Genomic DNA, 57,270 nt, shown 5'->3' on the forward strand with positions numbered 1-57,270 from the left:
TTTACTAAGAACCGGCTAGCTTGTTCCACCAGAGAAGCAAAGGGAAAAATCAAGGCCACGATCGGAATGATTCAAATTGCATTTTAAGGAGCTCCAACAGGTAAATAAAGGAAATAAAATAAAGCTCTTGGTCCACCTCCTTCAGAGACATTCTAAAAACACATGAAATAATAACACAAAAGCTTACTTTACATCACGTGGGAAGGAAAAAGGTCTTCATGTAAAATGTAAGCTCAGTTCATCTTTTTGGTAATCATCATGCTGTTTACATGATAATTATGCCTTAGCTCTGTTGGCCCTTGTAATAACTGTTCTTAATTTATCTCTTCACAATGCATTTTTTTCTCCAGTGATTTCATGCTGTTTATTATATTCCGTGCATCATGTACATATGCTGATTTATTTAACAGTTATTTGATGAGTGCTGCTGTGCTTCAGGCATTGCACTAGTAAGACCCAATTCCCTGCCCTCAGGACCTTATATTCTAGGGGGTTGCTAGGCCATAAATAAGTAAAATATAAGCATTTCAGGTGGTATAAGTGCCAAGGAGAAAAATAAAGCAAGGGAAGTGCCTTGGAGGTGCTGGCATGGAGGGTGGTTAGCATTTTAGACAGAATAGGCCTAGTTGGAGGTATGACATTTTAGTGAAGATGTGAAGAAATGAGGGAACAAGCCATGAAGCTATAAGGAGAAGAAGTTTCCAGAAAGAAGGAACAGCAAGTGAGGGAGGAGCATGTATGGACTGGCTGGGAAGAACTGCTTGTGGGGAGGCCATGGGCAGGCATGGAGGGAGATGGAGCAGAGTTATCAGGAGATGAAGTCAGACAGTTATCCAGGTCGTGGATGGCTGAGTGCCACAGGAAGCCACTGGGGTGCTCTGAGCAGAGCTCATCATGGCCTGATGGGATATGGCAGCACCGCTCTGGCTGCAAGTTGTGAATAGAATGGAAGAGGTGGGGGTAGAATCAAGAAGACCATTACAGAAGTCACCGCAGTGAGCCAGGTGAAGCAGGAGAGTGGAACGGCCTCAGGGCTTAGCAATGAAGCAAAGCTGGTAAAAATTAGTGGATCCCAGTGTGTTTTGAAGGGAAAACCAGCAGAATGGGCTGAAGGATTGGATAGGAAATGTGAAGGGGAAGATGTGAAGAGGACCCCAAAGATTTTGACAGGAGCAGCTACAAAGTTGGTAATAGACTTAAAAAAGAAGCAACCTTGGGACAATATTCCAGAGATCACTTCGGGACATCATCTTATGTCTGGGATGCTCATGAGTCATCTGAGCAACCAGGTTGAGTACACAGTTGGACATACAAGTTTGGAATGCAAGGGAAAGACCTGGGCTATAAAAATAAATTGGGAAGTCATTGGAAACAGATGGTATTTAAGCCATTAGATCAGATGGGACCTCAAAGGGAATAGGTAAGAAGAGAGAAAGCCCTGGATCACCCTGTTCTTAAGAAGAGGAAGGAGAACTGGCCCAAACCAAGAAAGAGCAGACAGGAAACCAGGCCTGTGACATGTCCTGGGAGCCAAATGAAGAATATATTTCAGAGAAGAGAGTGATCCATTATGTCCCCTGTTGCTGAGAGGTCAGGATGATTGACCACTGCATTTAGCAGCATAGAAGTCACTGGCAATATTGAGGAGCAATTCCAGTAGCATGAGAGAGACAAAACCCTCATTGGAATAGATTCAACAGAGAATGAGAGGAGACAAATTGGAGCCTGTAAGTACACACAGCTGTCAAGGAATTTGTTATAAAGAAAAGGGTAGTAGCTGGAGGATGAAGTGGAGTTGTTTTCTTTTTTTACAGCACAAACTGGGGGCCTTAAAACAAGAAAAGTTTATATTCTCGCAGTTTTGGAGGCCAAAAGTCCAAAATCAAGGTATCAGCAGGGCCACACTCCCTCCAGAGACTTAAGGGAAAAACCCTTCCTTGACTTTCTCAGCCTTCTGTCTGTCTGTCTGCCAGCACTCTTGCCTGGTAGCCACAGCACTCCATGCCTCTGTGGCCACATTGCTCCCTCCCCTTCTGTGTATTTCAAATCTTCCTCTATCTCTCTCTTATAAGGGTACAGGTGATTGCATTTAAGGCCAACCCAGACAACCCAGGATACTCTCCCCATGTCAAGATTCCTAACTTAGTTACATCTGCAAAATTCCTTATTCCAAGTAACTTAACATTCACAGGTTCCAGTGTTCAGGTCATGGGCATAATCTTGGGAGCGACTGTCAGCCTACCATATAAACAGATGACAGTGATCCAGCAGAAGGAGTAAACAATGACAGTGTAGAACAGGGAGAGAATTACTGAAGTCTCTTAAGTAGAACAGATGGGATTGGAACCAGTGGGCAAGTAAAGAGGGTACCCTTATGAGCGGCATGGACAATTCAGGAGTAGTATTATTTTTGTATTTTAATACAAGTATTTATAATTATTTATAATTTATAATTTAGTATAATTTAGTATTTTGGTTTCAGAATACTTTATCTAAGGTGTATTCTATCTTCTTTATATCTATTAGCTCCCTATTACTGTTTAACAAAGTATTACAAAACTAGCTGTTTAAAACCACACACATTTGCTATCTCTCTGTTTCTACACATCAGGAGTCTAGGCAGGACCTGGCCAGGTTCTTTGCTTCATGTCTCTCCAGGTTGCAATCCAGGTGTTGGTAGGGCTGTGGTCTCTTCAGAGGCTCACTGGCGAAAGACTGCTAACAAGCTCCTTAAGTTGTTGGCAGAATTCATTTTCTTGAGACTTGTAGCACTGAAGATTTAGCTTCTGGCTGGAGGCTGCCTTCAGCTCCTAGAGGCCACTCACAGTTTCTTGACACGTGGGCTTCTCCAACATGGGCATTTACCTTGTGGCAGCTTGCTCCTTTCAGAGCAGTGAATGGGACTCCTTCTAGCATGTCTGCAAGAAAGATAGTTATATATGTGCTGTAACTCCCATGACTGTGGCCATATAACATAACCTAGTCATGAAAGTGACAACCATCACTTTTGCCATCCCAACTTTTGCTTAGGAAATCCCAGGTGACGGGGATCCTTGGGAGTCTGTTTACCACATTCATGATCAAGATTGAAATTGGGGAAAAGATCAATAGATTTAGTGACCTCTTGTTTTTTTTAATCATAAAAAAATAGAGAAGGAGCATACTTTTATATGGCATGTGGGGGTAAATTAAGACTGCTTTGGTACATTTTCAGTATGGTCTTAAAACAAAAATTGAATCAAGGAATGAGGAAGAGCCAGCTTAGAAAATTCATATGATAACCAAAAAGTCAAGAAATTTCTCCCTCAAAAAAGTATACTCGATTCACTTTTATTCTACTTACATGTCCAAGGACTCATGCTCTGAATTATCTAATTGCATTGTTAAGAGACAACAGCATTTTATTTTTTTGACAAGATGTTATGCACTCATTTTATTAACTTTGATCTTGGTCAGATTATTCTCACAAAGCCTCAGTTTCTTTATCTGCAAATGGATATAATGAAGATTTCTATCCTGTGGATTTGTTGTGAGAATTGAATCAGATAATATATTTGTGATGATCATCACAGTGTCTGGCATATAGTAAGAACAAATAAATAATGACTGTTACATTTTAATTATTATCTTGACTCAGTCCATGGCCAGAACTTGACAGACGCATAAAAACCAGAAAGTATGTGTAACAAATTATGCACCCAATTGTTTTTTCAGTTGAACCTGTTGTTTCATGGTGATATTACCTTCTGAATACTTCCCACATAGAAAGGTCAAATGGTACAACCACATTGTAGTGAAGATGAAAGTTTCTGAATTTTGCTTGCTTTTGAATTCTTTTCTCTACTTAAAGCTGTACAACCTTGAGAAACCACACTCCACTTGGTTCAGTTCCCTTGTTTGTAAATTGAGAATAATTGTTGTATTTTCCCCTTTTAGGGTATGGTTAAGATTAGATCAGACAGCTCAGGTCAAGCAATTAACCCAATGCCCAGCAGAGGGTAGGTATTCAGTATACAACAGCCAGAGCAGCAGAATGGTCCAATAAAGGACCAAGCCCTTAGAAACATCAATAGGAGAAGTACTACCCGTATTAATACATGTGGGTATTTTTCTGTGTGTTTCAGTAGTTACTTCTAACTGTCAGATAAGTCAGTATTAATATTCTAATTTGGGGATTAAAGACCAATAAACAGTCTTTGGGATTTCAAGACAGTAAATTTTTAAGTGTTTAGAGTCCCTCCTCAAATGTTTTTATTTTGCTAAATAAGAAAAAAGTAGTCCATTTCCTAGGAGTGAAAAAGTAGGCAGGACATAGTTGCAATTTAGAGGTCAGTCTTTCAGAAGGAATGAACTTGACTTTATGAAAAATTTTTTATTTCAAGGACTTGTGGAAACTTTATCTTAGACCAGTGCTGCCTGCAAACCACTGATTAGGAAGTGCAGGGCTGTAACACGTTTAACTGTGAGAGCCCAAATAGGGACTGATAGGCAAATCTGAAGGGTGCCTTGTACTTCCCAGCTGCACACAGGGGATGAGCCTCCCACAGCTCGCTCACGGGAACACTGGGAAGGTGCATGTAACAGTGACCAGGGGGCCTCCCATCGCTGGGAGAAAGGTCCTCTGTGAATCATGTGCCTACTTACTCATACTTAATATCACCATAATCACCTTTTATATTCTTTTGCCCTAGAGAGATAGTCATCTTTGAAAATTTCTATATGAAATTATATCATTAGTCATGTTTTTTCTTACCCTCCCCGTTTTTCATGACCTTTGGACCTTTTTACCCTGTGTAACCTTTTCATAATGAGTTCCCATACCCTGATTACATTCTAAAGTCTCCAAGGCAGATTAGCCTTTGAAAATACGAAGTTGAAGTACACTCCAAGAACATTCATTTTTTAATATGCTTCTTGGCTGCTTCAGAAAGTAATGGGAACTGAATTATATTTCATGCTATGTGAAGAAAAAGCCCTTTCTTTTCCTCATAGACTAAAGAATTTCCAATGATAAGCAATTCAGCATCAAGTGTCTTAGCAAAAAACGCTTAACAAGTTTCTTAGTAAAATTAATTGCATTACAGCCTTTCACATTTCACATTTTTTGCTATAGGCAAAGGCAAATTCTGCCATAAGCAGCTTTCTTTCAACTCACTTTGTACAGGATGAGGCAGATTCTCTAACATGGTCTTAGAGGGCTGGTTCATGCTGAAGAGAAAAAACTGAAGGACAGGAAATTTATCTGAGATGTGAAATGGGTTGAACATTCAGGGACACTGAATCTCATAAGGGGAGACAATATCTCACTGAGGCTTGTTTCTTAGCTATGACCTTTCCTTAGACTCTTCTTCTTTATTGGCATGGGAAATTGGGGTTTTTGTGAAAAAGTAGTCATTTCATTTCACCTAGAAAATGCCATTATGATAGTAGAGATTAGGCCTTTGTGCTCACAGATGCACACATCATCTCTAACTGGTTCACTTTTCAAAAATTTCCATCCAAGTTTTACAGGAGAGCATATAGGGAGTGACACAAAGGTAAAGTTGCTATGAAGGAGAATTGACAGAGGACCATTGAAAGCTGCACTCTCCGTCAGGTTCTATGATGAGGGCATCTACAGAAGAAGAGGTCTTTTTGTGAGAGAATTAGAGTGACTGAAGGAATGAATGGTGTTGGAAGCAGAGAGCTTCTCCTTCTACTTGGTCTCCTTTGGTAATCTGCAAACACTAGAAAGCAATCTTGTAAAATGTCAATTTTTTAGTAAATTTCTAAATTCAATCCCCATGAACCAAAGACCGAGAGCACAAATTGTCATGGAAAAGAGGAAAAGAAAAAAGGGGAAAAGTTTAGGAATGCCTTTTCCAATTCACCTTGTGGGCTGTTTCCCTAAAGAAAACAGGAAACTATGACCATGACTTAGTCTGTATTCCCCCAAAATGTGACTGAAAATACCTGCTTATAATTTGTGGCACATTTTTTTTCTTCCTAACTTCACTGCATTAGTGCAGCTTTAAACTAAAGACTAGGTTTTAACAAAATAGGCCATTTCCTGTTTCAGCTGTGATGTGAAATGAGCTTAGAAATTTGCCGTTAATATAAGAAAAAGTCAAAAACTGAAAAGAAACAACTTTTCTTGGCAAGAACCATCAGACAACTGAGGTTGTAGAGCAAACCTCCCACCCTGAAATCTGGACAAACAGGAGAATCTGTAGAGTCATGCCTGGTATCTGTTTGTCCGGAGCAGAAGCTGCTGGAACCACAAACTGATAGGAACATTTAATTGTCAACTTTGACAAATTTCTGGAGGCTGAATGTGAGAGTGAGCCACCTTGGTGCACTTTAGCTCCAGAAATCTCACTACATACCCATGGTGAAAATCCAAGAAAGATGCTCTGGTGGCCCTAGCGGAGGAGAAGAGTAAACCGTAGGAGATATCAGGGGGCTCTTTGATAACAAAGCCTGCTCTCAAGGGAAAAAACTTTACCAGAGCCTTATCCCACTAGGAAGTAGAAAGGCAATTGCCCAATTCTAGCCCCCTCTGGTCTTCCTGTTTCACCTAAGGGGAAAAAAAATAAAATTTAAGGAACACTCCTGAATGTCCCAGCTGACAGATACAAGCCCATTAAAAATCTAAAATGTATTCCTTGGATTATAGACCTTCATTCTTCTGACCTTACCACCACATTAAAGGGCTCAAACAGGATGACGGTGGATTATAACTGGAAGAGCTGCAAAATTCAGACTTCATCTAAGGAAGTAAAGCCCGAGGACAACAAAGAAGACAAAAATAAGAACAGTAGAGTAATGTGTCTAACAGTTACAGCTACAAAAAAATTAAACACAGCCCAACTCCTCAGAAGATTAACATAAAACCTCACATTAAAGTCCCATTTACCTCATTTCCTATTACTGGTACAGTACGTCAGTCTTTCAACAAAACATTACAAGTCGTGCTAAAATGCCTGAAAAAAAACAGTCCAAAGGCACAAAGCAAGTATCAGAACAAAACTCAGACATGACAGAAATTTTGGAAATATCAAATAGACAACCAAATCAGAAACTCAAAAGGGGAATTTGAAATAACTATGGTCAATATGTTAAGGCTGTAATGAAAGAAATAGACAATGTGCAAAATAAGATAGTTATGTAATCACAAGAAATAGAAATTTAAGAAAAAATCAAATGGAAATGCAACAAATAAAAAACACTGTAATTAATGAAATATGCCTTAGATGGGCTCATAGGTAGATTGGACATAGTCAAGAAAGAATCAGTGAGCTTGAAGAGAGGCTAGTAGAAATTTCCTAGAGTAAAATGAAAATGGAAAAAAAGACTGAATAAAACAGAACAGGACATGTAATTACTGTGGGACAATTTCAAAAAGTGTAACATGCATATAATGGAAATAGCAAAACCAGAAAAAAGAGGATATATGAAGCAGAGGAAATATTTTAACTGATAATGACTAAGAATTTTCCAAAATTGATTGACAATAATAGCTAAGAAAACACCCAGAAGGAAAAATACTGAAAAAACTACTTAGTCACAATCATATACACACAGCAGAAAACTATAGACAAAGAAAAAAAATGTGAAAGAAGACAGGAAAAATAAAATTCCCTTTTATCTATAGAGAAGCACATATAAGAATTACAGAAGTCTTTTTATCAGAATCAATAATCACTTTAAATATAAATGGTCTAAATATACCAACTAAAAGACAGAGTGTCAGATTGGATTAAAAAACAAGACTTCAGGGAATAATCATGTGGGAATTAGATATTTATATCACTGTATCTTTTAAGTAACTTTTAAGTAATTATTTATCATTTAAGTAATACCTTTTAGACTATTTTAATTCTCTTTATTTTCAACAGTGCAGAATTCTTATTGCTAGTGTCTCAATGTGAACTGTCTCTGACACCCTTTCTGAATCATTTAGGACTAGGTACAAATCTAAATTCAGGAGTTTACATGTATTAGCTGTTGTCTCTTGAAAGAGAAATAAGATCACTATATCTTACCCTGCACTTCATATTTAATAACAACATGCTCCAGAATTTCACTGAGTCCAAAATAAATAATGCAAAGGTAAATTTCATATTGAACTGGATAAACATAAACACCAATGTATGCATCTATCCACTTATAGTTCTCCACTTTCTTTAAAGGGCTTTAAAAAAATCTCTTTTATGTTGGCTCTTCTATTATTTCTTCTTTCCATATCATTTCTCTTTGCCTGCTTATTTCTCTGACTTAGATGATTTCAAATTTAATCATTCTCATAATAATGCATTTCAAAATTGTTTATATGCAAAAAAGTAAAAGCAACTGCACTGATAGGCAAATGTGCAGTCTTTCAGGTTCTAGACTTGGAACGTGTCTCAAGAACTTGCCTTTGCTGATTTGGAAAGTGTTTGCATTTAAGAGCCATTGTGTCACCCTACCACACTTCTCCCCTCTTCTCAAATTGCTGTTTATCCACAACCTGAAATAGTCTGACTGTGATGAAGCAGGCAAGAGTCAACTTTATGCTTTTTTAAGCAAAACTACTTTAATGACCTCAAAACAACACATGAAACAGTCCCTTATGCCCCAGAGACCCTCTCTAGACATTTATCTTCTCTATTTCCGTGTATGAGAAAGTTGCTCTGTCACTCTAAGGCTCCATTTCCTTAGCTGTGTTAAGAAGTCTATGATTTGTGCATGAGCAAAACCAAAAGTTTCTGTGATGACTGCCCTTGTACTGTTCACCATGTAACTTATTCACTATGTAAGAATTTGTTCTCCATGTAAGAACTTGTTTGTTATGCCTCAGAAGATTGGAGACTGACGAAAACTAGGCTTGGGGTGGATTAATGATTGTGCATTGAGCATTGACCCCCCATACAGAATTTTATTGTTGTTAACAACCATTTGATCAATAAATATGAGAGATGCCCTAACAACAACAACCAAAAAAAAAAGTACACACTTCCAATTGTAAAATAAATAAGTAACCGGGATGTAATGTATAGCATAAGGAATATAGTCAAAATATTGTAACAACTTGGTATGGTGATAGCTGGTACCTAGAATTATCATGTATATAAATGTTGAATCACTGTGTTGTACACCTGAAACTAATGTAATGTAATACTGTGTGTCAACTACCCTTCAATAAAAAATAATTATCTAAAAAAAAAAAAAAAAAAAAAAAAAAAGAAGTCTATGATTTGGTATAAAGTAAATAGAATTTAATACTCTCTATTGACCAGAGCCCTTAACGAATTATAAGCCCATTTCATTTTTTCACATTTCTTATGTGAAAGACAATTCAGAGGGGAAAACTGCTGGGGAGAGAAGAAGAGAGGGGGAAGGAGGAAGGGAGGAAGTAGATACAGAGCCAGAGGAAGAGGGAGACATTTAAGAAAACCTTGGCTTGCTGCTGGGTGAGCTGTCACTTGGTTTTCATGGCATTGCAAGAGAATCCCAAGGACTGCCTAGCCCTTCCCATCTGCTGTTAAAAATAAATCCAATCCTATTAAATTTGCACAAAAATCAAACAAAGCCATTCATTTTCTTAAAAATTCACAGCTTCCTAGGAATGGGAGTAAGTTATCCAGATTGTCCTTCATTGAAGTTAACACTTCAAGATTTTCCTGTTTTCCCCCCAGGGTTTTCCATGAACCCACTCTGCAATGGTATATTTAGGAGTTACGGGCAAAGCAACAGAGACATATTGAACATTTTGATTACCAAGTAAAATGGTTTCCCTGGCAACCATACTCCGATGAAAGCCGTTAAAACTGCCTTCCTTTCACACATGAACTTTTTTTCTAATGATTTCAGACATCACAGATGGCAGAACAGATATGAAAGTACCTGTTCCAAATGTGTTGCTGCAAAAATAAAGCTGATTCATCAAGAGATACTTGGCTCTGGTCTGTGGTAACTAATGTATTTCTAAGTTGTAGTATAATTCTTCAATAATCATGGAATGAATTCATTCCTTTGTGCATTATAGTATGTGAATGTATTAGTTTTCTGTAACTGTCATAAAAAATCACAAACTTAACTCCTTAAAATAATGAAAGTTTATTATCTTACAGTTCTGCAGGTCAGAAGCCTGACACAGGTCTTCTGGTGCTAACAGGGCTGCATTTTTCTCAAGGGAAATCCATTTCCTCACCTTTTTCAGTGTCTTGAAGACACCTGTATTCTTTGGCTCATGGCCCTCTTCTTCTGCTATGCAAACGAGCAACATCACATCTCTCTGGTCCGTCTATCATCACTTCACAATCATTAAAGATTCTTGCCTTTAAAGACTCTCAGGATTATATCAGATCCACCTGGATAATCCAGAATAATCTCCCTATTCAAGGTAGTACCCTTAATCACATCTGTAGTCCTATTGCTCTTCAAAATAACATATTCACTTTTTTCCAGGGGTTAGGCCATATATGTCTTTAAAAGGGTACCTTTAATTATTCTGCCTACCCCAGTAAGTCTATTGTCTAGCATATCAACAAAAAAAAGATGTTTCCCAAAATAATGATGTGCAATGGAGCATACACTTTGAACTGCTTCTTTTAAGTATTGTGACTATTTCACATTGCTCTAAAGGAATCAGCATTTTTTTTTCTGTAAAGGGGCAGACCATATATATATTTGATTTTGTCAATCGTATAGTCTCTGTTACAACTACTCAATTCTGCCAGTATAATGTGAAAGCAGCAATTGACAATGCATAAATGAATGAGGTTGGCTGTGTTCCAATAAAAATTTCCATACAAAAATAGGCAATGGGATAGATTTAGCCTGTGGGCTATAGTTCACTGACTCTGAACTAGAGCTATGAACCTCTAATCCCATTAAGTAAAATCTGAAACACTGAGATCTCTTTTTTTGGATATAGAAAATTACAAAACTGAAAGTCCGCACTTGGCCTCTACAACCACATAATGGAAAATATGACTGTTCTTCTTATCATAAAACCTTCATTGAGTATCAGTGATAAGGAATAAGACTGCAAAGAGCTAGAAGACTGACAATGAACCTTCAAAGGGACTTGTAATATCATTGGATAAGTGACACAAGATCATTAAAAGATCATATAATTTTTTACCTATATGTTTAGTTGAATATAGTAATAAGCTCCAAAAGTATCATCTTTAAAAACAATATAGTGAGACTTTCACATCTGATGATGGTAAAATGTTTTTTTCATTGAACTAAACTTCCTGTCGACAGAAACTAATAAACCCTGGGCAAAATATTTTTAAATAAAGAAATAACTGTGTGTAGGCAGTGGGGATTGACCAGAAATGCACAGAACCTGGAAAGGAGTCTGTCCTTGAAAGAAAATAACTTAGACAAAAATGTTTGCTTGTATGGCCTTCTGCTTAAGGGCACACTTCATCTGTGTGGCATGAAGCAGGAGAACTGAAGCAGAAATCTGTTTAACTGCCTTAAGGAGTCAGAGTATAGAGTTGGGAGATGCTTGGCAGCATAGAGAATAAGTAAAAAACTCCAGAGATCAGGGAGCCACAAGAGAGGAATCTGTATATGACCTCTGTCCAAACCCTTGGCTGAATGGTGAACTTTACATGCACTGGAGAAACACCAAGATTCCCAGTGAAAGCAACAGCTAGGAGGGTGGAAGAACTGAGCATCTGCAGCTGCTCTTCATTGCAGGGTTGATGGAGGTTGGGATTTGATCCTTAATATCAGTAAAGTTAACTTCCTGTTAGAGCAAAAATCTACAGTTACAACAAATAGACAAAACTGTCCTGAGTCTCTATCTTTACAAATAAATGTAGCATTAAAAATGTTCAGTACACAATAAAAATTATAGACATCAGTAGAAATGGGCCAAGGGAGCAATAGAAAGGTAGTATAGAGGAACAGACTCCAAGATAACACAGATGTTAGAATTAGAAGGCAAGGACTTTAGAGTTGGTATAATAAATACATCAATGACGTTAAGGAGAACAGGGTTATTATAAATTAACAGAAGGGATAAATCTGCATAGTAATGGAAATTATAAAATGAGAACCAAATGGAAATGCTGGAACAGAGAAAAGTAAGATGGAGAGAATTGAAAATACTTATTGGATAGGCTTATCAGCTTATTGGGGATGGCAGAAGAAAATGTTAGCAAACCTGATGATAAATCAAATGTGAAAAGGGAAGGAAAACCAGTGAAAAGAGTGTGAACAGAGCCCAGTGGTATAATAGCAAGTTGATTAGCATATGGGCAATTGGAGTCCTAGAAGGAGAGGGGGAAGAAAAGAGAGCAACATAAAAGCTGAAGAAATAATGACCAAGAGTTTTTCAAATGTAGTGAAAATAGCAAGATATAGATCCCAAGAAGCTCTGCAAACCCAAAGAAAAGAAAAGAAAAGAAAAAAGAAAGGAGGATGGGAGGAAGGAAACATGTAACATATCAGTTAAACTGCCTTTCTATTTACTGAAAAGTAAACAGAAAATCTATAAAGCAATCAGAGAAAAGTGTCATATTATATATAAGGGAACAATGACATTAATAACTGCTGACTTCTTATCAGAAACGATCATACCAGAAATACTACCTGGCAAAAATGCAAAAAGTGACATTGGAATAAAATCATTTTCAGATGAAAGAAAGTTAAGAGAAATTTTCACCAGCTAATCTGCACTGTTAAGAAATATGAAAAAAATTCCTCACTTGGAAGGGAAATGACACCATATGAAAACTAGGATCCACAGGAATAAAGAGTATTTGAAGTGCTGATCGTATGAATTAGATATAAGACTCTTATTCTTTTTGTGTATGTTCGTATGTATGCATGCATATATAATAAGTGTGCATCTTTCTGCCCCATTGACCTCTTTCTCATTTCCTTCTCTCTGAGAAGGGAGTCTGTGATGTGGAATACAGACTTTGTTGGCAAATTATGCCTTGAAGATATGCTATGAGAGGCAACCATATTAAGCAGGAGAAAGACTTGTTTATACCTTTGATATGCCACACAAGATGAAGAGGGGGTGGAGAGACAAGGGGCCACCCAGGTTATAAAGAATCCTGAGGCAAGGAGAGAAGTCTCTGCTCCAGCCTCTCGCCTTGGAGTACCAGAGTCAGCTAGCTGGCTTTCTCTCAGGAGTGGGTCTGCCTTGGGGGGCTCTCCAAACACTGCAGAACATCACTGAGAAGCTACATGTAATATCCTTTACGGTCAAGCCACAAATAGTCAATGGTCCTTGCAGTATGACCTTAATCTGGTCTGAAGGATGACAGATCCTTGTACATGAAAAAATATGGTAATCATCAATAGGAAAGTGTGGTAGGGAAATTTGGAGATATTCAAAAAATAGGCAAATATACAAACATCTGGACAAAGGGTAAAAAAACACAAATGTTTATCTCTCTGTGTATTTGTTGCTTTTCTTAGTATACTTAAAAGCCATATGAATTTTTTAATATTTTTTTATTAAGGTATGAATGATATACACTCTTATGAAGGTTTCACATGAAAAAGACTGTGGTCACTACATTCACCCATATTATCAAGTGTCCCACATAACCCATTAAAGTCAAAGTCCATCAGTGTACTAAGATGCCAAAGAGTCACTACTCATCTTCTCTGTGCTACACTGTCTTCCCCGTGAACCCCCACATCATGTATGCTAATCATAATGCCCCTCAATCCCCTTCTCTGGCCCCAAACCCTCCCCTTTGGTAACCGCTAGTCCCTTCTTGGAGTCTGTGAGTGGGCCACTGTTTTGTTCCTTCAGTTTTGCTTCATTGTTACACTCCACAAATGAGGGAAATCATTTGGGATTTGTCTTTCTTCGTCTGGCTTATTTCACTGAGCATAATACCCTCTAGCTCCATCCATTGTTGTTGCAAATGGTAGGATTTGTTTTCTTCTTATGGCTGAATAGTATTCCATTGTGTATATGTACCACTTCTTCTTTATCCATTCATCTACTGATGGACACTTAGGTTGCTTCCATATCTTGGCTATTGTAATCAGTGTTGTGATAAACATAGGGGTGCATATGTCTTTTTGAATCTGAGAATTTGTTTCCTTTGGGCAAATTCCTAGGAGTGGAATTCCTGAGTCAACTGGTATTTCTATTTTTAGTTTTTTGAGGAACCTCCATATTGCTTTCCACATTGATTGAACTAGTTTACATTCCCACCAGCAGTGTAGGAGGGTTCCCCTTTCTTCACATCCTAGTCAGCATTTGTTGTTCCTAGTCTTTTCGATGTTGGCCATCCTTACTGGTGTGAGGTGATATTTCATTGTGGTTTTAATTTGCATTTCCCTGCTAATTAGTGGTGTGGAGCATCTTTTCATGTACCTGTTAGCCATCTCAATTTCTTCTTTGGAGAATTGTCTGTTCATATCCTCCACCCATTTTTTAATTTGGTTATTTGCTTTTTGGTTGTTAAGGCATGTGAGTTCTTTATATATTTTGGATGTTAACCCCTTGTCAGATATGTCATCTACAAATATATTCTCCCATACTTTAGGATGCCTTTTTGTTCTGCTCATGGTGTCCTGTCTGTTCAGAAGCTTTTCAGTTTGATGTAGTCCCATTTTTTCATTTTTACTTTTGTTTCCTTTGCCCAAGGAGATGCATTCAGGAAAAAATTGTTCATGTTTATATTCAAGAGATTTTTGCCTATGTTTTCTTCTAAGAGTTCTATGGTTTCATGGCTTACATTCAGGTCTTTGATCCACTTCCAGATTTCAAGAGTTATGATAAGGCAATATTAATCAAGATAGTATAGTAGTGATATGTGATTGATAAATAGACTAATAGATCTATTCTTATTTTATTAATTGTTCTTTTTAACCAAGGGACTGAATTAAAATTAGGGGGAAAAGGAAAGTCTTTTTAACAAATTGTTGTGGAACAACTGGATGAAATTAATTCAAGATGGATCACAAAACTAAAAGTAAACCTAAAACTCTAAAGAAACATCTACAAGAAAACAGAAATATCTTCACAAACTTGGGGTAGAATAAACTTTCTCAGGATCCAGAAAGCTTTCTCCACAAGAGGAGCTATCATTAAAATGCATTTTATCAAAATTAAAAATTATGGGCCACACCAGAAAAAAATTACATGTAACAAAACCAAAAAAAAAAAAAAAACCCTCAAGGTGACTGCCCAGTGCTGGTGGCAAGGTAAAATGGTATAACTATTTTGGAGAAAGGTTTGGCAATGTATTACAAAGTTAAAAGTTTACCTACCCTATCAATTAGAAATTTCACTCCTTTTTATTATTCAAAGGGATGAAAATATTTATCTGTTCCAGAATGTTCATAGCCATTCACTTATAATAGCCCCAAACTGGAAACACCAAATGCTTGTCAGCAGAAGCATGGGTAAACAATTTATGGTACATTATACAATGTAAGACTATTTAACAATAAAAAGTACTGAACTACTAATAGATGAAAAGCATAGATGTATCTCACAAAAGTTGTGAGTGAAAGAAGCTAGACACAAAAATGTACCTACTACATGGTTCAGTTTATAGAAAGCTCTAGAAAGGGCAAAAATGTGTCTAAAATTATCAGAAAAAGTGTTGCCTCTTGGAGAGGAAGATTCACCTGGAAGTGGCATGACAGAACTTTCTAAAATGATGGAAATTACCTATTTGGGGATAGAGTATGACATAGGTTCATGTATTTCTTAAACTCATCAAATTGTGCATTTAAGATTTGGGTATATCATTATATATAAATTTTATGTGAAAGAAAATCCTGTAAGCCAAAATTAAACTCTAGTTTGCTTTCCACATGATGTTGTTAGCAATTTGGAAACTACTTTCTATTTATTACAGGAATGAGCAAGTGAATGGTTTTATATAATGATGGGAGTCAAGTTTCCCACTGCTGAAGAAAAGAGCTACAAAACAGAAAGGTAAGGACTGGAATTTATCGTCATGTTTTATTGTTGAGATGGAATTGGATGTATTAGTATGAACCTGTACTCCTAGCTCTGTGTGAAACTGTTTTTCTTCTCCTTCTTCACCTCCTTCTCCTTCTCCTCCTTCATTCTCTCTCTCTCTCTGTGTACATACATATACCCACACACACAAACACACTGAACTCTGTCTGCTCAGAAAGTCTATAAACAATTGTAATATCAAAGCAATGAGCACATATGGCTTCTAAATCTTGGTTTCTAAATATCGTTGGCTGATTCCAGAATTGGCAGGGAAACAACAAAATGAAATTGGAAGATCTTGTGTCAGAATATAAGTGTGATTGTCAGTTTTATGCATCAGCTTGGCTAGTTAATCAGTCAAACAGTAGTCTAAGTGCTGTAGAGAAGGTATTTTGTAGATGTTAACTACATCAATCAGTAGACTTTAAGAAGGGAGATTATCCAGGATAATTTGCATGGGCCTGATCCAATCAGTTAAAAGACCTTAAGAGCCAAACTGAGGTTTCCCTGTAAGGAATAAATGTGCCCATAGTGCAGCTTCTGCTCCTGCACAACAGCTTTCAGTCCCTACAGAATTTGAACTTGCCTAGACAGCCCCACAATTAAGTAAGTCAATTATTTGCAATAAATCTCTGTATCTATTATCTGTCTATCCATCTGTCTGTCTCCTATTAGTTCTGTTTCTCTGGTTATCACCCTAATTGATTTTGTAAGGGAGTAGAAATGATGGCAACATTTCAAAAAGACAGCAGCTAGCTTGAAGAGGTGTCTACCCAACATGGGATTTGGGGGCATCAAAATAAATTAGTCATAAATTATTGAAGAAAGTAAGAATCTATGTGTCTATGCTAACATAAATAAATGAATGAATAAATATAAATAAGTGGGAAGATAGAAACTATCTTCCTTGCAGTAGAAGCCAACTAGTACATAGAAGGTATATAGTGCAGTTAGAAAATCATCAGTGGACGCTAAAACTCTCTAAAAGTTGGTGAGGAACAAGATACTTACATAGTCTCCAGATATCTCTTCACAGATTATTAATTATAGAGAAAAATAGTAACTTTATAGTGGAAAGTGATGGACCACATCATCTTAATTAAAGGGTCAAAGTTAACACCATCAATATGGGGACAAACCAAACTCATGTGCTTCCTGATATAATGCACTCAGGAGGGCACAACATCACATTCTTGGCAAACCTGACAACATACATAAATAGAATCTAATTATGAAGAAATGATCAAACCCAAAATGCAGAAGATTCTGTAAAATAAATGTCTATTCTCCTTTAAAATGGCAGTGGCCATAAAGATTTTTAAAAGGCTGAGGGATTGTTTTGGGATAAAAGAGACTCAATTAGCATGACAACAAAGTATAATTTGTAATCCTGGGTTGCATCCTGCATGTGAAAATAAAAATTAGCAAAAAAGGACATTACTGAGATAATTGACAATTTTGTGGATCAGATAATAGTAGTGTACCAGTGTTAAATTTCCCAATTTGGTAATTGTACTGTGGTTATAAAGGATAATACTCTTGTTCTTGGAAACTATACTCTGAAATATTTAGGACCAAAAGGGCTCAACGTCTCCACATTACCAGAGGCTCAGAAAAATATGCGGATATAGATAAAGACATATCGAGACAATGATAGATCAAACAGGACAAAATATAAACAGTTGGTGAATTTGTGTAAAAGGATAAGGGAGTTTCTAACACAATTCTTGCAACTTGTCTGAAAGTTTGAAATAATCACAAAATAAAAAGTTACAAATAAAACGTATGTAAAAGGAAAGCTACAGTGCCAAGATTGCATTTTGTAGTAATAACCACATGGGTATAAAGAAAATAGAAAGACTTGAGGTATTATTTCTTTTAAAATCCAATCAATAAATAAGATGAAAGATCAGCAGCTCAGACAAATCTGGGTGCTACATTCTGCTTCTTTGCTGGTTAACTGGAACCTGAGACCAGAATGTTGTTTCCTGACTCTATTACTTGTCTTCATTTTTCTGCTTTGCTTTTCTGACTCTCATGCCTGGAATTTTCCAAATCATTGGTACCAGGTGGATCACTCTCTACAAATTGTTTCAGAGTCAAAGAATTATCTCTTTTATAAACTCCAACAGAAGGTAATCAAATATTTATCACGGCTAGATAGCAGAATATTCAATGCGGAAAAATGCTTTTTCAACTGAGTCTCGTGTTTTTCTGAGTGGCTTTTGATATTAGAGCCCAAATAATTTTAGAAGGAATTCTCATCTCAAACGAGTAAGTAGATGATAGCAGTTCTATTTTATTTATAAGGAAACACTATAATTGGACTTTGAGGAAGGAAAAATAGCACATGATTATATTGCTTTGTTGAACTGGAGAGAAGGGGGATGGACTTAAGTGCATGACGTGGGTTTCCCGTCTGCAGAGACCTCCATTGAGGAAGCAAGTGGGTTGTATATGATTTCTGTTTACTTCTTCCCCCAACTCAGGGTTCTTCAATCCCAAATGATTTTTTTTTACCAAAGCTTCTATTACTGAGATTACAAATAATGTGAAGCATCACAGCTGGTCTTGGCATGTTCCCAACACATAATCACCTGCCGTGTGCACTAATTCCTGCCATGATTAGCCCCTTTATTCACAGTGGGGTCTGACAGTTCTATTGTTTAAAATGTCACCCATTAATAGAACAGCCATGAGCTTCCCTGTACTCCAACTAGTTTCCTTGCATATTTTCCCTGTCAGCTTCAGTTAAGCTATTGTACCGTGTATTTGATGACTCACCACTTTTCTTAGAATTTGTGTTGTCAATAAAAGACTAATGATATGTGAGACCATAGCTTAGATAGATATTAACATGGATTCAAGCAAAGCCTTCTAGAAAACATGGAAAGAGAATTTAATGAGATTCAGATTAAAGGAGTAGACACAGAATTGTCTTCACTTCCTTTATGATAAAATTCTAGGGCTTACATATGACAATAATAACATTTTCCTTTGGGGAAAAACAAGCTTATGGCTAAATCTGTGAAAAGAAATGCTATTTAAAATGTATGTTCAATATATTTTTACACATATATATTCAATATATTTCCAATGTATTACTGGGAATGTAGGGAATGTTTTAGAAACTTTTTTATTCTTTCTCTAAAAGTCAACTCTAAATATTAAATTTAGAGTGGCAAATCCTATGAACCAGGTAAAAGAGGTACAGAGCTCACTTTAGTTAAAAGAAGAACCCAAATATTTCCTATAGGTGGCCTCAAAAAATGGAAAATTACAAGTGCTTATTCTGTTGTTTGAACTGAAAATTTTGTGTGATCCTAAAAAGCTCCATTGAGAAAAATTGGCACAATCCTGAAGTGACCCAAATGGAGATGCCAGGAAGAATAAGGAAGGCTTTGTGTTAATGTTAAGTTCCATTTCCCAACTATATCTTATTCAAATTCATGCATGCTTTGCTAATATCTTTCACCTGCTACTGTTTGCATTTGTTGCATTTGGTTGCAACTAGATTCCTCCAGTGTTTAATCAAACAGCAGCCTCATTCTGTTTCTGTAACCACAAAACCATGCAGTCGTGCCTGCACTCATTTCCATTATTTAACGTTTGCCTGAAGCTTGATCACAGACCATAGCAGTTACAGTGATTGTGCATAGACCCATCTGCAAAGAATTCCTTTCCCAGATCCATTATGATCTTCCAGCCAGGAAGAGAGATAGATAGATAAGTAGATAAACGATAGATAGATGGATAGATAGATAATGGGTGATAGGTGGATGGATGGATAATAGAAAATGTATACAGATGATGGATGGATAGATAGATGATAGATAATAAATAGGTAAATAGACGACAGGTAAGTAGATATATGATGGATAATGAAGATAGATAGCCAATCTATAGATAGACAGAATCAACAGACCCAACTCCAATATTTCCAGCCTCTGACCATGTGCAGAGAGCCCTTCTGATTTTTGCCTCAAGACCTTCACTTTTTGTTGTATTTTAACACCAAGTCCTAACCCTTCCCTTACATATAGTGAAGACTTTATCCCTAATGGATCAAAGAACTTGAAAAGCCAGTCAAAAGTTGTTATCCAACTAATAAGAAGTAGAAGATACACATTTTTAAAAATACTAAGTTGGTGTTCTTGCATCAACACCCTACTGCTCTAGAGGAAGAAATGTTTGAATGGAGAACCTCTGACTGTCTTACAAGACATACTCTGAAAAGAATTAGTACTTTGAGGATAAGATTTTAGGAGTGGAGGATTCTAAATATGGCTTCAGAAATCCATCCTTCAATCAGCACAGTATAAACCTGTTGGACATGCTGTACTCTCATTCCAAAAATCACAGATGAATGGCTGTGCAAAGAGCTATGTTTAGTCCTTTGCAAATTTTCTCCCTTTCTCTCCTCCTCCTGAACTAAAGCCCATCATGCCACCAAAGGGGCAACTCCTGTGAGGACAAATGAATGTCATCACTTGTAGAAATTAGGCAAATATGTAGATAGCAGAACAAATTGGTACTTACACTCTGCCATGTTTCTAAAAATAACAATAGTAATAATTACCCCTGAAACTGCTCATTAAAATGTCTAAAACTCTTTCAACATTATAGTTAGGAATACTATTAAATCAATTATTTTTTAAAGCCACCTGTTAATAGCTGTAAAACCTCTACTGATGTAATTTGTTGCAGTTCTTCAGTTTGTTACAGCAATAACATAATTTTTATGTAACTTTTGGGAAAAAATGCATACAAATCTAACTTTATAAATTGCATAACATTTTAAATATGCTTGTAGAGCTTTCAATTTGGGAAAAAAAGCCCATACTGAGACCATTTGAAAGAGGGAGCAAGCATGTAATATTCCTAATAAAAATTACCTACTTTTCAGCATTTTAAATATCTTGCTCTTTGGAATTTTTTTGTCAAGATATTATTTTATTTATTTATTTATATTGGAATAAAGTTGATGCACAATATTGGTTTCAGATTTATGACATAGTGTATTGATAATTAAATACATTACTAGATGCTTGCCACAATAAGTATAGTTACCACATTATTATAACAAGATACTACAACATTAATTTTATATTCTGTATGTGTACTTCCATTCCAATGTCTACCCTATCTTACAATTTGCAGTTTGTACCTCTTTACCCACTTTTCCTATTTCACGCATTCCCTTACCTCCTTCCCTATGGTCACCAACAGTTTGTTATCTATATTTGTGGATCTATTTCTTTTCTGTCTGTTTGCTTTGTTTTTCAGATTCCACATATAAGTGATATCATGGTATTTGTCTTTCTCTGACTGGCTTGTTTTACTTAGCATGATACACTCTAGGTCCATCTATGTTGTTCCAAATGGCAATATTTCCTTCTTTTTATGGCTGAGTAATATTCCTTTGTGTATATTTACCACCTCTTCTTTATCCATCCATCTATCAGTGGGCACCTGGATTGCTTCCATATCTATGCTTATAGGTATTGTAAATAATGCTGCAATGAACATAGGTATGTATAATATATCTTTTCAAATTAGTGATTTTGTTTTCTTCAAGTAAATTCCCAGAAGTAAAATTGCTGGGTTGTATGATATTTCTTTTTCTTTCTTTTTGAGGAACCTCCATATTGTTTTCCACAGTGGCTGGACCAATTTACATTCCCACCAACATGTAGGAGGGTTCCCTTTTCTTCACATTCTTGCTAACACTTGTTATTTCTTGTCTTTTGGGTAGCGGCCATTCTGAATGGTGTAAAGTTATACCTCATTGTGGTGTTGACTATTATTTCCCTGATGATTAGTGATGTGGAGCATTTTATCATGTGTGTTGGCCATCAGTATTTTTTCTTTGGAAAAATGTCTGTTCAGGTCCTCTGCCCATTTGTTAATTGTATTATTTGATTTTTTGGTGTTAAATTGTATGAGTTTTTTATATATTTTGGATATTAGCTCCTTATTAGAAATATCATTTGCAAATATACTCTCCCATACAGTAGGTTGCCTTTTTGTTTTGTTGATGGTTTCCTTTGCTGTGCAGAAGCTTTTTAGTTTGATATAGTCCCACTTGTTTATTTTTGCTTTTTTTCCTGGGGAGACATATCTAGGAAAAAAATTCTCGTGATGATGTTCCTGAGATTCTTGCCTATGTTCTCCTAAGAGTTTTATGGTTCCAAAACTTACGTTTAGGTCTTTAATCCATTTCAAGTTTACTTTTATGTATGGAGTTAGATAGTAATCCAGTTTCATTCTCTTGCATGCAGCTGTCTAGTTTTCCCAATACAAATTATTGAAGAGAGACAGTCTTTTTCCCATTGTATATTCATAGCCTCTTTGTTGTATATTAATTGAACATGTATGTATTGGTTTATATCTGGGCTCTTTACTGTGTTCCATTGATTTATGGGTCTGTTCTTGTGCTCGTACCTTAATGTTTTGATTACTATAGTTTTATACTTTAGTTTAAAGTCATGAAACATAATCCCCTCAGCTTTGTTCTTCTTTTTTAGGGTTTCTTCAGCCATTTAGGGTCTTTTGGGGCTCCATGAGAATTTTAGGCTTATTTGCTCTAGTTCATTGAAAAATGCCATTGATATTTTGATAGGAATGGCACTAAATTTGTAAATTGCTTTAGGCAGGATAGCCATTTTGATTATATTAATTCTTCCTATCCATGAGCACAGAATAGATTTCCATTTATTTTAGCCTTCTTCAATTTCTTTCATTAGTGACTTATAGTTTTCAGAATACAGGTCTTATACCTCCTTGGTTAGGTTTATTTGTAAGGTATTTTATTCTTTTTTATGCAATTATAAATTGAGTTGCTTTCCTGATTCCTCTTTCTGCTAGTTCATTGTTAGTTTATAGGAATGCAACAGATTTCTGTAATTACTTTTGTATCCTGCAACTTTGCTGAATCGAGTTATTAGTTCTAATAGTTTTTGGTGGAGTCTTTAGGGTTTTCTATGTGTAATATCATGTCATCTCCAAAAAGAAGTGACAGTTTAACTTCTTTCTGACCAACTTGGATGACTTTTATCTCTTTTTCTTGTCTGGTTAGCATGGCTAGGACTTCCAGCACATGTTGAATAAAAGTGGTGAGAGTGGTCAATCCTGGCTTGTTTCTGATCTTAAGAGGAAAAGCTTTTAGCTTTTTGCCCTTGAGTATGATGTTAACTGTGGGTTTATTGCTTATGGCCTTTATTATGTTGAGGTACATTCCCTCTATACCCACTTTGTAGAGAATTTTTAATCATGAATGAATGTTGAATTTTTGTCAAATGCTTTTTTAGCATCTATCAAGAAGATCATATGGTTTTAATCCTATTTTGTTAATGTGGCATACCACATTGATTGATTTGTGGTATTGTTCCATCCTTGCATCCTTGAAATAAATCCCACATGACAATGCAGACTCTTGGTGCATTTTTAAATTTTGTTTGCTAATATTTTGTTGAGGAATTTTGCACTTATGTTCATCAGGGATATTGATCTGTAATTCTCTTTTTTTGTAGTGTCTTTGTCTGGTTTTGTTATTAGAGTGATACTGGCTTCATAGAATGAGTTTGGAAGTATTCCCTCCTCTTCTTTTTTTTAAGAAGGATGAGTATTAGATTATCTAATAATGTTTGGTGGAATTCATCTGTGGAGCCTTCTGGTTCTGGACTTTTGCTTGTTGGGAACTTCTTGATTACCAGTTCAATTTCATTACTAGTAATCAGTCTGTTCAGACTTTCTCTTTCCTCCTGGCTCAGTCTTGTAAAATTGCATGTTTCCCAGAATGTATCCATTTCTTCTAGGTTGTTCAATTTATTGACAATAATTTTCCTTAGAATTTTCTAATAATTCTTTGAATTTATAATTTCTTAGAGCTAGTTACATCTATATACAATAGAAAAACCTTATAAGGATGCATTCGTATATTACATATGTATATAATATCATCATTTATTAGAATATCATAGTTAAGTACACCGATTTAGATATATTCCAAGTCAGGTCATATTTCCACACAGAAAGTAACTAAATATTCTCTGTACATGGATTGTAGAAGTGTGATATAGCTTGAGACAGTAGAAACATCTTTAAGAGCCTAGGGTCTGGAGTCAGCTGTATTTGATTCCCACCTCTTTCAGTAGCCTTGGCAAAGTTGCTTTCAGACTCAGTTTCTTCAGCAGCAAAGTGGGGTGGTGGTAACAGTCTCATCCTCAAAGACTTATGGCATATAAAAGCCCTTTGTACAGAGCAGCTTGATCAAGACTGTAATGGTACCATCTCAGTCAGTTCTTGCTGAGCCAGCACTATGTAACAACTTCAAAGTCTGAGAGATTCCCAAAATAAAGGTTTATTTGTCACTGAAGTTACATGTCAGGAGCTGGCTGACTGCAGCTCTGTGAGGCTGAGTCCGTGTTACAGGCAGCAGATAGATGATGGGCCAGCTCTGCATGTCTGTTTATGCTGATAGGCCAGAAAAGTGGCCCCTGTTTGTTATATGTGATTTACATGGTGGAAGGCAGAATCTCAAGAGCAGTTGTGGTATGTATAGATAATTGTTTTATTCAGGGAGAGAAGTGAAAATTTGTGACAATAATACAATTTGCTGTATATTATAACAAAAACAACTTAATTTAGCTTGGCAAGAAAAGGGGAATTTTCTAAAAAGGACCATATTGCGGTATGTAATATAATCAAAGAATGGATGAACAACTAAATCGTAGAGAGGGTAGACACATAACTGGGCTTCAAGTGGGGAATGGAGTCTTGATACAGGTAGATCTCTGTATCTTTGCCATGCCAATGGGTGTTGTCTTCATTTTTCCCCCAAAGAAGATTAAATTCCATTACATGGCAAAAAACATATCTGTGGCTCCTGAGTCTCACATTCTCTCTCCAGTGAGGAGAGACTCCTTCTCTTCACCACTTCTGATTAGAGAAGTGCTGGGAAAAAATACTGATTGAAACAGATGTCTGTGTTTTGGTCCAACCTGAAACAGATATCCCATCAAATATTAGCCTAAGCTGGTTTCTACAGGATCATATGATGGAGAAGGCTGGTATGGGGACAAGATAACAGGTGTTCACCACACCAGAACATAGCAGATGTACATATTCAAGAGTTTTAAATTATTTCTAGAGCAGGTAGTATTTTTCTTTATACATCTAAATGTATTTTTTATGTAGTACACCATTTCTATAGAACAATTTTCAGTGACACAAGTTTAAACTTCCATATACAGTTCTGAATGGCCATTGGAGCCCAACGTACCTAGTTGAGAAGCAGGCTGCCCCGTCTGTAAAATGGGCATGAATATAATATGATGTCATGGTTTTTTAGTGTGAAATAATAGACATGAAGTGCTAGAACAGTGCTTGCTAAATAGCAAAAACACAGTAAATATTAAGTAGTTTTTTAGTGGTCTATATTGATGTCTAGTTGAAAAGTACATGCATATAACTATATATAAAACATTCATATAATGTATATATAAAAAATACATACATACATGGAAGTAATGGTCCCCTCAAAAAGGAGAAGGCCATTATGAGAATATTTTGTTTCTGTATTACTGTGGTAGTCCCTGCACTACATTTCATCTTAATGACTAAGCAGCAAACAGGACCTGGAAGGTACATACAGATGGTTATTCTGCTGTGGGTCCAGATGGCTTCTCTCTAGTCCCACTGCAGGTGTCTTCTGGGATCACCTTGAAGTGTGTATGTACAGTAACGTCTTTCTCTGCGCAGTGCAACAACCTAAGAGTACTACACAAGTCTGCAGAAGCTCTCTGAGTGAGCCAGGCACATGGTGGTGACGCACCACACAAGCTCTGCAGTACCGCCCTCCCAACCCCACCCCATCCTGTGTGCACCATCCTCAGGTGAGTAACTCCTTCTCTTAATTTTCAAAGTATCTTGAGATAATTATTTTTAACTAAGATACATCCACAGAGGGGAAATTTGTGAGGTTATTATAAGAAGTGAGTGTTTTGAATTTCTGACAATTTTTCATTATTTAGAAAAACTCCAGTGGCATTTCAATGGCATTCTCCAAGGGGAAATATAGCTTTTCAAAAGAGAAGACAGCATATTAAAGTGACTTATAAGACCATACCTTCATGTTACCTGGATAATGTCAGTAGCCACTTTTATTTACATACTTCATATTTCAAATATATGGAAATAGAAAAATTGCAACAAGACAGAACACACAGGTAGCTTTATAATATAGGTAAAGAGTATGGAACTGTATATGAAAGTTTATACTTCTATTACTGAAAATGGGTCTAGATCTTAGATCTACACTACTTTTAAAATAATCTTTGCTTATTTCTGACACACAGCAGATTTTTCATTTTGTTTTTTTTTTTTAATTTTTGAAAAACTGTAGAGATACCCAAAGTAGAATGGTACAATGGATGTCTGCATGCCATACTATAATAAGCATGTGTTAAACATATGGACATTTTTTCTCTCAATTACAGTGCCAATATCACCTCTAATGAAACCAGTCCCTATTGACATCATTCCTTGCTATCATGGACCCCACGTGTATGCTTCCCAAGAAATCCTGAAAATGTCATTTTCCGGTTAGTTTCTTCAAATCACAATCAAAACAGGCACCTCATGTTACATTTGGTTTTATATCACTTGGATGCCTTTTTTAAAATTGCTGAATTTATAGAATTTACAGTAAGATCCACCTTTTCTTGGCATACTATTTTATGAGTTTTGATAAATGTTTATCTTTGTTGTAACAACCACCATAAGATAGTTCAATCACTATAAAAAAAATTACTTTTGCTATCCCACCAGAGTGACACTCTCCCTTCAATAGCTACTGAGCTATTCTCTATCGCTGTAATTTTCCTTTGCCACCATGTCATAATCTAAAATAGTATTCCATAGCTTAGGTTTATACAACTTGTTTACCCATTAGCCAGCTAAAGGACATCTGGATTTTTTTCAATTTGAGGGGACTATAAATAAAACTGTTATATACCTTCACATACAGGTTTTTATGTAAATTTTTCATTTCTCTTAAGTAAATACCTAAGAGTAGAGTTGCTGAATCATTTGGTAAGTGCATGTTTAATTTTGTAAGAAATGATCAAACTCTTTTTCCAAACTGGGTGTATTATTTTGCACTCCCACCAGCCATGTATGAGTATTCTAGTGGCTTCCTATACGTGTTCACCAGCATTTTATCTTGTCATTATTTATTATTGTAGTCATTCTGATAAGTGTGTAGGGCTACATCTTTGCGCTTTTAATTTTCATGTTCCTGAGAATTAAACAATGTTGAGGATGTTTTTATTTGCTTACTTGCCTACCATATGTTTTCTTTAGTGAAATATCTGGCCCAGCACAAACACCACACAAGGATTAGTCTGGTAGGTGGGCAGTGTTTATATAGAGTTCAGTTCCCAGACACTTTGCTATGTGTATTTTGTCTGCTACCCATACACAGCTCAGGAGTGCCCCTGGAATTTAATGTCAATTCATACACAGGATTAGGGGTGCTCTTCTCCAGCACTCTGCAATCTGGGACTTGTCCTACAATTTCTGGCCTCTCTGTCTTTCCCATTCCTCTTCCCAGAAAGATGCAATTCTCAGAGTTTAGTTTCCCACGCTGAGGGGCAGTTCCACACAGCTGTAGCAGTCACTGCCATGTGTTATTATTCTAGTTCTGATTTGTCCCTAATCCACTCATTGTTAAATTTCAGTAGTTGCTTTTTATATTCTGTCCCAAGTTTTTCATTGTAATCAGCAGTACAGATGGGTTGCAGTCAGTTTAGCCCATCCAGGCCAACACTGGAAGTCACCTTGTATCTTGTAATGAGAATGTCTGCCCCCTCTTTTTCACTGTGCTATTGACTTTTTGAAGAAATTTTATCAGTTGACCTGGATCATGTCCCACAGTGTACATACTGTTATTCAACATTCTTTCACCCATGTGTTTCAGTAGATGGCACTGCCTACAAAGGCTGGTCTAGCTGTGTGACTGTGAACATGTGTCTCTATATCTTTGGGCCTCAGTTTCCTCTCCTGAAGGTATAATAATGGTAGTTACTGTGTAGATTTGCTGTAAGGAGTAAATGGAATAATGCCTGTAAAGATCTTAGCAAGATTTCTAAAACAAAGTCTTATATGTACAGAAACCTAAATACAGTGGTTTAACCAACAGGGATTTTCTTTAACTCAAGGAACTAGAAGCTCAGAGCTACATGGACCAAGGTTGGTGGGGCTGCCTAAGGATATCACGAAGGGCCCAAGGTCATCCAGGTCCTTGCTCCATCAGTCTGTTATATAAATGAGCCTCTGTGCACTGGCTTCTAGGCTGTTTATTTCTTCACTCCAGGCTGACACTCATTAGCTCAAAAGGCTGCCAATACTAAACTCAAATTTTTATGCATGCAATTATGTTAAAGATAGTTCAGCCAAGTAGATTGTTAGCCATTTAGAGCCTGCTTTGCATACCTCACAAAATCTCACTACATATCTAGCAATAGATAAGACAGAGCCTTGTGGTTATAAGACCTCAAGTTGCTACCAGTGCTTTGGAGCTCTCTGACCCAGAAACTCCCCATCACCTAGACCATGAGTCCACTCCCCAATTCCTACCTCCCCTGGGAGCTCCCTTGCCCTCCTCACCTTCTGGGTATTGGCCCCCTTGCTGTGAACTTCTGAACAGTTCCATTCTGTGGACCTCCCCCTCAGGCAACCATGTCCAAGTGTCATCCAATAAAGCGTATTGTGTGTTATACTGTGTCTCGTGGCCATATCGTTTTTCCTTGATCAACTCCAAAATCCCTTGAATTCCTACACACTCTAAGGATATGGCTTTACTCTCATTCTGCAGGCTGGCTGAGCCCCTTTCTGAAGGGTAAACAAAAAGGATGTGTGTCCTCTAACTGTATCATATTTTTATTAGGAACACAATAGTTTTCCTAGAAATGCCAATGAAATGTAAGTAGGTTCACTTATATATCATTATCCAGAAGAGTAACAGAACCTGGAGAGGTATTTAAAGCAGGAACATTCATACGCTGAACAGAGTTAGGTTTCCATAGGAAGCAAGAGAAGAATGGATATTACATAGACAACTGGTGTTGCTGGTCATCCAGGCAGTGACTTTTTTGGTACTTGAAGAGTGGTGCTGAGCCAAGTGCAAAGACATGGTCCATGTGCTAGAGAATAACGTGTTAATTTTCTTAGCACACAGATCGATGAGTTTGAAAACACACTTAAAACTTCACTATACCTCACATAGAGCTGGTTCTATTTGAAAATAAGTCTTCTGCATATTGAAAAAGAAGTGTCATTTTCTACTTTAATTTAATTTCCCAAATTGTTTACAACAGTTATTTTTCAGAGGAAAGGAATAGCTGAAGGAGAGGATATTTTTTTCTACTAGAAACATAGCCTCTCATAGAAGCATTATAGAATCATGCTGTATTTGTGGAAGTGGGGGAAAAATCATAGATATAAGAATATAAACAAACATAAGCTTTATTTTTCTCATCTTTCTCTTTTACCTAGTGATAGCTACTCATAAAAACTGCAAGAGGTAGAAAGAAGGGTTACAGCTTGAAACTATTCTCTATCACTGTGATTCAAGTGAACAGAATGTTCCCAAATTCAAGATTCAATATTTAAATAGTTTACAATGTGGAGCTCTTTTGTTGAAAATAGAGTAAACAAAAGCAGAGTTTCGCTTTGTTTTACCAAATGAGATACCTAAGTTTTCCTTTTTTTAAAAAATTTGAGCTAAAACTCACCAAGTTGAATGTATATTTTGCTGAAATTTGCTGTTTTATACAGTTACAACCATCACCAAAATTACATACACATTTCCCTCAACCTAAATAAAAGGCCAATATATAAAAAGCAATGGAATTTCTAAGTACTAAGAATTACAAAATGAAATAAATGGAAAAAACCTATTTACAATATCATCAAATATATTTAGGAATAAATTTAGTGAAAGGCACATAAGACTTCCACACTGAAAACTAGAAATTTTGCAAAGGGAAATTGAAGACCTTATTAATAGAGAGATGTACCATGCTAATGGATTATAAGACTTGATATTGTTAAAATGGTAATCCACCCTAAATTGAAATCAGGCAGCATTTAAGTTCAACTTTGTTCCTCTTTTCAAAAATTGTTTTGGCTGTTTTGGGTCCTTTCCCTTTCCATGTAAAATTAGAATTAGCTTGTCAATCTCTTCAAAAGCACCCAGTTAAGACTCTTATTGGAATTACACTGAGTCTATTGATATTTCATTGAACAATTTTGCATTTATGTTCATGAGGTATATTAATCTGTAGTTCTCATCTCTTGTGAGATCTTTGGTTTTGGACTCAGGGTAAAACTGGCTTCATGAAATAAATTAGGAAGTGTTTTTTTCCCTGTTTTTTGAAAGAATTTGTATAGGCTTGGTAATAATTTATTAGGATTTAACTGTGAAATTATCTGAGCTTTTTGTGAAATTTTTTAAGATTATGAAGTAATTTTTAAATTACTTAGGACTACTCATATTTGCTATTTCTTCTTGTGTCAGTTTTGGTCATTTATGTCTTTCAAGGAATTTGTCCATTTCATCTAGGTTGCCAAATTCCTGAACACAAAGTTGACCATAAAATTCCCTTTTTATCTTTTAATGGTTCAAGATTCTGTAGTGGTTCCCTTTCTTTCATCCCTAATATTGGTAATTTGTCTATTATTTTTTCCTATTCAGTCTAGCTGGAGTCTTACCTATTACATTAATATTTTCAAATACTAGCTTTTGGTTTGAAGATTTTTGTGTATCATTTTTCTGTTTTTTATTTTATTGATATCAGCTCTTTATTATCTTTATTATCTCCTTTTATTTTGTTCTGGGTTTAATTTAATCTCATTGTGGAAGCTTAGATTATTTACTTGAGACCTTTTTTATTTTCTAATGTAGGCATTTAATACTATTTAATTATATCAATTTTCCTCTATGTCTTGCTTTAGCTCTTCAGTAAAGTTTTGTATAATATATTTAATAAATTTTTATATAATTTAATAAATTCAGTAAATTTTTATATAATGTATTTTCATAATAACCTAGCCCAAAATGCTTCTGAATTGCTGTGACTTTTTTTCTTTGCCTTTGATCCAATGTTTACTAGAAGTAAATTTCCAGATACTTGGGGGTTTTCTGGTTGCATTATTGTGTTGTTGTAATTTAATTCCATTGCTAAGAGAACCTATTTGGTATGATTTCAGTCTACTTAAATTCATTGAGACTTGTTTTATGGGCCAAAATATAGTCTCTCTTGGTGAATTTCTATCTGCATTTAAGAAGTATGTGAAATATTTATTCTGCTATGGTGAAGTGTTCCATAAGTATCAATTAAGCCAAAGTGATTGATAATAATATTCAAATATTCTACATCTCTGATGACTTTTTGTCTTTTTTGTTTGTTTTTTTGGTCTGGTTCTATCAGTTGCCAAAAGATACGTTTAAATTCTCCAACTAAAATGTGGCATTAAATGTTCCTTTAAATTATTTTATCTCTCTTTGGGAATACAGTGTCTTTAAAATCTATTTTATTAGATATTAACATAAACCTCTGAGCCTCCTTATGCTTACTGTTTGCACTGCATATCTTTTTCCACCCATGTATTATCTGCCTCTTTGTGTCTTTACATTTAAATGGAATCCTGGCAGTAAACTTGTAGGCAGGTCTTGGTTAGTTTTGTTCATTTGTTTTTTAACCCATTTGGACAATCTTTCAGAGTGTTTACTCCATTAACATGCATTATAATTATTAACATAGTTTAGTTGGGTCTATTTCTTTAAGCATTGTGTTTGTCTCCTTGTTTGTTGTTACCTGGTTTCTCCTTTCCTGCTTTTTTCAGATTTTGTGAGTATTTTTAAAAGTCCACTTTAATATTTCTACTGACTCTTTTGCTATGCTTCCTTGTATTTTTTTTAGTAGATGGCCTAAGAATTACAATATACATCCTTAAATTAACATTGTCTACTTACAGTAAAAACATTACTACTATAACATTTGTTATCTGTGTTACAGTTACATAGATTATAAGCCTTGTAAGACAAGATTATATTTTTCTTTACACAGTTCAGTTGTTTATGAAGAAATCAGTAGGAAAGGGGGCAAAAAACAGTCTTTCATAACCTAGATATTCATCATTCCCAGTGCTCTTCTTTTTTTCCTGATGATCCAAGTTTTCATCTTCTGCTGTCATTTTCCTTCACCCTGAAGAACATCTTTAGCATTTATTATAATGTGGTATTCTGGTGACAAATTATTCTAATTTTCTTTTATGTGAAAATGTTCTGGACTCATTTTTTAAAAATATTGTGTGTGAGTATACAGATTAAGCAGACACCTTAAGCCCTGCCTTTAAAGACTTTCTGAACTTCTTTGTGAGGTAGAATACTTAATTAATATAACATTGTGATTTTCATATTTTTTCCACAGGTCTTTTCTCCTTTCCCCTCTCCTTCTTTGAGTGGATATTTTATCCTCATACTTTGACATACGATTCAAATATCATCTCTTCTGTGAAGTCCTCCTTTATTCCCTTAAAAAGAGTTTTCTCTTCTGCCTACTCTGCTAGCCAGAGAAGTGCTATTTTCTTAGTCTTCATATTTATATAATATGTATTAAATCTCAAATAGGAAAAGAACAAATGATAAGCATAGATGGTGAAGATATCCTAAATGAGAGCATATCTTATCTGAATATTCCTTTCTACTATGAATTCCATTTTCCCACCACTTAGAATTTCAGCATGCAACTACGCTTTTCTTTCATTTATTGATCCAATTATGAACTCATCCACTAATGAAATTTTCATGTGAGTTCGCACTGCTGTCACTATGAGGTCTTTACAGATTGGACGTACTCTTATTTCTCCTATATTTATACATATGGTATTATTTATTTTCTTCTGGGTAGTGCTCTTGGTTCTTCCACAGTGACCATCCCAATAAATGGAATACCAGATGAAACTGGAAAATCATCAGGAGAGTTTCAGAACACCTCTTGATGATGCCTGAAACAATGTCTGGCTCTGGCCCCAAATGCAATGCAGCACAGAGAGGTCTGAGAGAATATACAACAGCCTTGGCAGTTGCCTTTATTCTTAAATGATATTTCCAATAGAGAGAGAATTCTGGGTTGACCATTGTTTTCTTTCAGTATATTCAAAAGGTTATTTCATACTTTGCTGTCTTCCATGTTTTCTGATGAGAAAGTGCCAATTAATCATCATTAATCCTCTGTAGCCAGCATGTCAGTGTTCAAGATTAACTCTGTGTCTTTGGCTTTTAATACCCACCATCATGTGACTTAGCCTTAGTTTTTCTGTGTTCATTGTGGTTGTTTTTTTTATAGGATCTTGTATCTAACAGTTCCATCTTTCATCAAATTTAGGAAATAGTCAGCTCTTATTTCTGCAAATATTTTTTTCTGCTCCATTCTCTCTCCTTCTCCTTCTGATATTCCTGTTATATGTATGTTTGATCATTTTATCTGTTCTAATAAGACATTATTTTTCAAAACCTTTTCTGTTTTCTCTTTTGATAATTTCTGTTGCCCTTTGAGTTTACTTAGTCTTTCCTTTGTCATGTCCATTTATTAAGTTTTTCCAGTGAATTGTTTTATCATAACCCTAAATTTCAGTTCTATAATGTCCATTTGTTTCTTATCATATTATTTTTATTTCCCTGCTGAAATTTCTCATTTCTCTGCAGAAATTCTCATTCATGGAAAACATGTTCTGTTTTACTTCATTGGCAATTGTGACAGTAGCTGTTTTAATGTCCTTATGTGTTCTGGTTCATCTCCAGGTCAGACACAATTCATTTCCTTTTCTCTTGAGAATTTGTTCCATTTGCTTGGATCCTCATATGTTGGATAATTTTGAGGGTATCTTAGACATTATGAATGTTAACAGATCCTGGATACTGTTATTTTCTCTGATCATGCTGCTTTCTTTGTTTTAGCAGATAATTTTGTTGGCTAGCCTTGAAATGCAAATTGTTTCTTGAGACGCATTTCAGTTTCAGTTCAGATGTTTTTGTCTTTAGCTGAGCTGCTCCGAGTCTGTTCAATGCATGCCTGTTGCTGGGGTCAGTCTGAGATATTGTGGATAGAGATGGGGGAATCCCTTCTCTGCCTCTTTCCCTTCCAGGCTCACCCACACTCTCTGCAGCATTCAGTTTCCTGGCTTCACTATGATTTCTTAGGCCAGACACATTAAGTTTTATCATGTGTGCCCCTGCCACTACTGTGCGAGCCATGTAGATTACACTTAGCCCCAAACCAAAAGCCATGGAGATGGAAGCTTATGGGTATAGGTTGTGTGTCCTCCTGCAGCTACATGTACATTTTCCATCAGCATCTGTCTGCTCTTTTCACTCTCCAGTACCATAAGGTAATCATCTTACTATGTCCTGGTTTTACTGTTCTTTCCTGCAGGACGAGGGCTCCTTCAGTAGGGTCTTAGCCTATTGGACCCATAATCAGAAGTCTCTGCATGAGTTTATTTTTAAAATAATTCTGCACCCAGATAAAAAGCCTCATCATATGTATCTTAAAAATACTTTTTAATCTACATATATAATGGTAGGAAGGAGTTTAAAAAGCTATCTTGTTGACTTTCTGAAATAAATCAGTTAAAATAGCAAATCAATCAATAAATGCTTGAGTGGCGAAGCTTCTCTAATCCTCACAGTGGAAGCAGAGTAGGATAATTTCTGAAATAGCAAGTGTTTACTGAGTGCTTGTATTTGCTCCCCAGACTAGCATGATAATTTAGGTACTATTTTCATCCCTGCCTTACAGCTGAGGAAATAGAGGCATAGAAACTTAAGTAGTGTGATCAAGGTCACAGAGTGAAGGAGTCTGGACAATTAAAGGGAATCTGGGAACAGCCAGGACTCGCCCTTGCATGCTCCAGGCTTAACTTTGATCGACTATCAACCTCCAGCATAATGTGGTGCCCAAAACTCGGAGCAAGTGGAAAATTAGCTTGTAGAGATACATAAGGACAGGCTCAGAGAGTGTCATCCACTCTTGCAAGGAGAGCAGAAAATAACCTACCCTAGAGAGGAAATGCAGAAGTCACCAGAAGGGGCCCAGGGTTGAGGTGGGAAGGCTGCAGAGTGCAGGACCTCATAACCTGAGGTGCTGTGGGGACACAGCCAACTAAGAGCACCAGCGCAAGGTTCAAGACTAGCAGAAGGCATCAGCCACACTCCAGTAGACACCAGGGCAGGAGGTCCAGAAGAGGCAACATTCAGGGCAGTGGACCTTCTGCCACCACCACAAGCCACTTCTACACTCAGATGCCACCAGGGAGAGAAGACCGTGAAGGAAGACAGACCCTTGAAAGAAAGCTCTGAAAGGAGTTTGAGCTTTGCATTGATTGAATACTCTCAAGACTTTTTAAAATTAAAAGTAACATAATAGCTAGCAAGTTTAAAGTGTTATTTTCCCTTATTCACAGTCAATAGGAAATGTTAAAGTAAGACAAAGTCAGTTACAGAAAAATTTTGACTTTATGATTTTTTTTGCACACATGAGTCTTGGCAGTTTGTGCATTTTGACCCTCCTTTCTCACACCAGCAAATGGATATTTGCAATGCAATGTGTTATTTTAGACAACAAAGTCTTCTGAGAGGATATGGCATCTAAGCTGAGAAGGTCTAGGGGAAGCCTCAGTGAAGCCCGGGAAGAGATTGTTGGTGGAAATGTGAAGGTGTTTCAGGACCTTCAATTATTTCAGCTAATTGAAAGATTTAGGAGTAAACAGGATTTGTATACTGTTTAAGTATACTGTTGTAAACTTCAAATGTACTCCTAGGGCTAGAACTTTCAGGATAAGAGAGAAAACAAAATTGACAATAAAAATTAAGAAGAGGTAGATCATGAAGGGAGTTTCTTAGTTCCCCATAAATGAAACAAATTACACATAACCTCCCATAAAAATACAACAGGATTATTATGGGACTAGAAAAGTTGGTTCTAAAGTTAATAATGAAAAATGCTAAGAAAATGAGAACATTTTTGAGAAGTAAGAGTAATAAGGAATCACTTATTTATTATAACATATTACAAACTATAATGTACTAAAAAATAGTGAGGTAATAGTGCTTGAGTAGATTGATCAAAGAAACAGAATAGAAAGTCCAGAATTAGACTCAGATACACATGGTAATTTAATACATATTAAAGGTGGCATTTCAAATCATTGGGAGAGAAATTTATTATATAGTCCATTGTGTCTGAACAGCTAGACAAAATAATAATAAAGCTGGATCCATGCCACACAATATATGCCAAAATAAATGCAGAGTTTCAGATGAACATGTTTTAAATGTTAAAATAAAACCATTAAAATTCTGGAAGTCATAAAATACTGTTTTGAAAAAAATAATCTGACCAGAAAGAGGCTCTTTCTCAATATGATGCAAAACTCAGAAGCCAACACTTTTTGATAAATCTGATGACATAAATTGGTCATAATGAAAAATGCCATAAGCAAAGTCATAACAATGACAAGCTAAAAACAAAAACAAGAAAACTCATGGCACAGATAAAAGAGTGGCTTCCTTAATGGAAAGAGAATGACCAACAGTATAATAGATACTGGGCAAAATATATATTGTCAATTCATAAAAAAAAGCAAACATGAATACTAAAACATATGAGAATGTGTTTAATGGCACTTTTATTAAGAAAAATGTGGACTAGAATTACCAGCACACACTAGTTTCCACTTCTGAGGTGGACAAAAGTTACATGCAGAGGCTCCCTGGACTTTCTGGGGACAGGGAGATGCCGGTCCTTCTGGGAGGAGCGTGACCTGGCTGGTCTGCAAGGCAGTGATTCTCAGCACTGTCTACACCTTTGCATTCCTGCAGCCTGAGAGAATTCCCAGTGCTCAAGGAATAACCCATATCTTTGTGGTAGGTCCTGGCATCAACATTTTTAAGCTCCCTGGGTGATTCCAACGTGCAGGCAGGTTGAGAATCATTGCTTGGAGGAACTTAGGGATTTAGCCTACAGATATATACCACATGTGAAATGAAGCATGGTTTGCAGTAACAAAGACAGACACTATGGTAAACATGTGTCAATGAGGCATTAGTGCTTTCATCTAATGGAAAACTAAGCAGAAGGCAACTCTGTATACACTGATGAGGGCTGCCATAGGTACAGTATTTTTAGTTGAAAAAGTAAGGTTTAAAAAACATGTGGCTGGAGTATCACCATTTGTGTACACATGAAGACTAGGTGTACCTAGGCTTGTATATGTGCAAAGATCATGGAAGAAAGTGGTCATCGGGCCTGTCTCTGGGGAGAGCAGCTGCATGGCTGGGAAGGGGATGGGCAGGCCTGCTTTGTACTCTGTAACAGTTAGTTCCTTTTGGATTTTGAGCTTTGCACATATATTAACTGTTTCTTAAATAACTTATTAAAAAGCAGATGTGGGCATAGTTTCTCAGACAGATAGGGAATATTGGTCCTGGATAGGTCTTTAAAATATTTAAAGTCACCGTCAATATTTGAAAATCAATAGCTATATGTAAAAATCCCACTTTTTCATCTTTCTTTATAAAAATGAGAAAAATCTAGCAGCACTGGGACTACGTTGCTATAGCAGAATGAGCTGGGTGAACGTGGTCGGTGCCACTGTCCCCTTTAGATAGGCCATAAGGCTCCCATCAATCACAGGAACCTTCTAAATTAGGGACTCTTGAGGCAGGGATTTTATTGTGTTTATATTTTACTCTTCAAGAATAGTGTCTACTACATAGGAAATGCTCAATAATTTCTATTTTAAAATGGAACCAAAATTTCCATATTAATTAGAAACTCTAGTTTACTGGCAAGAAAGGGCAAAGGAGAGCAGTATAAGAGAAGGCTACTGCAATGAAACCACTCCAAGTTTACAATGAAATAAACTGCTGTTAACATGCAATGCATGTGTGTTGTGTTTAGAGAAGGCCCAGTTAGTCTTCTCTATGATGCTGCAGAGCTAACATATACCAAAAAAAACAAAGGTATGTGAAGAGTGGAAATTAATGTTTCCAGATAAATGTTTCTGGGGAAATGGGCTTTTCTTTCAGAAAGACTTTGCTTATTTACCAATGCATTCCAGAGAAACTAATTTGTAATCTGTCAGGTGAACTTATGAGTTAATACATCCATTTTCCTCTCACCAAAAAAAATAAAATGCCTATCATCCAAGTATGCAATTCAGAGAATGGAAATTGGCACAGGAACTAATTACAGCTCACAAAGAAAAAAAAATCTGCTGTTTTGATGAATATGTGTTGTCCTCACATTTCTGTTATTTCCGTTGGTAATTGCAGAAAATAGTTTGAGTGAGAACAATTGTTATGGTTCTCTCCGTATTTCTATTCTAGGTTATGAATAAGGCAGTGTTCTTGGCAAATATTTTGGAATCCATTCGGAAAGAGGGAATGATGAAAACTCCAGAAGATAAGCTTTTCTTGCTTCAATATCTCTCCTGCTTTAAATTGTTTGTTCAATAAAAAATATATGTGATGTGTGTTATGAGACTCAGAAACTTGCTTACACTTTCAGTCTTGCCTGAACAAAAATTCATCAAATATCTTTTTGAACACAAAAAAGGTAGAAAACTATGCACTCTGGGTTTGTCAGTAAAGGTTAGGGTCCATTCAGAAGGTCTGGCCTGCAACCAGCTGTTTCTTTTTGGAGGACATTAGGCACATTCTCTGGCAGACTTTATTTTGAAATTTTTTAAACATTCAATTCCAGGGTATCATTGTAATCCAAGAGCCTACTGTTACCCCAGCTGTTAGGATGAGGAGTTTGATGGGGTCTAAAGAATGTGAAAACAGAAGAATTAATATATAAAGGGAGGTTTGTTTTAAAACAGCATGAAAGTGCCAGTATTTTATAGATTTATAACCATGAATTTTCAAATAAATTTCACTATTTATTCCATTATGAGCTAAAATCCTGCTTGCTTCTGGCATACATTTTGAATTTAAAACCACATTTTTCCTTTTAACTAATGTAACAGATGATGCCTGGGACCTCAGGGGACGTCTAAAACCCTTGAGCAGTCACAGAGTTGCCAAAACACTGTGGATCTTAAGTGAAACCAAAATAAGATGAAACAGAAAAAATTAAATTTGTATTTGAAATAGATTAATAAAACTTGTCTTAAAGGCAGATTCCTGGGATAGAAAGAAATTAATCAGAACGAGTAAAATAGATTAGTAAGAAAATTATGAAGATCTATTCAGTTGATTATAGGGATTTACAAGTTTTTTCCCTCCCTGATTTTATATGGATTTCCTGTCCCTTGACATAGGTGTTTTATTACTGATACCATTAGGTTTACCAGCTCTAGCTAAGTTTGTGGAAAAGAAAGATTTTCCTCAGATAACTGGACAAAAAGAGGGAAGGAGGGGAAAACTAAAGGTTATGTATATAAGTATATAAGAAGGGTAAAGCCTTTTGTGAAATAACTTGAGTTGATGACAGAACCAAACACGGGAGCAGGAATGGGTATGAGCCCATCAAGAGAAAAAAGGAGCCCACCGTCTGGAAAGTGAGGTTGTCTGAGGTCTGCCCATCACTGAAGAAACACAGAACAAAGACACAGGATTGGTTAGTGCTTCAGGAAGCTGGGAACCAGCTGTTTTTCAAACTGTTTCAGGGCCTTCTGTTGAAGTTAGCATGTAGCAGGGGTTCGTAAATATTTGTGGGATGAGTAAGTGTACAAATGAATGGGCAAATGTGTCCTGACTCCTGGCGGAGCCTGCATGTCTACAATCGCAACACACACACACACACACACACACACACACACACACACACACACACACACACAGTGTGTCTTCCTCCCCAAAGAATGCAGAGGTTGGTGGGGGAGGACTGGGCAGGAAGCCCCCCATCCAGGTGCCTGGCTCTTCTCTGCCACCCTCTGGGAGCATGGCCCAGTCTTGAGCTGTGCACCCGTCCCTAAGTCTTGTTTCTCTACCACCCCAGGCTCTGAAGATACTTTCCAAGGTTTATCCTTGCACTTGAATATGAGATAGAGGGGCACGGAAAGGTCAAGGCAACTCTTCCAAGAAGACTTGGCAAGAACTGATCTCTGACCCATTTAAGTCAATCATGGTTAATATTTTGAAGTATTTTCTTATAAGTTTCCTTTTTAATTTTTACATAGTCTTGATAATAGGCATAACTAATATTTTATTTGGTAAGAAGGGCTTTATTGTAACCATTTTTCCATGGTGAAACATGAGACTAAGTGTGGCTAACCCTTGTGGTTAGTAAGTGACAGAGCCAGGACTAGGAGCCAAAGAATCAGATTACTTGGTAATTTGTCTTGTGACCAGTTGATAATTAGCATGCTGACATCTATCTAGGTACATATTTCATTACAGGCATAGCTTCGAGCTGAGCATGGATCTCAGGCCCCTATAGCCCTTGTTGTCAAACTCCACCTATAAACTTGGCCTTGTCTTAGATTACCATGTTGCCCTCAGACCAGTGCTGCCCCTTTCCTTGGTGTCCATTCCAGTTATACCCAGGCTGGGGCCTTCTGGCCATTGTGCAGTTCCCTCCCAATGGCCCTGGTGGCCTGCTCCACACATCCCTGGGAGGAGACTCCTGACCTGCTTCACTCCAAGTCTCCACTTTCCTCCCACTAGTCTCTGTCTTCTGTCTCTAAACTTAATACTAATGTCATTTATTCAGGATGAACACTTACAGGTGTAGACATGTTAGTTGTGAAGATTCAACAACAAGCAAATCAGAGTCTTGCTTTCATGATGTTCACAGAATGTCAAATACGATCCACATTGGACAAGGATGACGAAGGTGAGATGATGGCCCTAAAATGAGGATCACAGGCTCCTCCAAGCTGATCTAGACCAGGGAGCAGAGCCCAAGGCTCCTGACGAACTTTTGGATGACACTGTCATTTGCACACGAGTGTGGAATTTGCACACCTGCAGCTGGGTCATGTGAGGTTCTAGCCTGTCCCTTCCCACTCTTTGCAGTAATAAATCACAGACCACTCTCATGTCATGATGTGACAAAAATAGTAACTCTTGTAAACACATCTATTATTTGTAGTGTATCATGCATTTAAATTGAATATATATTTTTTACAGTTTGTTTTTTCCTTTAACTCACACCTTTCCAAGAACACTTGTGTTTTATAAAAGGCAGTCTACTAGAAATGGGTTAATATATAAATGAGTTACCCTAGCAGCAAACTGCACTCAAGGCTTAACCAGAGCATAAAAGAATGTTTTAGAAGTATACTACTGATGGATTCTGTTAATTCAGTTTTTAGAATGTGGTTCACCCATCTGAACTGCTTCAGCGTGTGTCCATCGGAGGGCTTTCAAGAGGCACCTAATTCCTTAGTCTATCCTGGACCCACTGAGTTCTTTGTGAGTGTGGCTGAGTGAAGAGGGTTTCAGTTTCCAACGTGCCCCAGCTACTTTAGTGACTTGGAAAAATCTGGAGACCTGTGCTGGTCATACAATGGCACGGTGAGGGCTGTTGCTGCAAATCCCAGTGTTCCTGCCAGAGCAGGAGGGAACTGCTGTGCAATAGGTTTAGGCGGGGGAGGCAGGGAACAGCAGCTGAAAAGAGAAACTAGAATGACAATGTAAAACTATAGTTTGGCTTTTGCCCAATAAAAGAAAGAGCCTGATTATATTGCATATTTTAGGATTCTCTTTCTATTCCACTGAAAATGAGGAGATAAAAAGCTTCTCTTTGTCACAAGAAATCGATATTTTAGTGCCATTTCTGCCTAGCACAATGTTTTTCTGCGATAGCCTTAGAGTAATTACAGAAAGAATTTGAATCCATGTTTAATTCTTTAAAAATCATCTTTTGCTTCTAAAAGGTATAAAAAAGAACATACAGATGAACATATTAATCACAGCTACTATTTCCAGGGTCTAAGTGAAAAGAAGTATTTATGTTAATGGTGTATGTGGCTGAGCATACAAGTCTAGAAATATTCCTGATTACCAAAATCATCTCTTCAGCTGCAATAAGAGTGTAACTGCAAGAATAAATTGACATAACAACACACCCCATCCAAATTACCTTTCTGAGATTAAACCATTGCTCTTCGACTCAGGGTTACAGAATATATATTGCCAGTCACAACACTTAGACCATGATTGAATCAGCCAAACTGTTTAGCCACTCTCTGAATTAATTTGGAAAGTCCCAAAGGCATCCAGCTGGGCTCCCTGGAGAATCAAACCTTATAAAATTATTCCTTATTCACTGACAGTAAAATCTCTTGCAATCAGTTTCTTAGTTGAAAGTTGGCACGAGTTATTCAAAGCATGTCATCACACACAGGCTACCAGAGCACTAGATGCCAAATATCATGCAACCATAAATATAACAAATTATGTCAAAATCAGGCAGGGAGACTATTTATTGCTCATCCTGCAGTGGCCCGGGTTCTTGAAGAGTATTTCAGAGCCAAGGGAGGGGAAGTCTTGGCAATGGTACACCAGTCGGTGTCTCGTGTCAAAGTCACATTAAACAGAATGAGACCAACTGTCTCAGATTTCTTGTCTACTATTCTTCCTTCCATAAAGTAGGACAAACTCTTTCCATTACATGTACAAAAGATGCTCAGATCAGTATACCATTTCCAAAGATGAAGAAAGACTCCATTATGGTTAATTCTGAATTACAACCATCAATGCAAGTGATTTTTTTCAACCGATTTCATAAACCTTGTGAACAACAGACAAGTTCTTCCCACCAGTCAAAAAAAATACAGAAACGAATACCTAAGTATCTAGGGGTGTCAGATCAGAACCACAGGAGCCTCAGAGTGAATCTGAACCTGGATATCAGTTTCCAGGGCTTCTGTTAGGTTTTAGTCAGGGGAAAACAAATTAGAAAGAGCTTCTGAGCTGAAAAGGGTGCCCTCTGATATGGAGAGCTGAGGTCTCTCCACATTACTGCGTATTTCTTCTATTTGTCAGAATAAAATGCTAGTAAGCACGGAGACCCAAACACAGTATTCCAAACTGCTAATGGAGTTTTTGATGGCACTGTGTTTATCGGTCAGATGTAAAGAAAGAAGATGAAATAAAAGTTTTAGAAACACCACCAATCAGGAATATCACCACACAGCATGTCTTCATCCTGGAATGACAACACTCAGAACAATAATCATTACTGCCTCACCAGAAAGCTAAACTAAGGTGTCACTTAGCGTGGGCACCCTGACAGGCCACAGCTCTGGCCCCTGGCCAAGGCTGTCCTCCTCATCACCCTCACCGGCAGCAGGTGTCCTCAAGCACCTGCTACATGCTTCATCCCTAGGCATTCTTTTAATTACTCCAGCATCTGTTTGTTTGGGTCCTTCAGGAAACACCCAGCAAAATGGGGTTAGATCTGCAGGAGATTTATAGGGAACACAGGTTTGAGGGGGATGAGGAGAGAGTTGGGGAAGGTCACCATGCAGGACTAACTGCAGGGAAAGATCGGGAGAGAAGGAAATTAGGTGCAAAAGTCTTAGACCACAGCACAGTTTTTAATAAAGCCACCAGAGAGTCCCTGAACGAAAGCTGCTTGTGAGAAGAGCCCACATCCGCCAGAATAAGTATGCCTTCCTCTCCCTGCCATGCTCCGTCCTTGGCTGCAAGCCGCAGTGCAGAGTGAGGCCGTGGCCAGAACAAGGCGTGCATCAGAGCACAGCAGCTGGGCCATACGTCAGCGGCACTTCCTGCGGTCAGGGACCGGAAAGGGACAGTTTCATGTTCTCTCAGTCTGGGTCCAGTAAGAAGTGAGGAACCACACAGTGAGTTGAAAAGGAATCTCTTAATATAAAGAACAACTAAACTCTGATTTAAAAAAAAAGTGTTTCTAAAGTACAAAGACTCTCTATACTGTGCCCTACGGCTTAAGGAGAGACTGGAAAGGGGTCTTCCCCAAGGCTGGGGTGCAGACCTTGTTGCAGAAGGTGTAGCTTAGCCCCAAGAGAGCCAGGGCATGGGCTGCTTTGCCAGGCTGAAGCTGGTTTGGCATCCTGGCAAGTGCCCTCTGGGGTGCCAGGGTGCGTGCCATCAGCACTGTGGCACTGGTGTGCAGAGTGTGGCGGCTCAGAGGGAGCCTGCAGAGGGAGCGGGTGCCAGCTGGCACTGCAGGCATCAGGACGCTGGGAAGGCAACTAGCCGGCCAGGCTCAGGCTGGGGTACAAGGAATTGTACCCCAGAGCTCCGCAAGTGTCCTACCCTCTCCTGGTGGACCCTCGAGCAGCTGGAGCCCTCCTCCTGCGGATGCCCCACATGAGACCTGAACCAGGGACAGGAGAGAAGCCACAGGAGTGGGGGCCAGGGACAGGGACAGGAAAGAAGCCACTGGAGTGGGGGCCTGAGCCAGCAAGAGGAGAGATGCCACGGCAGCGGGGTCACAGCTGGCAGAGTACATGTGGGGTCACGAGGAACAGAGGCAGCGCAGTGACTGCAGGCACCCGGGCGGGTTAGTGCTTGTGTTGTCCCATCGTAGACATGGGAAAACTGAGGTTTCAGAAGTCAAATCATCTACAGCACGGGGAGGAGCTGGAGTTCCAGCCTGTGTGTAGGATTCCAAACTGTGGTTCTTTACTGCCATGCTGTATTATTATGAATATTCATGAAAGATAAAGAAAATCCTTTTTACAGCCCCTGTTTATGATATGAAACTTTCCTAATAAGTTTTGGGGTTTGTTAGGGTCCCATCAATAAGCTGTGTTTTCCTGCAGACTTGAGACTTGATTCCCCTACGTTCTGTGATTCTGCGAAGAGTACAGAGATAAACATTTAACCAGATGTAAAGAAAATAAGCCTGCCTCATATAAGAAGATCAAAGACAGCCAAGCAGACAGCACCTGTGTCCCTGAGGAGCTGCTCGAGGCCCTGGGGTCATTCCAGCTCACAAAGCAGTGGGCAACGAGTGATGATTCAGTATGTGGAGATTTTCTCAGTCGAGAATCTCAACAGCTTTCCTCCCTTTTCCCTAAGTTCTGAATGTGAGGAAATGAGCATTAAAACCAGACAGATTTCTGCTGAATATAAGCAGGAAGGTCTTAACCAGCATGATAATGAGATGCTAGAACAAAGTTCCTTGTCAAGTGAGAAAGTCTCCATTCCCAGAGATACTAAAAAAGAAAATCAAAACTGTCTCTCATGAAGGATTTAGACATTCCTCTAGATAAAAATAGCAGCTTCTCAAGGTCCTTCTATACCCCAGATTTTCTAAACACCTTAGTCATATTTAATTCCTTGCCACCAAGAAATTCCTTTATTTCTAGCCACCAGATGTAAATGCCTTCCAAGGACAATGGCCAGAGAGGGATGTAATTAATAAGACTTCACATAAATTGAGTACTCACATTCACCAGGCGCTTTATGCGTACTGTCTCTCATCTTTGCAACACTGCAAGATAGGCATCATTATTTCTAGTTACAGATTCTGAGGCTGACAGAAGTCAAGTAGCTTATCAAAGATCACATAACAAATAAATAGTAGTCAGAATTCTAACCCAAGACTGTCTATGGCCAAGTCTGTATGATCTCATGGATAAAACATGCTTTTTAGCCTTTCAGCAAGCTGCTTAGCAGTAACCCTTAGATGCTTACCCTCCACTCCTGAAAACTCTCCAGGACACCCTCAAAATCTGCCAAGTTTAGTTTGTACGAACAATTTAACACAGCATGCTTGGAAAACTAGCAAATAAGTATGTCACAAATGGAAAGGGAAAGATAACAAATAAAGAAAATAGAAGTGAAAGATTAAAAAACACTCACTGTATCATATCTCTACTACCCAGGCTCTCTTGAAATGGCTAAGAATTGACTCAGTTCACAAAACTAATCTGAAGGGAGAAATAAATGTACAGCTCCAGTCAAGAATGAGAAAACTGTCCCTACCCCATTATATTTGCAGTGGGAAGGCGGGGAACCTGAACAACCGCAGTAGTGCCCTGTTTTATTCCATGTGCTTGCAGAAATGGAGCCGTCTGAAATATACAATTCCATTTGTTTCTCTGAGGGATTGAGGTACTATGTTCTGATAACTCAAGATTCTTTCTTTCTCTCTTGTCATTCTTTTGCATCTGAGGTCAAAGAAGGAAGTTGCCTCACTGAGATAACTCCAACTGCTGTGCGCATTATCTAAGTGTGGTGGCTGGTACCTTTCCCAAAAACAGGGCTCACCAAGACCTCCCCAACCATCCCAGCTGGCTGCTCAGTTTCCCTGTTAACTCCCTCTGTCCACAGGGCTTCAGGCTGAACGTTACTTATGAGAACACTACATGAAATTTGTTCCCCAAAATGCTCTTCATTTGCCTTGGAAGATTTGCAAAATACTCTTAAATGCTCAATCAACAAAACAGCTTTCAACACTAATATAAATAATGTGCTGGAGATTTTGATACAAAAATGAATGACAGACTTTTCCTGCCTTCAGGGAGTCCACAAGACTAGAAGATCAGAATGAGAATAACCACAATAAGAGGTGGGGTTCCCTTGAAAGTATCTAGGGAGTGTATGTCAGCAGAAGAAAGGCACCTGGCCTCAGATACTCAGAACACACCCTCCAGGGGCTGAAGTTTGAACAGAGCTGTAGTTCTAGGGGCAAAGGAGTCCCCGTCCCAGAGCAAATTCCCCTATGGATCTGGTGAAACTGAAGTAAGGCAAGAAGAAGGGCAGGTTGGGAGAAACTGTTTTTATTGCTCACAGCTTGCTCAAATTTGCTGGCCAGGCAAGGCTTCATCAGATCCTCACAGCTGTGGCACTCCCACTCCCCAAGTCCTTTGTTCCCAGTCCCTGCTAGCGAAAGCCTGCTCCAGGCTGCATTTCCTGCAGCCAAGACATGCTCTCTACTTCTCCACCAGCCCCTTCCAGGAGGAACTCCATGGGCCAGCCCTTGGTGACTGGCCTATGCCAGACCAATTATATACCAGCAATGGAGGGGAGGAGAGAATGGCCACTTTCCCTCCACCCCTTGCCCCAGAGGCTGCAGCCATAAAACCTAGTGATATGTAAATGGACTAAAGCCAGGTGGAAGATTCTGGAAATTCTGCCATTTACCCTACAAGAGCCTTCTGTATCAGTCAGCTAGGGCTGCTGCAACAGAACACCAGAGACAGGGTGGCCAAAACAACAGACATTTAATTTTGCACAGCTCTGGAGGCTGGGAATCCAAGATCAGGGCACTAGTAAGGTTGGTGCCTGGTTTTCAGATGGCTGCCTTTTTCACTGGGTCCTCACACAGCAGGGAGTGAGAGATATCTCTCTGGTATCTCTTATAAGGACAGTAATCTTATGGGATCAATACCCCACCTCAAGACCTCATTACTTCCTAAAGGCCCTATCTCCAAATACAGTCACATTAGGAGTTAGGGGTTTGCATAGGAATTTGGGGGGTTTACACTCAGTCCATAGCACCTTCAGAATGATGGGGGTTGGCCAGGCAGAAGGTAGTCAGGGCTGGGAGGGCACCCCAGGCAAATACGCCAGTGAGCACAGGTTCAAAGGTTTAGGCAGATACAGCAGTGAGGGAGGTGGAAATCAGTCCAACACGACTGACACGGAAGGATATGTGGAGAGATCAGCAGGACAGGAAGTCTTTAATGCCTTCTAGTACTCTGTCACGTGGGCAGTCACGATTTCTGCAGGACTTTTAATAAAGGGGTTGAACAGATTGGCATTTTAGGAAAAAAATTAGTTGGCCTACATTTGAAGAATGAAAGGACAACAGGAACTGGAATTGGACACCCAAGCCCTGGACCCTGGAGCAACCCCAGAAAAGATCATAAGGGGTTATGCCAAGATAATAGCAATGGATGTAAGAATGAAGAAACAGATTTGAGAATCATAGGAGGCCAAATAGTAGAAACAATTGGCTACAGAGGGTTGGGAAGGGAAACACAAGAGTCCTAGTTCTCTGGAAAGGGTGCCTGGGTGGTATTTTTGTGTCTCTGCATTATTGCTACACTTAGAGTTTGAACCACATACTTTGCTTTTTTGATGTCCCTGTTGTTCTAGTCACACAAAACTCCTTGGTTCTTCCCATAAATCTCATGTGTGGATCAAAGGGTAAAGATGATATAAATCAGCATCAATATAAACAGTTGTGTTTAATACTTAATAATGGTAGGAAATTTGATGAAATAAAAAGCAGTATCACAATTGGAAGCCCATATGTGCAGACATTTTGCCCATTACTATAAATTAATAGTAATTATAGTAGCTTATATTTACTTAGTTAACCTAAACCACCAAAAATATTATCATTTCACAATTAATTGAAATAAAATTAATAAAATATTTTACATTTTATACTACTTTGTCATTGAAATCATTATAGAACAGCTCCATCCAGGTGAATTATATTTTAACTTTGCTGTAGCCCCCTTTCACTGGTGGGTTCCATGTTGGACAGGTCTAGACCAAAAAAAGTTCTTAATGCAAGCATTAAATGTCAGAAACAATTATTTATTAATCAAAAGATCAAAGTAGTAATTTATTGCAAAGATATGAAGCAATGAATGTTGGTTTAAAGAACGTATAATTTTTTGAAAGTTTACCTTCCTAAAGCTATATATGTCAAAGTTTAATATTCCTGTTCTGTAAGTAAATTTTTTGGCACACTGTTTGTAAAGCTATCTGAGGACATGCAGTCTGAGATTGCCCAGGGGATATTTGATTTGACTATTTGCATTGTCACAGAGATAAACAAGAGGACCCTTGTCTCCAGAGATTAGACAGAGAACTTCAGTGGGCTAAGATAATGTCTACTCTTATTTCATGCATAACACTGTTATTAAAAAGAACTCAGGAGATTTATAAAGCTCCAAGGATATCTGAGGCACTGAGGTGATAAATGTAAATTAGCTTGGTTTACCAATATTTATTTGTCACAATTATGCTAATCTGGCTAAAAACAAATTTGACAGTAATCCTGGGATCGTTACTACAAACAACTTTGTCTTTCTTCAACTGAAATGATTTTAGATAAGAGAATTTTGTGTTGTGTTGACTCCACGGTGAAACAAGTAAATAGAAGTTTAAATTTTTCTGTGGATATAAAGAAAACAAAGTAGGTTGTGATCTTCCATTCTTTTTTCTGGCGTTTGCCACTGCTCATAAATCCATCTGTATATTATACCTATACCTATAACCTGTATACAGAGAAGGCAGCTTCTCTTTATACACAAAGTAGAGGACTGTTAGACGTTCTGCCCCAAAGAGAATGGTCTGTTACCACAGCCTTCAGTACCATCCCTGACGGCAAGCCACCATAGGTACCATCCAGTTTTGTCCAGCACTCACAGTATGACCCAACCCATCCAGGAACCAAGAATGGGGTTTTCCTTCTCCGTTAGTTGCTCATAAGGGATCCATCATTGGGTGAAGATGTAAACTGAGGAAGAGGTGATGGTGTAGAAGTGGCTGATGATGTGGGGTCTGGGCTGCCTGTTTATTCAGTTTTTGGGAACTTGGACAATTACTGTGCAAGATCAAGTACTCCATCTCAACCAGGGTCCAGTAGCATGTCTGGAACTGTTTATCAAGAGGTCTATAATTCTTCTGCAGTGCTTTGCTCTAGAACTTGAGGCAACCTATGTGGTGAGTCTTGCACTGAGGATTGCCATGAATGCCACACAGCATCTTTTCCCACCTCTGATAAATTTACAGTGATAGGCCAAGTTGGCTAAGTCGTATGACCTAAGTGGCAGGGCTATTGTGTCATACAGTCTAGACCTACTGCTGAGCCCTTTGCTGTTCCGGCCTCTCTCAGAGCTGACCGCCTCTCTAGCCCCCATGTATGAGTTGTACCAGCCTTTCCGTGTGTTAGGTATCTTTAGAACTGATGAGGCCCTTCCAGGCACATAGAGGTGAGAGGTACAAGGTACACTGCAGTTTCACTCACAGTCACATGCCCCTGTGAGTGACCTCTGGGCTCTCTATTCTGTTGCATTGATCTATTGGTCTATTTCTGATCCAGTTCCTCATGGTGCTAACTACTAAGGCTTTGTACTAATTCTTGACTTTTAGTAGGCCAACTGTTTTATTCTTCTTTAGCCATGATTTGACTATTCTTGGCTCTTTACATTTCTATAAAATTTAGAATAAACACACACACACAATTGTTATTGTGATTAGAATTGTTTGATTCACAGATCAGATTGGTAATAATTTAAACATCTTTAAATTATTTAGACATCTTTAAATACTGAGTCTTCCACACAAGTAGAGTACTTTAAAAATTAGGTATTTGCTCATAAAATTTTCTTGACTATTTAATAAATAATCTATAATGATGTCCCTTTTTTCAATCTGACATTATTTTTTACAGTTCCACCTTTTTCTTGATTAGTATAGCTATTAGTAATGAATTTAACAAAAGATGTGCAAGATCTTTGCTCTAAATACTACAAAACATTGCAAAGAGAAATTTTAAAACACATTTATTAATGGAGGAAAGAATGAAGAGTTACACCATGTCTAAACTTTGGAATAATCAATTATGTAAAGATGTTGGTGCTTCCCAAATAGATCTCTAGATTCAATGCAATTCAAATGCAAACTCCAGTACACTGCTTTTTAGAAATTGATGAGCTGATACTGAAATTTACATGGAAATTAGAAAAATATAGAACAGCAAAAACTATCTTACAAATAAAGAACAAAGTTAGAGGGCTTCCATAAACTGATGTCAAAACTTACTATAAAGCTAGAGTAATTAGAGTTAAGCTCTAGTGGCTTTAAGTATAAACAAATTGATGAATGAAGCAGAATTGAATTCAGAAATAAACCCACACAAATATGGTCAACTGTTTTTCAACAAAGGCACCCACCAGTGAAATTCAGTGAGAAAACAAAAGTATTTTCAACAAATGGCATGGAAAAACCAGGAGAGCCGTATCAACATGAGTCATGACCCATTCCTCACACCAAATAGTTATGTCCTATAAAGTCACTAAATTAGCAAATAATAAACTATTATTTGTGGGGGGAAGACAGGGCTAGGTTCCTGCAAGCCTGTGGTCACAATATTTTCATAACCAATCAATGCATAAACTTATTTTATATATGTTTCTCTTTAAAGACATTTAAAATATATTACCTACCACTGTAACTCATACCTGAATGAGGATTATCTAACACATTCATTTTCCCCATGAAGTACACCTTAGCCTTCTTTCACTCAGAAACACCAGACAGTATTTCAACCCTTCACTTGGGGGCCTCTTTAAACAGCAAAATCATCAACCAAAGGGACAAAAATATAAAACCTGGAACTAAACAGGCTTTTAAAAACAACTTATTTACACTATGAGAGCAGAAACAGAAAGGCAGAGCATCACTTTGCTTGACCTCAGTTGTGTACACACACATCAAGTGACAGAATTTTCACAACTGTGCTTACATTCATAACAGACTGTGTAAGTGCCCTGAGTATCAATTATCAGGTTACAAATAAATTTTAGCAAGCAAGCAAATCACCAATGATGGAATCCATGAAAAATGAGAATACACTGCATTGATATATATATATATGTGCATATGTGTGTGCATGTGTATCAAAGGTTTCCAACATATATAAAGAACTTCCAGAGATTAATAATAAAGCACAAAACCTCAGTAAAAATGGACAAAAGACTTGAACAGACTGTTTAGAAAGAATATAAATACACAGTAAACACAGGCAAAGTCAGTCAAGTTTACTAGTTCTAGCAAAATGTAAATTTAAACCAAAGGGAAATAATGCCAGATAATCACTAGGTTGGCTAAAACTAGACTTACAATACCAAACATTGAATGGAAAGCAGGGGAAGAGGAACTCTAATACATTGCTGGGGGGCAGGGTGGGAGTGTGCATGAATAGCATTGGAAAACATTTTAGTCAGTTTCTTAGAGTTAAACATACACCTACTTTATGATCCAGCAGTTCTACACCTACATATTTATTCCCCCAAAATGAAAATGCATTTTCACAAAAAAAGATTTACTCCATTGAAGAGAGAACTTCAATAGAGCTTACTATTAGCTAAATACTGTAAATAACTCAACTATCTCAGCAGGAGAATGGTTAGACATATTGTGCTATATTCATACAATGGAATACTGCCCAGCAATAAAAAGAAATAATCTTCTGATATTCATAACAACTTGAATGAATCTCAAAAACATTAACATTGTTCTACTTACATGGATTTTAAGTAAAGCAAAAAAATCTATAGGGATAGATATCAGTATAGTGGTGGTTGCTTTTGGAGAAATTGATTAGATGTTCTAGGATAACAGACTTTATGTACACCTTCACTGAAGAATTAGTTTTACTAATGTATACATTTGCCAAAGCTCACCGAACTTTGCAATTATTATCTGTGCATTTTAAGGTATATAATCATATCTCAATTATAAAAGAGAGACAGGGAGAAGTTACAAAGGGGAGGGAAGAGAAAAGAGGAGGAGGAGGGGAAGGGGAGGGGAAAGGAGAGTTCTTGAGAGAAGCATGATGAAACAAGAAAAAATATTGGTGGATTTAAGACTAATTTATCTCCATCTTTTCTAAGTGCTGTAATCTTGAAAATGTAAACACACAAAGGGAAAGAATTTAGATAGGACATTAAGAAAACAACCTGGAGTTCATGGACTTTCTGCTCCCCAAGTGTATTTTCACATATGGATTCAGGGGGTTTGTGGATCCTTTGAATTTACATGAAATCTTGGTGTGGGTCTTTGCATATACAGATACTTTTCAGGAGATAAGGCTAAAATCAAGTTTTTCAAAGAACTATGGATCTAAAAATAGGAAGCATTGCTGTCTTAAGAATTTGCCAACCAACAGCATAGATTACAGCGTGGGTATGTGAAATGTCTTTTTTGACATATCTTTACAAATAAAGAAGTTTGTGTATTAGATAATATTTTTAATTAAAGTTAACTCTCTTGAGTGTTTAATATTGGTATTGTGGCTTATGTAAGGAAAATGTCCTTGTTCTTAGCAGGTATATACTGAAGTACTTATAAGTATAGTTTCATGATGTCTTCAATTCTCTTTCAAATGGTTCAACCAAAAAAAATGTGTATAGATAGATAGCAAAAACAATAAAGCAATTGTGTGTGGCAAAATGTTAAAAAGTGATGAATCTGGATGATGAGAATATGGATATTCATTATACTATCTTATAACTTGCCTATGGGCTTGAAATTTTTTTTTAAGTGAAACATTGAGAATAAAGAATAAGACACATATTCAAATTTTTTGATCAGCTAGGCAGATCTATAACTGCAAAAATTCAAACTAACATCAGATTTCTCCACAATAATATTCACCACTAAAAGATGTTAAAACTGTGCTAACAAAGTTTTTAAGGGCAAAAATTTTAAACCAAGTCTTTAAAACTGAACCAAACATTTGTTTAAACATAAAGAGAACAGGTAACTACTTCCCAAAAGCCCTTCTTGAAAACATAGCACAGGAAATAGTTCATGGTGCTTTTGATTCACGTTTCTCTATGATTAATGATGTTGAGCACCTTTTCATATACCTGTTTGTGGTGATGGTATCACCGGTGTATGCATATTTACGAACTCATGAAAATGTATACACTAAATATGTGTAATTTTTTGTATATTGCATATACCTCAGTAAAGCCAAAAAAAATAAAGGATGGATTCCTTTCAACTAAAAGATGAAAGGGGAAACTATGGGAATGGGAATAGATGTCAATAACTGTGATATAATTACCATTATCTGAATGCTGAAATAAATCAGAAGATATAGTTACAGAATAAAATGTAAATGTTAAAAACCTTATGATAAAGAAATATATAAAAATGTGGGGGTAGAGAATGGGGAGAAAAAGTGGAAGACAGTGCAAGCACACTGATTTTCTGATCTTTAATATGTGAGGATCAAGAGAGATAAATAAAAATAAGCTAAAAGCAGTATAGGTATGTTTAAAAATAAAAAGGTATATACTTAAAAATAATATCAACTAAAAATCAATGGCAGACAAAGTGGAAAGAGAGAAATTAGTTGAGATTTACTAATTTCATCATTGGCCCTATGAGTCACTATATTAGCACATTTTAAAATATGAGATAATTCAAATAGACACAGATAAAGCATTTGAAGACTTTAACAGTGATTTGTAATTATAACTGTTAATTAACTAGGAATAGAAAGGAACTTCCTAACCTGATAAAGTGCTTCTATAAAAAAAACTTTAAAATAATAATCTTGAATCAGAAAATACTGTAAGCATTCTCTTAAAATCAGGAATACAACAAAAATAAATCCATTAATATCACTCCTAGTCATCTTGTAATAGTGGCTCTAGTCATCCCAAAAGGTGAGAAAAATATATTAAAGACATAAAGATTGAAAGAGGGAATAAAAATGTTATTATTTACAGAGAACATGATCAATTAGAAATATTAGGAGACTTCAGCAAAGTGGAAAGATTAAGGCCAGTGTACGAAAGTCAATTGCATTTCTATACATCAGCAACAAGCAATTAGAAAACATGATTTGAAAAGATACTACTTATTATAGCAGCAATGTTTATAAAATACCTAGGAATAAACCTAACAAAAGATGTTCTAAGACCCACACATAGAATATTATAAAACTTTATTGAAGGACATTAAGGAAGATTTAACAAAGGAGGAGACATTCTTATCCGTAGATAGGAATATTAAATATTGTAGAGATTGTTCCCAAAATGATTCATAGATATAAACCAATTCTAATAAAAATTCCAACAGAGGTCTTGAAGCACTGCAATTTGCTTCTGAAAGTTGCATTGAAGAGCAAAGAGTCAAAAGTAAATAAGAAAATTGTCAAAAGTAAATAAGAAGAATGACTGACAAGGTGAGTTAGGATGGGCACTGTCCTACCAGGTATAAAGTTATTGTATAGCTATTGTGGTGATGAGCTTATGATATTGATAACAGGATAGACACATAGGAGAGCAGAAAAGAAAGTCCCCCAAACTGACCTGCAGAAACAAAATTTAAATGTTATTTAAATTGACAAAAGATGGTATCCACCACAAAGATCCAAAAATTTGACTACCTATTTGCCAGATAACTTAGCTTTAACATGAATAAAATGGAGAAATGGCATGGAAAATCAGGCAAAAATATACTAGTAGTGTGAATTATTCAATTCCATTAATATTATTTTTATCAAATATGTAAATTCAAATCCATATAAAACTTAAATGACATAATCATATGTAGATCTAACATATGTATAATGAAGGGAAATTCCCTTTTCAACATATATTATTTTATTATATTATATATTGAAATTATATGTTATTGCATACTATTATATATTGAATTATGTATTATATATTGAAAAATATGCATACAATTTTCCCTTTCATTCCCTTTCATTTTAAGTACACATAATACAATAAAACCAAAGTCAATTAAAAACAAGAAAACTAAACTCTACAACACAGACCAGATAATTTTCTGGGGAAAGATAATTTACTAAAACTGATCTGAGGATATATAGCAAAAATATACAAATTACTATTTTTCATAGAAGAATAAAGGAAATTGTCAAAGATTCCTCATCAAAGAGTTCCAGGTCCACATGTGTTCACAGGGAAATTCTCCAAGCCATATAGATAATTCTAATGTGATTTTAAACTGTTCCTGCATGTAATGTAAAGGAGAATTTCCTTAAAACTATTTTAAGGAAAATATTTTTCTTTAATCTTGATACCTAAATCCAAAAAGGACAGCACTAGCAAAGAAATAAAGATCTATCTCACTTCAAGTACTTACGAAACCATATGATCTATCTCACTTCAAGTACTTACGAAACCATATTAATAAAATACATTTAACAAATAGAATCCATGCATACAATGAAAGAGTACTGCTCTGATTAAGTGGGCTTTCTGCTAGTAATACGATTGGTTTAGCATTAGGAATCACCTCATTAGATGCAATCTTGAAAACACTTTATAGAATTTAATATCCATTTGTAATTTTTTTTAATTTTTAATAAGGTAAGTATCAATGATATACAGTTAAAATGAGTAAATGTATGTGTACACAAACACACACACACTCACAAGTCCACAGAATGCTTCGTGGAGAATAGTAGATAACATTTCCATCATATCAGAAACAAGACTGGGATATCTATTCCTACCACTATCACTCAACATTGCTGGTAGATACAGCCAAAGCCATCAAAAGGAAGACAAGTAAGGTATCTAAAAACTGGAAAAGAGTAGACAAAATCATCATTATTTGTAGACAATATGGTTATATAACTGAAAAACACTTGAAAATAACTTTAAAATGATTCCAAATCACAAAAATGTTTAGTAGGGTATTACGGTACAAAATTAATAAACGGAAACCAACAGCTATCAGATATAAAGACAACAGCATTTAGAAAACCACACAGAAGAAAGGATCCAGCTTACAACAGATCAACAAATGCAAACCTACATAAAAATATTCCAAAGCACAACTAAAAGGCAAAAGAGAAGCCTTGACTAAATGGAAAGGCCTGCCTGATTTTGGACAGGAGAAACTCAACTGAAGATAGAAATTGTCCCTAAGGTAATGTGAAAATGTAATGCGATATCAACAAATCACTAACAGTTTTCTTTCAACTACATAAACTCATTCTAGAGTTCACATCGAGATATAAATAAATAAGCAAAAATGTCAAAATCAGGAAAATTATGAAAAGTACTAAGGGGAAATTAGCTTTATGAAATATTAAAGCATATTACACATGGAAAAAACATATTACATATGAATACAGATGTAGGTAACAGAATAGCGAGCCCTTAACACAAGCAAATTCAGCAGAAACTTAGTATATGATCAAGGTAATATTTCATACTTACCATAGTAAAAAGATTAATTAATCAACAAAGGATAATGGAACAATTAGGAACCTGAAATCTTTTATTTGAATCCATGATTAATATTTTGTACCCCTAAAAATCCAGATTTAAAAAAATTTAGTTGTTAAAATTTTGAAAAAGCATTAAAATACCAGAAAAATACCATGGAAGGTTTTTGGTTTGGTGTCCTTGTCCATGTGTCTATTTTGTTCATGGTGACTTCAGAGCTGGGAAAGCCTGCCTACATGACACAAAAGCCAACCACCAGAACATCCAAAATTGATTAAGTCATCTCCATAAAAATGAAAAGATGTGCTGATGGACAGTGACTGTAATGGGGTATGTGGTGGGGACTTGATAATAGG

General features: G+C 36.9%; 1 long non-coding RNA gene across 1 annotated transcript; it reads left to right on the forward strand.

Moving 5' to 3' along the window:
- Window positions 1-1,581: 1,581 nt before the first annotated feature.
- On the forward strand, window positions 1,582-38,520 carry LOC130682887 (uncharacterized). The gene is made up of 4 exons (XR_008996314.1): window positions 1,582-1,727; window positions 15,825-15,904; window positions 25,694-25,827; window positions 38,388-38,520. It is a non-coding gene; the product is annotated as an uncharacterized LOC130682887 (long non-coding RNA).
- Window positions 38,521-57,270: the final 18,750 nt, after the last annotated feature.

This window comes from Manis pentadactyla, chromosome 3 (genome assembly GCF_030020395.1).
Source record: "Manis pentadactyla isolate mManPen7 chromosome 3, mManPen7.hap1, whole genome shotgun sequence".
Taxonomy (NCBI): Eukaryota; Metazoa; Chordata; class Mammalia; order Pholidota; family Manidae; genus Manis; species Manis pentadactyla.